Here is a 72,089-nt window from a genome sequence, read left to right as displayed (position 1 = left end):
TTTTTAAGCAGAGCTTTATCATTTAAAATTGTGTTCACTCGTTAACAACAACACACAAATCTCAGTCTTGAAAAACAAACAAAATCGTTACATATTATTATTTAAATGCGTGACGACATTTGTAATTTTAATGTAGAATTCCAATCCAGAATGATAATTTTGATTTAAAAACGATTTGATTTTAATCTTTGTCTAGGATATAAAATTACAATATCTATCAATGAAATATAGAATAAAATGCAAATAGATACGTGTTTTCTTAAGCTTAAAATTGTTGAATGAAACTTGAAAGTATAAGCGTTTTTCAGTAACAATTACAATATGTATCTAATGTTGATAAAATTGGTGCTTTGTTAGAACTAAAACAGTTAAATGAAACTACAGAGACACCATGTATAAAAACGTTTCTGAGTATAAAAGAAATTGAGAGTTGTAAATAATAACATGCTTCACATCTGATTTACAACTTGTGTAGTCGAACGAGTCGAACGTTCCTACCGCATACGAAATGAGCAACGACTTCCGAACAGAATATAAAATGATAATTAGCGGAGAGCCTTTGAGATAAAAAATGGAGAGATTTTTGAATTCGAAACCAGTATCTTTGACACACTTTAAAACCTTTCCACGTCGCATTTCACTCTTACGCAATTTACCGAACACATAAACGTGACCAGTATTTGTCTGGATATTTCCTTTAGATTTATTGCTACTACTTTAGACTTGGCAAAGTAATTGATTACTTAACCATGTTGATGAAAATTGAGATAGCTCTGTCTGTAAGTATACAATGTGAATATCCTAATTGAATAGTAGAAAAGAACTAGGTGCAATTTTCTATATTTATGTTTTTGTATTGCCAAAAATTACTGATGGTTTTCTAAAATTGATTTTATTAATTGATTACTTAATCGTGTGGATGGATTACTCTGTCTGTAAGCAAATATTTTGAACATCCTAATCTAGTATATAATAACTAAAAATAATTACATTCGAACAAGGTGCAAATTTAATTTAATAACTAATGTTTGACTAACAACATTGTTTTAAATTAGGCACAATAATATCGTGTAAGATTGTATTTGTATAGTCTCCGATAAGATATTTATATATATCATGTAAGATCATTATATTTATATAATTGGTGTATTTTGGTTTTGATTCTGGTAGTAAACCATATATTTATTATATAATTTTACAATTTTAGTGTGTTTTTTTAGATTGTAAAACAGCTTTATAAGCCACTCATAATGAGCTTTTATTTCTTTGTACATTATTTTAAAATGTAATGAATATGTTCACAAGTAGCTACTAATGACCGCTAATACCAAACATTTTCCTAACACAATAACTTTCTTATTAAAAATTTGGTATTTAGCTTCAGTTTAAAACTTACCATCTCCAAGAGCACGGCTATGTTCTTCCTCTTCTTCGCCACCATTGTAACTGAACTCTAGATCACTCTTCTGTAGAAGATCACTGGTGCTCTCCCACAATCTTTCAGTGACCTGTCTGTTCCTTTCTTCAAGATCGGTAGATAAAGGCTCGTAGCTTCTTCCTTCTTTAGGGTTGTTGTTGTATATAGTGATACCATCAACAATATCTAGCTTACGAACTGTTCCAAGGCGTTCAGCCGCTTTGAGTGCGTGTTCCTGTAATTAATGAATATTTTCATTGGGATCAATCAAGAATGTATCAAAAATAATTAGAATATTCTGAGAATCTAAAAAAAGCCTAGAGCATGAAAAAATTATGTTATAATTTGGTATCTTCATATTTATTTAAGAGTATAATTTAAATCATATAAATTACTAAAACTGAATTATTGGCACTGTATTTGTATAACTATCTAAAAAAACTAATGTATGGTTGTAAAACCAATAACTTTTAAATATAATAGAGGCTATTACAACAGTGTTGATGATCAAATTGACCACTCAACTACTATTCAGCAAACAAAACTATGGTCAATAATGTAAAGAAATGTATTTAAAATTTAAATTCAGATTTTTGACGATAATTTATCAACTGGCAATTGCAATAGTCCATATTTGATGATATCCATATTAACTTTGAAAACCTCATGAAATTGGAGTCATAGTTAATTCAATTAATATCACTGTCAAACTTGTCACTTTGGGGAAACGTCCATATCGATTTGTAGGAACACTTAATTACCTTGAGGCACAAACTCAAGTCACTATTCATGCAATTCACAAAGTTCCCGGCAACCACACGTAGCACTGAATCTTCCTGAGCCACGGGGTTAGAGCTCACAACCGCCACTGCACTTATAAATATCACGAAGAACTTCATTTTTTTGTTTGTTTTAGAACCACGTACTCAAGCGAACCGAATTCGACTGTGATGATCTCTTGATTGGTAGTGGTTTTTTATCTAAATTGTCCCCACTCCCCAGTTTCCGCGTATTAATATTTTTAAAGTAATCGATGCCTCTAAAAGTCGTAGAAGACATTATGCCATAGTGAGTGACATAGTTATTCTTTCATTAATATTAATTTTGTAGAATAGCTCACGCAGTCATCTTTCTTTTGGTGGCTTTATGCAATAGAGCTTTTATTAGTTAGAAAATTAAAAATGTATGAAATGTGTGAATAACAAGATATTGAAATAATGTTTAATTATGAACACAACATTATAGAACCAACATTAAAACTTATCTAGGCTAATTGAAAGGATTTGTAGATTCAGGATAGAAATAAAAATTAAAAATTCTATTATCATTTTATTTGTCATAAATTAAATAAATTAGACTGAGGTACTGATATGGCAACACAAACATTCTTCAATAAATATATCATACACACAAACACACGCATTCGACCTTGGTTTTACAATGAAAGATTAATTCGAGAGTTGTCCGGCGTATGCCATACTTTGGCCGTCGTTGACCTTCCGACTCCATCCTTGGGCTGGCTCGTAGTTGTAGCCAGAATGATCGTCATGATGCTGTGTATAGCTGACAGCTGAAGAGCCGTGGCTGTTCTTTGAGAGCAACTTTCTGATTACACTGAAGGCATTCAGGGCGAACGCAATCTTTCCAAGGAACACTGCCTTCACTGCGGCGAACGCAATTATTCCGAGGAAAAGTGGAACCAGAGCAGCGAGTTTCAGCTTCAAGAGAAGAAGAAGAGGAAGAATCTTCTTGATCTTCTTTTTGCCTCCCTTCTTGCCACGACCTACAAAAAAAGTGCCGTCATTTATGATTCTTACCAAATAGTTGCACAATATTAGGTTTATCTATATTGGAAACATTTACAAATTTGTTAGAACATTTAAGATATATATGTATGAGGTATATTTGACGCAAGTAGGTGCAGGGGAAAGCTTGCATTATTCTTCAAATGTTACGTTTAAGTTACTCGTACATAATACTAATTATTCACCTCACGAACGCAGTCGCGTTAGGCAAATATCGGTTTCTAAGGTTTTACTTGTTAAAGGGAAACCTAGTCTTAGTATTCCGGTCAAACAAACGGAATATCCTACAGACCTAAGTAAGACAACGCCAGTTCCAACTGTGACTGCAACTGCTAAGTTAACGAAGAATCTTGAAAAAATCAAATCAACGGTCCTTGACATTTTTAATACGGCTTTAACGCCTACATAGATATTCTTTTGCATCTCAAATACCAATGACTAAGTAAAAAAAAGTATGTACTTTATTCTATCTGTGAGAATGAACTGCTTAAATTCCGTTAATTAAGTTAAGTAATTGAAGAGTTTAGTCATAAGATAGACTAATGTTCACATATTTCAAAATTTGGTTATACTATCATTCATATCAGCTTTCAGCAATTTTATTCAATGTGCAAACTGGTCCTATGCCGGTACGGTGGTAACTAGCCACGACAAGGATCTGTCTGTTGCAACTAAAACTACAGCATTTGTATCTGTCCCAATCAATTCGTCAAAAGTGAATGAATTCAAAAAAAAATTGACGTATAAGTATAAAAAAAATATTTACCTTCTTCTTCATCAACGGCTGTGGAATCTTCACTATCAGACAAACGTAACTGCAGTACGTGGTTATCTAGGAAGTCACCTACGTCGTTTGCTATTCTTTCATCGATTTGCATTTCCCTGGTTTTTGGGTTTTCAGAAAGTTGTTCATAGCTGCGAGCGGATCGTGCTGACCCAGTGTTTATTAACGTCATACCTTCAAAAAGGTTAATGTCTTTCGTAATGGCCAACCTTTCTGTGTACTTAAGCGCTTTTTCCTGCAAAGAAATTATTTACTTAGATTGTTTCTCAAGCTAAACTAATTTAACAATCGAATTTAATTTTAAAACAAAACTGGTTAAGCTTATAACTGGAACATGATCCCGCCCAAAAAGATCCTTATACCGAGCAAATTATTGGGTGTCCGATTTTGAATGCTCTTTTACGAAAAAGCCTTGTCGTATTTTTGAATGTTTATGTTCATTACTTTTTGTCGTGTGTAACATTTATTTGAAAATGATTCTTTGATGTTACTAAATCTGTATGTGATGGTAGTTTATTAATACAAATGAACCTAAATTGCTGTTCATAATTTAATTGATGACTTCTGTCAATAATCTAATGGTGGTGATATAAATCTTATCCTCGTAATCGTTATTTTGTTTTTTGGTTCAACTACTGGCATGGCATGACAGACATGGTCACTGATCAGATCTCTCTCCTAGAAGAGATGTAACTTTGACCCACCACGCTGATTGGGCTACCTATTGTATTAATGCATTTAACTATTATGAGTCACAAAATAGATCTGTGTATATTTAGTACAGATTACTGAGGTCAAAGTAAAATGACACCATTCCACAAAGAACACTTATTTGTCATGTCCGTACAAACGCATCCATAAATTACACAACACATCACTCCAATGCACTTGAATCACTAATCACCTTCAAACATAGTGACGTATCTTTGTCGATGCACTCCGAAACCGCACCCACTAAATTCTCCTCAATACTGTGTTCCACTGGGCTACATCTCACTGACGCCAACACGGCGATGAGGGCTATTCTTTTCCACATTTTTCCAAAATTGTGTTTCACCAAGGTCGACCGTTCAGACAACTACGCTTGTCGTTATGATATCTTCCCAAAAATGAGATGGAATATATCCTTCGGCTCCCCACCACTGTATTGTTTAAATGACGTAAAATATGTATGCGTCGTTTGCTGACATACACTAACTGATGGTGTAGGCTCAGCATATAAGGATAAGTAGAAGAATAAATATTTGATGTTAGAAAGCGAAGTTTGTTCACATCCAAATAAATACGCATTGCGTTTGCGATGAAAGAAAAAGTGCGATTGTTTGAATTTTCGTGTATACGTACTAAACATCGTAAATATTATATTATGTCAAGCGAAATTTGTCGTAATTTTTACTAAAATAGAGGCTCAAATGCCTCGCTTATTCGGATACGACTACATAACGTTCTTAGCACCACTTAGGATATACTTCAATATGTTCCAAATTACATTAAACCGCTTTAAGATTTATGTAAATACAATAAAGTCCATATTGCTATGCACGACAATATGAAGCGTCGTATCCAAATATGAAATACAAATGAAAATTATGAAATCGGTTTCGAAATTCAAAATAATAATAATAGAATAAAAAGTGAAATTTATTTGTTCGCTGTTGCATTACCATTGCCTAATTTTATATGTAGCTATTTTATAATTCTAACATTTGAGGTCAGAGACTACTAGCAAACCGGTAAGGATTGTAGTGGTAAAACTTTCTGTCGCTATTTGGAGTCATTTCTACACAATGTCGAGTAACGGCCAGCATTCCTTCACATCTACGATGACATTTCGTTACTCTTCTGATGAGGTCCATTGATAAAATACAAGCAAAATTCACTTGTTGTTTAAGTTGTTTGACGGCCTCCGTGACGCAGTGGTATGCGCGGTGGATTTACAAGACGGAGGTCCTAGGTTCGATCCCCTGCTGGGCCGATTGAGGTTTTCTTAATTGGTCCAGGTCTGGCTGGTGGGAGGCTTCGGCCGTGGCTAGTTACCACCCTACCGGCAAAGACGTACCGCCAAGCGATTTAGCGTTCCGGTACGTTGCTGTGTAGAAACCGAAAGGAGTATGGGTTTTCATCCTCCTCCTGACAATTTAGCCCGCTTCCATCTTAGATTGCATCATCACTTACCATCAGGTGAGATTTTAGTCAAGGGCTAACTTGTAAAGAATAAAAAAAAAGTGTAAACTGACTTGCGGTTATCTTTGTGGAGAAATGGTTTAAAAGCGAAAATTGTTAGGTAACCATTATTAAGTTATTTTTATTAAACATTTGTAATGATTAATTTAAAGAATTGTGACAGCCCAGTGGATATGACCTCTGCCTCCGATTCCGGAGGGTGTGGGTTCGAATGCGGTCCGGGGCATGCACCTCCAACTTTTCAGTTGTATGCATTTTAAGAAATTGAATGTCACGTGTCTTAAACAGTGAAGGAAAAATCGCGAGGAAACCTGCATACCAGAGAATTTTCTTAATTCTCTGCGCGTGTGAAGTCTGCCAATCCGCATTGGGCCAGCGTGGTGGACTATTGGCCTTACCACTCTCATTCTGAGAGGAGACTCGAGCTCAGCAGTGAGTCGAATATGGGTTTATAACAATAATAATTAATATTGATTTTTTGTTGGGCGAAAAAAATTCATAATTCGCGAAAAATTAAACTTCTTTGGCGGAGGATTTGTTATGATGTCAAAAGAACCACGCAAATTAAACATCTGCTTTGCCCTGACGATGTATTTTCGTACACTTTGTGATATATTTATAAATGCACATACTTGAAAAGTTGCAGATGCATGTCCGAACCAGATTCGAACCTACGTCCTCCGAATTGCAGGCAGAGGTCATATCCACTGGGCTACGATTCGGCTTAGTTACACTGTTCGATAAATATTTAAAAAAAAAACAAATTAATAATCCGGACGGTATGTTTGCCGGCAACAATTTTCAGTACAACATCACCTATCCTAAAACCAATTAAGTTAATAAGGAAATTAATTAAAATTAAGGCAATTTTTAAATATAATTTTCTTGTTTGTTTTATATTTAATTTTGTGTGACTTGTTTTTTGTATTCTTGTTGCTTTTTGTTGATCGTAGTCTGACATTTTTTAATTTGCACCGTATATTTTGACATTCATTCATTTTTCTTTTACCAATAGAAAGCCACATTATTTGTGAATGTCATAGACTATTTCTTTTCCGTATTCTCATGGGAACGGGAACTATGCGGGTGAAACCGCTGGGCTTCGGTTAGTGTACTATTAACACAAAGTGCGTAGTTTTGCAAAGCAAATTAGAGTGCTAAGTGGTTTTAGATTTAAAATCAGTTCGTCGTTCCTTAAATTCATAATGAAAAAAATCTTATTAAAAAATATTTAATAAAGGTAGTTTTTACTTTACTTATTAGAAAAACCTTGAGTTTATTATCTAAGTAGATAATATATTAATTAGATAATAAATTCAATAATATATTCCCTGGAGCTCAACTTCGAGGCCGCCCCAAAAAGCGCTGCTATAAAAATGCCGATATGAGACCCAAAAAGTCAAAAAATCTTATGCCCAAGTAACAAAGAAGGACAGTTTATGCCAAAATTTGAATCCACATTATTAGGGAAGATCCTGTATAACATATAATATATTTGTTTTTAAGAATATTTGCCATATCTTTTTTTTAATATGACTAATATTTTGATTTCCTCCAACGAGTCGGGAAAGACTGTATTAGGAGTGGGACGACAATAGACCAACGGGGCGGGGATCGAACCACCACCCCTCGGTGATGAGTCCGACCGCTCTTACCGTTGAGCTTTTGAGGCTATTTGTGAATAATGTTGTCAAAATTGACAATATTATCGCCTTTTACAGGCATCCGAAACACGCTTGACGAAATTTTCGATTTTATAACTGGTTGGCTGTAATAGATTCACATTAGTTAGCGTTATATAAAATCAATATATGACATGCAATAAAGAAAAGTTTTTATATTTATAGATCTACCTAATGATCAACATTTCCGATTCTTATTAATTTTGTTTTAATTTGTACGAAGCGAAAGTCGTTTTGCGGGAACCGAGCTATTCGGATATGTATAATTTTGTAAATACATTTAATTACAAAATTTATTATGTATATATAACATACAATCTAAAATAGTTTTATCTATACTATAATATTATAAAGCTGAAAAGTTTGTTTGTTTGATTGAACGCGCTAATCTCAGGAACTACTGTTCCGATTTGAAAAATTCTTTCAGTGTTAGATAGCCCATTTATCGAGGAAGGCTACAGGCTATATATTATTCCCGTATTTCCACGGGAACCACGCGGGTGAAACCGCGCGGCGTCGGCTAGTGTAGAAATAAAAGCGACAATTAAGGTAAGTTATTTTATCGAATTACAATTGTTCCCGTTTAAAGTAAAACGCAAGATTTTCAGCTAGCAACTTTTTTCAATGTCAAATTGTAGGAAATGTAAATAAACTACAAATACCTACTCAATTTGCATGTAATTTTTCGGAACCCTCCAAAGCCGATGGACTTTAAACTCATGTTGAGTGCCCATTGCCATTGCAACTTCACTTCACATTGAGCTATATTCGTAACTTTGATTTCCGTGGACGTGGACGTGGACGTTTGAGGTCCGTGGACGATCATGCTAGATAGCTTACTCCGAGCATAGCTTAACCTACCTTTTTTTTTTTAATAAATAAATATACTTAAACAATACACATCACTATCTAGCCCCAAAGTAAGCATACAGTTGAATGACTCTAAATCTTCTCATGAGCCCACACTTAGATATAGGCCAGCTACTTTTTTCCTGATAAGGAAAAATCCTTTATGAAGGTAGGTCCGAATCCGGTCCGGGGCATGCAACTCCAATTTTTCAGATATGTGCTTAAGAAATTAAATATCACGTGTCTCAAACGGTGAAGGAAAAACATCGTCGGAAACCCTGTGAATTTTCTTAATTCTCTACGTGTGTGAAGTCTGCCAATCCGCATTTGGCTAACATGGTGGATTACTAGCCAACCCCTCTCATCCTGAGAGGAAACTCGTGCTCAATAGTGAGCCGATTATGGGTGGTCAATGATAATCACGAAAACAAAAAGTCCTAGAAGTAGGTTAGCAGTCAAGTTCATAGACGGTGGCAATGAATTATTATAAAACGATTAAGTAATGTAACAAGTGGTTGCACGTAACTCGCGGTTACATTGCATCGAGTGAAAGTGACGATACGCGGTCTCACCTGTTGGCCTGCGTCACCTCACGGTTTTTATCATTTTTCGAAAATGATGCAATGTTTATCACGATTACATGAATTATCAGCCTATTTCAACGGCCTACAGTGGCAGACCTCCCTTATAGAAGGTGGTTAGACCTACCACGCTAATCCAATGCTGGTTGGGTGGGAAAGCTAAAAAAAAACAGAAAAAAATCATCAGAATTGATTCATAAACGACGAAACGAACATAGATAAAAAAATCGGTTGTCTGTTAATTCGGTTTACTGACGATAGTTGAACGTGACAAAGTCATAAGAAAATACTGATGGAATGGTTGCATTTTTCAAAAGAAAGTGTATGGTTTTCTAAAATACTGTTTAATAATCTTCATACAGTTGGCGACCCTAGAGCAAGGGAACGACGCTTATAAGATGTTGTCACGTCAAAAATATGTATACGGTCGAATTAAGGAACCTTCACCTTTTTTTGAAGTCGGTTAAAACATTCTTGGGCTTACATAGCAAATCAGAGGTACGGCGGAGTTGGCGTGTAATTTTGTAAATATTTTAATTTAATATATTTTTTTAGATTATAAGAATAATAACGTTAATTCGTGAAATTAATAAGCTAACCTCATATTACAAAAAAAAAACAACTTTAAACTTTTCGATGCGTGTCAAATCGCGAGATTTTTACATAATTTATTATAATTTTTTTATCAAATAAAAGCCGACCTAAAAGCCAAAAATGGGCACACCAAATTTTGATTTCGCATGCGTCATAATACGGAATGTATTGCTTTTCACTTCAAATTCATTAACGAATAAGGTCAGCGGTGTCTTTAGGCCTAGCTTTCTATTTAAAGGGTTTAAAAGATTCATATCTCGCGGTCGTAAACTTCTCGTGGTTCTTTGGTGCGTGCCGAAGGTCACGTGGACGAAACTCATTAACGAAAGCCTGCGACAGCCAGACCTTCCTAGTTTTATAAAAGCTTTTAGTTTATTAGCCTTGCTTACCTTACTCTACTGAGCGCACACAATCATGTATTTGTAATTTGTATTTTTGTAATTTGGTTATTGGAATAGAAGCTATTATTATAGGCTAATAAATAATATATTACAGTTCCTAAACACAACTTGACATGGTATACAATATTTAGGTAACAGTGGCGGGGGGTTCATACACGCCGATTTCCGTCGGGTTGCCTTTTAAAAATCCGTACCTACATACATATTCATTATTGTAAATTATACAGAGTGTCCCGTAATTGCCTACGGAAAGTATGATTTTAAATAGTGTCTTTCAAAGAGTTGTCTCTCAATCAATGTTTTGAATCTCAGTGACTGGGAAATGAAGACTTGGTGATACCTTGTAGAAAAAAATTAGGACTAGGAATAGGATTAGGACAGTCGAGGGTTTACCGGGATGTATACATCTCATGTGCAGATAAGTGGCTAACTTGTTTTTACAGATCATACCGGAATTCTAAATCACTTAATGGATTTTCTCGTTGATAAGTAATTACGGATGAAGCCTACAATCTGACCATTAGCATTTTTCATAAATTTTCATCAAGTATTTTTTCCATTCTTTCAATTAAATTTTTTTCTCACTGAACGTCAAAAGATATTGTCTGTGACGTCACCATTATAACACTGGTAATATTCCCCTTTGTGGTCATAAACACTTGATGCCTCATATGTAAGTAGTACTACAGGAATGAGTATATGCTAATAAAAGGGTGGAAGGGATCATAAATTTCTGTGTCACACCTCATAGTCTAAAGGTGGCTTTCCACTAACTGAATTGCCAGATCAAAGCAAAATGTGCAGCCCGTACGCAGGATTTTGTACAAAACCTGAGTCATCACCCTTTTCAATCAATACAAAATTGAGGCTGTAAATAAGAAGTCATAAAGTCAAATGGTCATCAAAGGTAAAAAAGTAGGTATCCAGATACCCAACCAGTGTACATAAATACAGTTTATTTATTTATTATTATTATTGATAGTTTACATTGTAATAGAGTTTTTTTGTTTAAGGTTAGATAAAAAAAGATTTTAGTGAAGGGTTTCCAAATGGGTAAAAATATATTCTGTTGACGTACGCGCATCATTTTGTCTAAAGGATTTTCGGGGAATTATCAGGGATTTCTGAAAATATCTTTCAAATTGATATTTTTCATGCATCTTAAAGTAATCCCATCAAAGAACTATATGTTGTACGTCATATAGCTACCGCGCGTGATGAAAAGGTACTGTTTCGTAGCTTCGTTATACAGCATGCACGCAATTATTTAGCTCGGCCCTGGAGTACCGACCTAATGGGAGGTTTCGTAAGCATTCCATTCAGAAGAAAGTGCTGGATGAGTCAAGCTCTTGGGCACGACCTTGGAAACAACAGTACTAGAGTCGGCGCACACTGGCTGGTATTTTGAATAACGAGTCAGGTGTTTTTTGATGTGACAAATCTTAATTTAGACACATCTAACACTTGCCGATGAACTTTTCGCATATAACACGTATTATTCTAATGCAAACTTTATGTTTATATCTACTAGCGGACGCTCGCGACTTCGACCGCGTGGAATTTAGTTTTTTATAAATCCCTGGGGAACCATGGATTTTTCCGGGATAAAAAGTAGACTATGTGTTAATTCAGAGTAAAATCTTTTTCTATTCGCGTTTCCAAAAGGTAAATGGGCTTTTTCGTCACTAGCAACGAAATTGGCGTAGATTCGTACCATGTCATAGCGTTGCAACTATTGTTACTAGAATCGCCGCCGTCTCAACGACCACAACGAAATATCCTTGAAGATAGAATGATATATCGTGGATCGTTGCGATCGGGTAAAAGAGAGGTTCGGCTGCTATTGGTCGACAATTATTTTTTTCTCTTCACGAGATATTATGTCGTGGCCTACAGTAGGCCTAAGATACAGAGGAGAAGAAAGTTAATGTCAACCAATAGCAGAGCCAAAAATCGTTCGCTCTTTCTTGGAGTTGGGACAAGAGCTAGGACTAAGAGATAGAACTGGTCAACAATATCTTTTTCTCTTCACGAAGTGTGGTTAACCTATACCAGGTTAACAGGTCAACAGGTGGTTTGTTAGTCGTTTTGTGTAGGTATTTTGACCACCGTAACCTGCCTTATGAATGAAACACCGACCTAATGTGAATCAAAAAAACAGGCGCGGCTGTACGAACTTTCGCCTTGCGTCTCCCAAACCTTTAATACCGATTACACAGCAAAATCGTACACCAAATTATAGCCTCTAACACTTCACATTAAATACTATAATAGCGTGTACATTTAAGGCGTGAACTTTAGCATAATATTGTCAATGAGCCATCATACTGTGGACCACACACGATAATTTACAACTAAACTGTTCAAGGAAATATAGCTTTTATTCTATTGATATTAAATATCGATGTCGGTTGTTTGGATTAGGCGGTTGAGATGTATTGTGGTACGGTCAAGATCAGATGCGGATATACAGATGGTAGATGATACCTACTATGACTTTCTTAGTTACGTGATATCATTACGTATTTAGTTGTATCAAGTGTGGTTTAACATAGTGTTCAATGGGTCATTCAACCGTGTTACGATGTGAATGAATATGTGAGGACACGTTAAATTGTATGTGAGGACACGTTAAATTGTATGTGAGGACACGTTAAAACTATAAGAAATGTAAACAGTAATTGTTATCAATTGTAAATTATAATACTGTATGACTTTATCAAAAGAGCAACTGTTGAGTTTCTTGCCGGTATCTTCTCAGCAGAACCTGCCTTCCGAACCGGTGGTAGAATCTTTACAAATAGTCAACTGACGTGTCAAAAGTGCTTGTAAACTGAGCCTACTTGAAATAAATGATTTTTGATTTTGATTTTTGATTTTGTTTTCACGTTTATTATGTAAGGTTAAGGTTTCTATTTTGTATTGAATGATTATCAACCCATTTTAATGTCCGACTGTCAATGATTATTTAAAAATATAAATATGTCACGTGCATACACAATCAACGCAAAAAGTATTCCGAATTTAGTTTACTTTAATTAGGTATAATAAATTTATGTAGATATATATTTATTACACTTCTTAAACACACAACTCAACATTGTAGACAATATTTAGGTATTATGTGTTTAAATAATACTAGGTAGACTGAGGTCATCAAGCGGGTTGTGGGAAGCCGATGGATGCTGGCGGCTAAAAAATGGAGTAACTTCTCCCGTTTTTCCAACATTTACCTTCACTGCTCTGCTCCTATTGATCGTACCGTGATGAAAAGTATATTATAACCTTAGTTTAAATCCGTCGAGTAGTTTTTTTTTTCTATAACGAACATACTACAGATAGACAGACAGACAGACGAAAGTGTTACTGATTGCATTTTTAGCATCAGTATCGATCATTTATCACCAACCCCTGATAGTTATTTTGGAAATATATTTAATGTAAAGAATTGACCTCTGTACAGATTTATTAGAAGTATAGAGTGAATAGTGTAGATATAGTAATAATAATAATAATAATATAGCCTTTTATTTCCTTATCGAATCTTACAATCTAAATATAATATAGAATAATTATTACAAGTAGGTATTACATAATGTGCATGCATGAAGTTACAAAACTTTTTACAATTGATAGAAGTTACGATTACATATTACTCGTAAATAATGACACATAATATAAACTTGTACCTACATAAAAACATAATAATAAGTTTTTTTTTCATTCAATATGGACCCCACTACTAGATATAGTAAGAACATCTAAATACTCACCAAAATTTTATTTCTACAGTCATTGTACTTCTATTGAAATCCTAGCGGAAGTGTTTAGCATAGAAACCTAGGCGTTCCACATTGTTAACTGTGACATAGTGCTTAGGCATTCTGAGGTCTTGTACTTACAGATTTACGACCATTTGCATTTGACTAGGTTTTACAATTTGCACCTCACATAGAGTTGTTAGCCAACCCGGCGCTTGGTGTTGAGATACTCGGTCGCTTAGTATTTTGTCATCATCATCATCATCATTACCAGCCGATAGACGTCCTACTGCTGGACATAAGTCTCTTGGAAAGTCTTCCAAACACTTTTTTTTTATTCTTTGCAAGTTAGCCCTTGACTACAATCACACCAGATGTTAAGTGATGATGCAGTCTAAGATGGAAGCGGGCTAACTTGTTAGGAGGAGGATGAAAATCCACACCCCTTTCGGTTTCTACACGACATTCTACTGGAACGCTAAATCGCTTGGCAGTACGTCTTTGTCGGTACAGCAGCAGTGAACCGAATATCGGTTGAGAATGATAATGATGATGAAGCACAAAATATAGTGCGTTAAACTTAAAAAAGGCGTGTCATACACGTATTCATTTTACATGCAAATGCGAATCATAAATTCAACATAAACTTTCGTCCACGACAGTACCAATATCCAGTTACAGTCAAATATTGTGTAACACATACGAATTTCTTTTCAAAAATGAAAGTTTCCGTACACTAAGCGACATTCGCTTATAACATTCAAAACGTGCACCCTATAATCGACTCTTTTCCATTCAATTAAAAGCGAGAGTTGTTTGAACTATTACAAGTTATATGCGTAGTATACATAAACCTGTTTGGTATGTAGACCTATATACTAAATTGCTGTTGATTGATGTAAATGAGTTATGAGGTCCTGTTACTTTTGAGGTCAAGTGAAAATAAACTCTAGTGTTGATGATGTAACCTTTTTCTTACGTATAAATTCTTTGGACCATACTATACTGTTATTTCGTAATGCATCTTTCGAGTACATAGGACAATTCAATTGTCATGTTTGAATTCATAATTAATTCTAAAAGTCTTCAAGCCACCCGTAAAAAGCCTTTGAAGTCTTTTTTTATTGAAACTAAAAATCATTTATTTCAAAAAGTTTTGAAGAACAATTTTGTGTTTTTAAACTAAACCTACCTAAATAACATGTCTATTTGTTTGTAATAAGTTTTTTAAAGATTCGAAACAAAATAAAAGATGTATATTTTAATGAAAAAAATCATTGTTTTGTTTATTATGTAGGAATTAACTATTTTTAATTATGCAAGCTAATTATTTAGTCAAATTTCAAATCTATGTTTAATTGTTAATAATGTTGAATTTAAAAGTATTTTCAATTATTTATTATTTATTAATTATTTATGTAAGTTAAAATTATAGTGTATATATTCCAAGACTGAATGACTTTTGACCGCAAATAGCAATCAAAGTGATTAATGAAAGCTCTTTCAACTTGCAATTATCTCGAAGATGTACTTTCTCTTCACTACAATCAAATGGCAAGTAATTTTTCACACAGTACCATTATGGCACAAGTGATGTCTCACTTCACTTTGGCCGAGATCTTTTTTAAAACAAACAATACAATGGAGACAATGAAACGATTAGCTTGTATACATATTTGAACAAAAACACCTGCGTTTCCCATATTTAGATTCATAAAGATATGAATTGTACTAAATACAATAATTGCTCTAGAAACATTCCCGACATTGCAAGTACATTGTATATCTCAATACATAACATACACAAAATAAACATGTATATGTATATATGTATGTATCCAATATATATATTTCATATTTTTCATCGTTTTTCATCGAAACGATTAAAAACATTACAATTATACATTTTCTGTCTTTTTAACTGGCTTTGATAAAATGTTCTTTTTTCAAATTAAGAACGAGCTAATATTAACGACAACAACTAAGAAGGTTGATAAAAAATAAACACAAGTATATTTTTGAAAACAATATTTTATTTTTTACGTGGTTTTATCGTAAAACAGTAACTTCTCAACAGTTTCCGTTTCGATTAATAAATATATCTCGTAATAAATATGACTCGTTTCACTCGCACGCATAATTATAAGTCGGTAAACATAATATAACTAAGAGAAAAAATTAAATAAAATATAGTATAATAAAAATAAATAAATCTTTGGGACAAAAAAAACTTAAAAGTATTTGGTGATCACACGCTATTTCCTATAAAAAAATGATTATTTAAAGCATAAAAATAAGTACATACTTAAATAAATTTATAAATAAAGAAAAAATATTACATAAAGATATTAAAAAAAAAAATTAAACTAAAAATCAGTCGAGAACTTATTAAAGCTTTAAAACTAAAAAGTAAGAAAATAATACATAATAACTACTTATATACAAAAAGACATATTTATAAATAAAAAAAAATATATTAAAATAAAAAATACTGATACACGCACACTAATCTCAGTAAAAACGGTGGTCATACATAACAATAAATAAGTACTTAGATGGTAATAATAAATTAGTTAGCAACATAGAGTTTTGTTTGTGGAATAGAAAAGCTGGTTTACTGGTATTCATCCAGCTCTTGCTTTCCCACAAAATTTAGCTATGATTTTATGCTATCATAGCATTAGGCTTGTTTGATATGGCCGGCGTATGCCATGTTTTGGGCGATGTCCTGTGACCTGCCCCATCCACCGCCACCGCCGCCGCTCTCCCAACCGTGCTCTTCGTGAGATGGTTCAGACCATCCACCACCACCTCCGCTCTTCGATTTAGATTCCAGAAGCTTCTTCAGTGCCCCAAAAGCAGCGGCGATGAAGGCGATCTTGCCAAGGATGTACGCCTTGAATACTGCGAACGCGATGATGCCGAGAAACAGTGGTACGAGCGCGGCTAACTTCAGCTTGATCAGAGCCAGGATGGGAAGGAGTTTCTTCAGCTTCTTCTTCTTCTTACCACGGCCTGATGACAAAAAAGACAATGTTGAAATTAAAAAGAAAAATCTAAATATCCAAAATCCGTCTTTTAATAGACTAAATACACTTTTTTTTATTGTGTACAAGTTAACCCTTGTGTACAATCTCACTTGATGATAAGTGATGATGCAATCTAAGATAGAAGCGGGCGGATGTTCGGTTTCGATAAGAGTTTGTTAACGCTACGCTAAATCGCTTGGCGGGACGTCTTTGCCGGTAGGGTGGTAACTAGCCACGACTGAAGCCTTCCACCAGCCAGATCTGGATCACGTTAAGAAATCTTCTCTGGATATACCAATTTTGGTTTCTGCCATATTTGAAACATATTAACAAGGGTGCAAAAAGTTTACTAGTACATTTACAACACGTCGCTTATTAGTATACTATGACGACCTTTTTGGCGCAAAAGTGGAGCTAGGTTCTCAGCAGGGCGTCGCTGGGTCGATTCCCAAATGGGGTACTATGGGATTTTAGATTTTCATAATTGATTTAGGTCTGTCTCGTAGGGCAAAAACGTGCCGCCAAGTGATTTTGAAAATTAAGTTTGTTTATTTATGTCCGTTTATAAATTTTACAATATTTCTTTCTTCAATGGTTTTAATGTACAATCAACTCATTGCTTTTAATAGTGAGTAGAAATTTGGAAGGTGCTCTTAAAAAGGTCTTCACCTGATAAGTAATTATTACACTAATTGCAGGTTAAGCTAATCGAGTATAATATATAATTTGTATTTTCTATCTTTTAAGCAGGTACAAATGATAATATCATAGATAAATGAAACTTATCTATGATATAACTACTTCATAGATGGTAAAAAACATAAACAATCAGTTCGTTAGTTGACTCACGATCGTAAAGTTTAGATGTACTAGTCTACCGCCAAAGAAGTACGGCCACTCGATTTAGCGTTCCGGTACGATGTCGTGTAGAAACCGAAAGGAAAGGCATGTGAATTTCATCCTCCTCCTAGCAAGTTGTTAGCCCGCTTTCATCTTGGATTGCTTCATCACTTACCATCAGGTGAGGTTGTAGTCAATGGCTAATTTGTTAAAAAAAGTCTGACAATAAGCCTGATATGTAGATGGCCGAATGTTTACCAAATAATGACAACTGTGAGGAGCAATTAGTTAATATTTGCAAATTATACTACAGGTGGTTTTTGGACAAGTGTTTCTTGTATCCAAATCTGACCTTTCACCTTTACTCTATATGTCAGAGTGCATGTTAAGCTCAATTCCGGCTATTATCACTTTCACCTCGTAATAACAATTATCCAAGTAGGACAAAAACGCTGACCACCAACATCGGGCAGCATAGAATTCAGTACTACGTCTTACTTCATTTGCGAGATAATAAGCTTCTAAACAGACTGACAATCATAATCTTTTCATAGACGAGTACATCAGTCTCAAACGGTGAAGGAAAATCATCGTGAGGAAACCTTCATGCCTGAGAATTTTTTCAATCCTTTACGTGTGCCAATACGGATTTGACCAGCTTGGTGGACTAAGGATTAACCCGTCTAATTTTTAGAGGAGACTAGTGCTCAACGGTGAGCTGAATAATTGTTATTGATGAGACAATAACAACCCATATTCGACGGCCTTACGGATACCCATATTCGACGGATTATAATATTTAACGGCCTCCGTGGCGCAGTGGTATGCGCGGTGGATTTACAAGACGTAGGTCCTGGGTTCGATCCCCATTGGGCAGATTGAGATTTTCTTAATTTGTCCAGGGTCAAGAGCTAACTTGTAAAGAATAATGAAAAAAAGACAAGTATTATCTGTCTGTTTATGTAGTGTAACTTAACTAGTGCGAAATTTAACTTAAGATTTTTTTTCAAATAATTTATTTTTTATTATTTTCAAAAAATATCGCATTGGGATTGAGCTATGATTGGAGTGTGGTTAAAAGCTTTGTGACATTTAAATATGATATGAAAACATTACAGAAGCTGATTTTTTTTTTTATTGATAAGATATAACAATTATTTAACATATCGATACTCTCGCCAAACTGTACAGGCAGTTTGAATCCTTTATTATCGTATCCTACCGGAGTAACGTTTATAATGGGCGGCAAAGAACTACAATTTCAATACAATCACCAGGCTTGAGATAATTAAAAGCTAGATAATGATGATCATATCAAAAGTTTATACTAATATTATAAGGCTAAAGAGTTAGTTTGGTTGAACGCGCTAATCTCAGGAACTACTGGTCCGATTTCAAAATTTCTTACAGTGTTAGATAGCCCATTCATCAAGGAAGGCTATAAGCTATATATTATTACCGTATTGTTACGGAAACGGGAACCACGCGGGTGGAAACGCGCGGCGTCCGCTAGTATGAGTATAATTAGCCATTAACTTTTTTGACAATCATGAATCCACTATAGATGTCATCTAAATGATTGGCATTTAAAAGAACTGACATCTAACTTAAAAAGAGAATATCTTGAGATGCGTATAAGTGTAAAAGTGACTCTATATGCTTACTCATACACTCACTCGGGAGTTCTATGCAAACAAGTGTTCTTGGCACTTATGTAGCCACTTGGAATAGCTTCAATACGTTTCACCGTTAACCTCAAATATCGTTAACTATTGTATTTACTTGCGTTGGTTGGAAACTTGATGAATTACTTTCAAATTCACATTCCATTTCAAAACGGAATTTTACATTACTTATGAAAATTTGTACTGCATCTGTATTATTTGTATAACATTTAAAAAACTCGGAATGAAAGAAACTGAAATTGGTTGAAAACTTCTTTCTTTGTTTTCATTATGTTGTTTCTTTCAATAATTTAATTGGTAAGTTAGCGTTTCATTGCGACGCAGAAAACTAACTTGTAAGAAGTATATTTTGATTCTAAACTGCTCTAATATTACACATCATATAAATACTTGACGCAGTGCTATGCACAGTGGATTTATAATACGTAGGTCCTGGGTTCGATCCCCGGTTAGGTCGATTGAGGTTTTCTTAATTGGCCTAGGTCTGACTGGTGCGAGGCTATGACCGTGGCTAGTTACCACCCTACCAGCAAAGGCGTACGTAGCATTCCGGTACGATATCGTGTAGAAACCGAAAGGGGTGTGGATTTTCATCCTCGTCCTTGTAAGTTAGCCCGCTTCCATCTTAGATTACATCACTTGTACTTGTAGAGATTGTAATCAAGGGCTAACTTATAAAGAATAATAAAATACATAGAATTGGATATCTTCCGTTTTGGAAGCTGGTTAAAAAAAATCGGTTGTCTGTAAAGTCGATTTACTGACGATAGTTGAACGTGACAACGTCATAAGAAAATACTGCATTTTTCAAAAGAAAATGTTCGTTTTTCTAAATTACTGTTTAAAAATCTTCAAAGACCAGAATATACTTTATTTCTTGTAAAAAAAGTTGGCAGCCCCAGAGCGAGGGAACGACGCATGACGTCATCTTTTTTCGGATCGGCCGGCTTCATTAAATTATAAGACGTTGTCACGTCAAAAATCAAAGTTATTTACCTTCTTCTTCAATAGAATTGTCTTCCGTAAAAGATTTGGGCATCCTCAATTGCAATGCATGGCTGTCCAGGAAGTCTACCACGTTGTCCATGATCCTCTCTTCGACCTGGAGTTCTCTGGCCTGGGGTTCCTCTGGCAGGGGGTCGTAGCTGCGAGCTGATCTGGGCGAGCCGGTCCTGGAGAAGGTGACCCCATCAACAACGCTGAAGTCCTTAGCAACAGCCAGGTTTTCGGTGAACTTCATTGCCTTTTCCTGAAAAATTACAAAAACAAAAGTTAGTTTACATTGTCCTATAATAATTTTAAATATGTAATATATAAAATTTTCGTGTAGTGGTGTCTGTGCCTAAAATCCTCCGAAACGGCTGGACCATTTGAAACTTTGTGTGTATATCAGGTAAATCTGAGAGTCTAACATTTATTTTTCATACCGCTAAATGATAAGGGGTATGAAACATAGACGAACCCCAAAAATTTTATAAAGCCAAACAACGTTTGCGGAATCAGCTATAAAAGTACCTATAATGCAGGCTTTATTAGTTAATCAGTACCTACCCCTAAACATTTTAGTTGTTTCCACTATACAAGTTTAAAAAAAATCTAATAAAACCCTTTTATTAGTTTTATGCAAACATAAGACAAGATTTTTTTGTTATGTATTATTATTCCTTGTCATAAATATTTTACAGAACAAGAAGCTTTTGTAATTTTAATTGTGGGAGTCTGCCACATATATTGGTTTTTTTTTAGGGTTTTTTAGAAGTGATTATTGACATAACGTAATCAAAAACTGAATTGTAGTAAAAGACAAATGAATAAAAAAACTATATCAATATTAAACCTGTTTTAAATATACCGGTCGATTAGTTACCGAAAATCTATATATAATTTACCATTCTTTTACTCAGTTTTTATTAACTTCTTAAGCAGTATATCACCCATAGACTACCTTATCTTTTCCATGAATATACAACGTAAGATATCGACTTATTGTTAACTTTATAATGGCACAAATTAACTGTTTATTTTAAACCATTTATTGCTGATTCCATGTATCACAGCCTTCAATTTAATTAAACTATATTCCCCATAAAAACACAATTATAAACAAGACTAACTCCCTAAATCCAATCCAGTTATACACAAATTAGTCTCCACTTAACTGATACAAGTCTCAATGGCTCAACATTATAATCGGACTCAAAACAAGAGGTCGTGATTCTATCTCCGCCTGCTAGATTATTTTATCCCAACACAGTATTTTCCGACTAATTGGAGGAGAACGTAAATATTGATCATATTTAAACGATATGGCAAATATTTTTTTACAAAAAAAACATAATTCATTTCGAAATCCATGTGAAAAACGTTTTATTTCAAGGATGTTTACCATATCTTCTTTTAACTAAATTCCCGTAATATCCCCCTCCAATTAAGTCGTAAAAGAAAGTGCTAAGATTGGATACGACAATAATCTAGATGAAAGGGATCGAATCTAAGACTTCTCAGTGTTGAATACGTTACCGGCTTCAAATTCAAATTGAGGTTTATCAGTTGAGCGAAGCTAATTGCGTAACTAATTAGCATTCCGTTATTATCACAGCACGTTCGATAATCACAACACGATCACATCACTTCACTTCACCTTCAAACACAGCATGGTGTCAGTCTCCACACAATCTCGCAACGTTGATATGAACTTCTCCATGACCCCATCTTCCTTGCCTGTCGGCATTCCGCTCGTGACCGCAAGGCATGCGAGTAGCAGGTAATGCGCCTTCATCTTCGCAAGTGGAATGTTCAATTGTCAAAGGCGCTTGTAACACAGAGAGTTTTATTTTGTTGCCCCCCACTCGTTTGTGCATATGTCACGGTGTATGACGAAATAAAGCTCGCCATTAAGACGTATTAACACGTGTCTGTAAGATTTTTAATGGACGAAGTACTTAGCTTCACTATCGTTTGTTGTGGCTGAGTTTGTTGTGGGCTCTTCTCGGACCAAGGCGCGTTTAGAACCCTCGTAACTTTAATTTTAAGTTTTCGAATAATTATTACCACCATTATCTTAAGTTTAATATTGTTACCTGACGTTTCGAAAGAGCTTATAAACTAAGCCTATTTGAAATAAATGAATTTTGACTTTGACTTTGACTTTGATACTTTGCTACTTCTACGACGTATTTCTTGTAGCTACACTATATTTTGACACTTTACTACTACTTCTATTAATGTTATTTTTGCTACTTATTGAATGTTTGACTGTATTTAATTGTATTTTGTACAGAAAAGATTGCAATCACTATCTTTTGAGACTGTGCTACTTCAAAAACGTAAATAGGTATTAGGAACACTATCCTTTTGCACTTAGCTACGTTTACTATTGTTATTTTTGATACTTATTGAATGTATTTAATTGTATTTTGTACAGAATAGATTGCAATCACTTCAACGACGTAAATACTACACGGGTAGGTACACTATCTTTTGGCACTTAACTACTTGTAATATTCTTTTGTTTTTATTTATACATAAAATTAAGTGTATCTAGTATGCGCTTATTTTGAACATTAACGAATGCTTAAATGTATTTAATTGTATATTGTACAGGAAAGATTGCAATCACTTCAACGACGTAAATACTACACGGGTAGGTACACTATCTTTTGGCACTTAACTACTTTTAATATTCTTTTGTTTTTATTTATACATAAAATTAAGTATATGAATCCAGTATTCATACACTTAATTTTGAACATTAACGAATGTTTAAATGTATTTAATTATATTTTGTACAGAAGAGATTGCAATTATTTTTGCATTAATTATGTAAAACTATATACTGGAACGAATGTAGTGGAGAACAAATAATTTATATAATACAAGCAATTATGAGAGGTGTGTTTCCATTATAATTGTCGTATTATTTTCCTTATGCTGAAGTTTGTCTATTAAAATTTTCAGAGGTTGTACAAGTAAATGGCTGGTGGGAGGCTTTGGCTGCGGCTAGTTACCACCCTACCGACAAAGACCGCCAAGCGATTTAGCGTTCTGGTACGATGTCGTGTAGAAACCGAAAGGGGTGTGGATTTTCATCCTCTTTCTAACAAGTTAGCCCGCTTCCATCTTAGATTGCATCATCACTTACCATCAGGTGAGATTGTAGTCAAGGGCTAACCTGTAGAGAATAAAAAAAAAATCATCATCATCAACCCATGTCCGGCTCACTGCTGAGCCTAGTCATCATCCCCATTATTAGGATGGATTCCGTTTTTTTCCTTTTGAGGCGCGGAACCCTAACAATACTAAAATATGTAGGAAGATAGTGTCAAATATTTGCTATAAACCTTACAAGGTGGAACTTTTCTTTAAAAATCCCACACAATCAAGCGATTTGAATACCGTCTATCAATTTTAAGTGCCGCCATATTATTTCCTTTATGTTCTCCGTTTTTTTTCATTTCATTTAATTGTAAGCAATTTTTATCAATCGCTTCCTTTTAAGTAATGATGTTGGAAGAAATTTTTTGAAAGTTACCTTTTTCTTTTGACTGCGTCTAGAGGTTAGCGGTGCTTTTACGAACGGAGGTCAAAGGTTCAAATACCACTTGGCTTGCGGCGAATATTTGCACTTTGGGTACCTACAGAAGCTTCGGACAAGTGAAGTTTACTATATTCATTTCATCATCATTATCAACCCATATTCAGCTCACTGCTGAGCTCGAGTCTCCTTTCAGAATGAGAGGGGTTAGGCCAATAGTCCACCACACTGGCCCTATGCGGATTGGCAGACTTCACACACGCAGATAATTAAGAAAATTCTCTGGTATGCAGGTTTCCTTACGATGTTTTCCTTCACCGTTTGAGACACACAACTGAAAAGTTGGAAGTGCATGCCCCGGGCCGGATTCGAACCCACACCATTCGGAATCGGAGACAGAGGTTATATCCACTGGGCTATTACGGCTATATATCTATACGATACATATTATATATTACGATACATGTTATATATCTATACGAAATCTCATTATTTTGAGATAATAATTATAGCATTGCATGGATTCATAGGACCATTGTGTGGCGGAGAGAAAAACTCAGTTTAACAGAGCCCTGGACTTGTGACCAAAGGACGTAGGGTTAAGGAATTCCTTGGCAATCGATTAACACTCCCCTTCTCTGCTCGGTACTAAACGATAAGCAAAGTTAGTGCATCTATGAAGTGCACCCCACTGGCGAGGAGGAAACGACAGTGGAAAGCATATCACACAGAGGGGCAGATCACACAAAGGGGCACATCACACAAAGGGGCACATCACACAAAGGGGCACATCACACAAAGGGGCACATCACACAAAGGGGCACTTTCTGTATAATCACGTCTTCTGATATAAAGTAACAGGCCAAGCACATAGCCCTGATGGTAAGTGTTATACCATAGACATAGCATATCAGATCGTCGGCCGTGGCTAGTTACCACCGTACGATCCGGTACGATGCCGTGTAGAAACCGATAGGGGTATGGATTTTCATCCACCTCCTAACAACAAGTTCTGCTTTCATCTTAGACTGCATCATCACTTACCATCAGATGAGATTGTAGTCAAAGACACAAAAAAAATTTAAAAAAAGTCTTTTTACTTCTCTGACTATCTGTTATCAACCTTTATCTCAAGAATGCACATGGTTATTGAGTTGAAATTAAAATCATATTCTCAAGACTACAGTCCCCTGAAGCTGAGAAAAACCAATGTTCTCAATTAACTTGAAAAAAAGATACTGCTATATATTACAATATTGTGATGTAAATTTTGATTTATGATCAAAGATTTGAACGGAAACCTCGGTGGTAACCGAGGTAACTCTTGACCGGTTTCTTATCTATACTTCTATACTAAGATGATAAAGCTGAAGAGTTTGTTTGTTTGTTTGTTTGATTGAACGCGCTAATCTCAGGAACTACTGGTCCGATTTGAAAAATTTTTTCAGTGTTAGATAGCTCATGTATCGAGGAAGGCCCGTAGGAAAACGGGGATAAAATATAGCCTTTAGCTATATTTTATCCCCGTTTTCCTACGGGAACGTGAACCACGCGAGTGAAACCACGCGGCATCAGCTAGTAAGGTGATAAAAAGGAAAAGTTTAGTTAAGCCAAAAATGTATTTCAGAATCATGATAGAGCGAATGTGAAGGAGAGAAACCAATATTTGTTTTGCGGTCAGCTTCTCTCTCATCATAGTCTCATATTTATATTTTATAATTGCACGTGACTTCGTCTGCGAGAAAATCTGAGAATACTTTCAATGTAAGCGATCATTCTTTTTCAGAGTTGAATGTGTATTCATAGACAATAGAAAAATGCCATTTTTTTTGTAGATCTATAAAATATCAAAGTTCTGTCCAGGTTATAGATTATTTCCAACGGATTAGGTAGCGTTTTCTATGAAAGCTCCCTTTTTTTACATTATGTGTATAGGCGAGCGCTAGACTGCAAACATTCTTGAAAGTAAGGTATGATACAGCCTATGGTGGAATGCGGTTGCCTAGAAGATGTCAATTCACTCTTGACTTGAATATACCCATATTGTAGCTGGTAGGGAAAGCTGATACATCAACGTATGCTGATGATGATGGCAGTATGGTAAAATTTCCAACAATTCCAACAATACACAAAACTTAAACAAATTATATAGTTCAACCTTCCTCGTATAGTAGTTGAATTTATTGTTAACAGACGAAGAAACAACCCGGCAAACGATGTTAGGATTTCATGGTAGATGTGCTCAAAATACAGAAGGGTTAAAATTAAGTTACATATTTTTCAATGCTAAATCTTATTAAAATTAAAATAAAAACTATACCAATAATTAAAAAATATTTAGGGGTGGGTCACCTTTATTTATTTATTTAGGTCCAGTGGTTAGACTATGCCGCTTCATATCTTTAGAATACTGGGTTCGATATGCAATATTGAAACTTGATTTCTTCGAAGTAATTTTTACTAGCCTGGATTTCTAAACATTGGTCCATATTTTACTTAATATTTAATAGTATTTGGTACAGTAAAACACCAACCTTAAGCTCGCATGAAAGCAGCATGGTGGGTTTAAGCTACGAATCCCCTTCTAGCGTTGCCACTTGCCGACTCGTTCAGCTACTTGCAAGTCAGTAATTAGTTCTTCTTCTGACCTCCATGTGTCTGATAGGATTCATCATCATCATTATCAACCCATATTCGGCTCACTGCAGAGCTCGAGTCTCCTCTCAGAATTAGAGGGGTTAGGCCAATAGTCCACCACGCTGGCCCAATGCGGATTGGTAGACTTCACACACGCAGAGAATTAAAAAAATTCTCTGGTATGCAGGTTTCCTCACGACGTTTTCCTTCACCGTTTGAGACACGTGATATTTAATTTCTTAAAATGCACACAACTGCAAAGTTGGAGGTGCATGCCCCGGACTGGATTCGAACCCACACCCTCCGGAATTGGAGGCAGAGATCATATACACTGGGCTATCACGGCTCTCTGATAGGATTACTTAAAGATAATGTGAACATAGCTCCTAGGCTTATATGTAGGTTTACCTCATAATGCTCGTAACTCGGAGCCTTATGAGGCATACATATAAGCCTCAATAGCTCAAAATCTCAAGGAAAGGACTCGGACTCATCGAACCGAGAGGCCAGTTAAACTGTTGACATACTCACTCTAATCTCTTTTCCCACTAGTTGGAGGGAAACAAGAATATTGGTCAAATTCGTCAATATTCACTGAAAAAATTGCAACCAGCGACAAAACAGTGGTAGTATATCCTGGAGTAAGATATGCTACAAATTATCCTGGTATACTGGTCCGTAAAAATCGCCTTTTGTATTTGTTATTCTCACAACACAAAGCTGTTACCCCGATTATTATTAAATACATACAGGATGCTCCTAAACTGAACATATGAAACATATCAGACGTCCCGCTGTTTTATCTACGTAGTTTCCGTTCCCGTTGGAATACGAGGATAAAATTTAACTTGAATTACTCGGTGAAGATGTAGCTTTTTACTGGTAAAAGAATTTATAAAATACAGTCGAGTTGGTTTTTTTATACTTTATTCCACAAAAAAAAAACACTAACAAAGAAAACAAAAGAAAACACAGAAAACAAATATGTGCAAAGGCAGTCTTATTGCTTATAGAAATATCTACCAGACAACCTTTGGATAAAGGAATTAATGTAATTAAATGCAGGATAGTGCAACAAAAAAAAGTTTTCAGTTAGCAAACGAACAGTCAAATTTTACCTTTTTATAACACAAGTTTATATAACTCAACAAACAAAGGGTTATCATCATACGCTGTTCTGTGTAACGCATTATAGTCTGAAATTTTGAAGTCAATCTATGGACTACATCTTGACTTTAGCAGAAACATGCACTCAAAAAGCGATTTTTGTCAATATTTTGTAAAGTGGTTTTGTTAATCTGTACTTTTATAGTCAGGGATCTGTAGAACATTTGTACAACTGATTACTATCAAGCTAATGTAAGTGAGTAGCTTCATATCGATGTGACGATCAACTTTTTTATTTACGAAAAATCTTGATTCTGGTAGCTAACTGAGTTACCAGGAAATAAAAATTTCTGAGCGTCGGAATGAGATAATGTAACACGCAATTTGTAGAACATTGTGGTTTCATCAAACTATTACATTTATAATACTAGTTGGATTAGTTAGATTAGTTTATCAATCCTATCATATTTTAACACACTATATTAATTTCCAGTGGATATGACCTCTGCCTCCGATTCCGGAGGATGTGGGTTCGAATCCGGTCCGCGGCATGCACCTCCACTGCATTCTGAGAGGAGACTCAAGTATAGCCGAATATGGGTTGATAATGAATATTAATTAATTAAAATTAACTACCTGCTATTGTTAGATATTCTTTGAACATCCTGTATCTGACCTTGTACGTTCAATTGTGCACTCAACACCCTGTGAACGATCTCGTGAGTGGTGTGAGAGTAGAAATCGCTAATAATATGTCTTGTTTAACGACAAACAATACCTAAAATTAGAGAAAACTTTTTGTTTTCGTGTGTTTTTTAGTGTCAGTTCACATCGCTTCTTTCAAGGTTTTAATTCTATATTTTGGTTAATTAACTTTGTATGCAACTTAAAGGCATCTTATTAGCACTATTAAAATTAAGCAGAGATGAAGTTTTTAAATAGCTCGAATAACCAATAAACGTTAGAATGCTTATATGGAAATGTACTGGTTATTGTCTTTTTTATTCTTTACAAGTTAGCCGTTGACTACAATCTCGCCTGATGGTAAGTGATAATGCAATCTAAGATGGAAGCGGGCTAACTTGTTAGGAGGAGGAGGAAAATCCACACTCCTTTAGGTTTCTACACGACATTGTACCAGAACGCTAAATCGCTTGGCGGTACGTCTTTGCCGGTAGCTAGTAACTAGCCACGGCCGAAGCCTACCACCAGCCAGACCAATTAAGAAAATCTCAATCTGCCCAGCTGGGGACCCAGGACCTCCGTTTTGTAAATCCACACACACACACACCGCGCATTCCACTGCGCCAAAATGCAATCTAAAAACTGCGTATGAAGCCCCCCCGCGTCGTACTAACGGGATTCCGTAATAGCAGCGGTCGCTTGTGCTTGAGAGTAGCTTTTTTCCGTAACTACCCATAAATCGGTGATTAATCTACCTACCACAATTATAGAACTGTCGAGAAGAAATAATTTGAGAAGAGTCATTAATGAACATATTAAGAACCAACCAACGTACATACGAATATATTCGTTTGTATATATATAGTCAATTTACTGAATTGACTATGAACAAATTAACACTTCTTCTTTGGTTCTAAATTTGTTCATTAATGACCCTACGCTAATTATTTCTATTTATAAGAAACTTTAGAAGTTTAGAAGTAATATTTATAAGAAACGATTTTCATATTAAGCATATACTCAGTTTTTTATAAAGACGTAAGATAGGTATTGCCGGTTAAACCAGTTATTACGTACAAAGCACAGGGTGTAGATTAATAAATCACACCACAATCAAATAAGCAAATATATTAACTGCATCGTCACATATAATTAGATGAGATTGCAAACATAGTCTTCGTTACAAAAAAAGAAAATGCAATAAAAAAAAAACTTGCTTCAATTACTCGCAAAGTAGGTCCGTCTATTTCGCGACATTTTGTTTTATAACACCGCTTTCCAATAACATAAATAAAGCCCATAATATGACTACAGATTATATTCATTTCCGATTTGTATGCCGGGGCAAAGTTTTATGAGACTGTTTGAAGGCATGCCGGATTTAGCGAAAGTGTTGTAGAAACAGTGTGTGGCTAGTGAATCCAAACGGTACAATTATGTAATTTTCGACATCTTGACCGTTGGGCAGTACATACATAATACATTTTTTTTTTATTGACAAAGAATACAATGTCAATAAGGAACTTTATTCCTTAATCCTGTAGTCACAAGTTCAGGACTCTGCTCGGAGTTCTTCTGTCTACCACGCAATGGACCCGGCACCCGCACGGTGAATCCATGGAATGCTAAGATATTCGTCTCACTTATCCTAATAACTATACAAATCATGCCCACGTGGAATGGTGGCAAGAATACTAGCTGCATTTTCGCGCTGGACAGCCAGGCTGATCCTTTGCGCAAAAAATGAGCCAGTCCTTCTGTCACCAGTCAAGGCATAATACATAATTAATTAATCATACTAACAATTAAATCAAATATCGGCTAGGAACGCCCCGCAGTTTTATTCGCGTAGTTACTTACCGTTTTCTTGAGAATACGGGGATAAAATAGCGTAGCCCATGACATTCACAAATAACGTAACTTTCTAGTGCTAAAAGAATTTTCAAAATAAATTCAGAAATTACTCCTACCTGTACTTCTTTATAATATTAGTATAGATTATGAATATAATCTCTCTGACAGACTATGTGTGATAATGAAATCCTTATATATGCGATAGCCAGATATTCAATTAAATGAAGACTAAATGTTTGTCAGTCTATACTAGACTAGTTATGGATTTTACTGTGGAGGCTTTGTAAAATTACAAGGAGACTCTCAACCGTCCGAGTATGATATGAAGTGTTTCGATATTTTCTACGGGACGTCAGCCAGACTATTCGGTAACGAGTTTTGTATAACTCGCAAAAGCGAGTTTAAATTTTACCTAAACTAAGATAGCGGAGAATTCGAAACACGCAATTGCGGTTTATACAAAACATCGTCACTGATTAGGCCTTCAGGGTCTGGCACTGTAGTGGACTATTTACTTAGGCTGATGATAATGAATGAGCTAGTTTTAAAACGAAAAAGAAACTAGTTTAGGGACATCCAAACACCCTGCTAGCTAGCTGCACCTAGTGACTCCCTCGATTGATGTTGTTAGCCCACCAACACTGCTTTCTAGCGAGAGGTCGCTATTCCAATACTTTAGGACCTTAAAGGTAGCTCTTCGAACTACATTGCCGCTTCAGCTTTGTACTGAGCTATGTCGGTGATTGTGCAGTTCTTGTGCAGACCTTGTCATTTCTCATTCAATTTCAGAGTTTCTAACGCAGAAAAACTCTGAGCATATTTCGTTCCTTCTATTCAAATTATTGAATAAATATAATTTTTCTGCGACTGTCTTGTCGCTAGTCTGCGCGTTGTGTAAACGTACAACTAGCTAACATAACAGTGACTTTTGTTTTCACTTAACTATGATCTCTCTTTGTTTGAGCGGATGATTACATTTTATTTAAACCAACACTCTCCAGTTACACGGAAATTATAATGCAATGCTCATACGCGCCATTTTTCCTTAACGGCATTTTTAGTTGATCATCAAAATAATATAATAAAAAGACGCAGAACGAACCATCTAATTGAAGTGTTCTTGAAGCAGCGATTTGAAAAATTCTTTCAGTGTTATATAGCCCATTTATTGAGGAAAGATATAGGCTATATTATATTATTCCCGTATTCCTACGGGAATGGGAACAACACGGGTAAAAACGCGTGGCGTCAGCTAGTATATGGTAGAATTCGCTATCTTAGTACCCATAATACTCATCCAGGCTATAGGCTATATACTCTTACTTTGGGGCTAAGTAGTGATGATATTGTGTGTATTCTGTAAGTATATTTATTTATTGCTAACTCAATGACTGTGCTGGCGAAGAATACTCCGTATTCCGTGGACAGTGCATAGAACCATAGCATCGGTGTTGAAACAACTCAACATCTCGAAAAGACTTTCCACCACTTGTCTTCAGAGGATCCTCGAGTACTTCGGTCACATTGCCAGGGGAGAAGGAGATAACTTTTAGAAACTTGTTATCACTGGCAAAGTGGAAGGGAAGAGACTTCGAGAACGTAGCCCGATGCGTTGGTCAGATCAAATCCGCACCACTTTCGATACAAAAGTACATGAAGCTCTACAAGTCGCGAAAAGCCGAGCCGCATGGCGTGATATCGTGCGGGAAAAAGTCGTGAATGTGTGATAGGGGTCATGACCCTCAGTAATGAGGAACACGACGCGGAGAGAGAGAACTCAATGACAGCCTTAAAGACTCGTGCAGCTGAACTATTCACTAATTTGGTTTTTATGAACAAACTTTTAAAATTAACATCAAATTAACTGAGAATTTTACCTACCTCATCATCATCATCATCATATCAGCCGATGGACGTCCACTGCAGGACATAGGCCTTTTGTAGGGACTTCCAAACATCACGATACTGAGCCGCCTGCATCCAGCGAATCCCTGCGACTCGCTTGATGTCGTCAGTCCACCTGGTGGGGGGTCGGCCAACACTGCGCTTACTAGTGCGGGGTCGCCATTCCAGCACTTTGGGACCCCAACGTCCATCGGCTCTTCGAACTATGTGCCCCGCCCATTGCCACTTCAGCTTCGCAACTCGTTGAGCTATGTCGGTGACTTTGGTTCTTCTGCGGATCTCCTCATTTCTGATTCGATCACGCAGAGATACTCCTAACATAGCTCGTTCCATCGCCCGCTGTGTGACTCTAAGCCTTCTTATGAGGCCCATAGTTAGCGACCAAGTCTCGGAACCATAGGTCATCACTGGCAACACGCACTGTTCGAAGACTTTTGTCTTCAGGCACTGAGGAATTTCGGACGAAAAGATGTCGCGAAGCTTCCCGAATGCAGCCCAGCCGAGTTGGATTCGACGGTTCACCTCTTTCTCGAAATTGAACCTACCTAACTGGATCATTACCTACCTACTGTATGATATCTATTAAAAGGGTTTTAGTAGGCACCGGATGACATTTGTTACATAAAATGTCAATTACGTATGTCTACTAACTTACATCAAATTTAGTGAATTAGCATGCAGTGAGGGAATGTCTAATTAAATGACAGATTTCACAAATTAATTACTATGTAAAAACCGCACCACGGAGAAGTTTCTTCCGGAGGCTCGGTACGGAATTTTCCTAATGGCGTAAATGAGATCTCTTATATGTTAATTACATTAATTTATTTATTTTAATTAATTCTGCCTACCGACGCATCACTGCAGTGAATACTCAATTATTTTGTAAACTGGAAAGTGTTCTTTTACCGAGAAGTTTATTTGAATATATATTCTATGCCATTGGTTCAATTATTTGTGGATTCGAATCCGGTCCGGGTATGCACCTCTAACTTTTCAGTTGTGTGCATTTTAAGAAATTAAATATCACGTATCTCAAACGGTGAAGAAAAACATCGTAAGGAAACCTGCACATCAGGGAATTTTCTTAATTTTCTTACTTACTGTAAAGGAAGGTAAAGTATGTTTCTAGCAAATTAACCCGCACCTACTGAATATGGTCAGAGGATATATAAAAGATAGTTCTTTTACTGTTTCTATGCGACTAAAAGTCCCACTAAAGTTCAAAACTCAATGTTTTTTAAAAACAATGCGAAAATATTAAACGTAACTAAGTAGATATTTCATAAAAACAATATATCAAAATATAACAGAACATATAGATAACAGAAAACCTCATCTGTAACTAAACGTATGTTCAATGAAAAAGGTCAGGGTGTTTTCACACAAATCCGTATTAGTTTAAATCACAACAATAGTGTTATTTACCAGATAATTTCAGTTGTAAATGTAAAATGAATTTGAGAAGTTGCATAGATTAGAGGTGGGTTTGATTCCTGGTACAGGACAAATTAAGATTTCTTATTTTCTACTTTAGATCCGATTTATGTTGTAGTAGATTTCAACCAAATAATTACCTACCACCCTAAATTCACCCATTCAGCGATAAAGCTTTCCTTTAGTGTATGAAACTTTTACCCTTTCCAAGTTACTTAAAACTCGCCACTAATATAAAGCATGTCAATACTTAACATCTAGAGTAATTTCAGTCAAGGAATAATTATCCTTTTGTAGTAGTAGAGTTGTAGCGAGGATTTTATATTTCTAACACTAAATACTCAGATGATATAAAATATATTTTTACTATTAATGTTTGTAATAGGTATATATGATGAAAGGCAGTGCAATTCCATTCCCAAACCGCATGCCACTAACTTTGAGATAACTTTTCATAAATTTTCTTTGTACTCTTTTAGATATGTAGTTTCGGTTTTAAAATTTTTAAGAATTGTGATAAGAGCCACGATAGATAGGATGTCACCTCCGTCTTCGATTTGGAGAGCACATTTTGAATCCGGTTTGGGGCATGCACCTCTAACTTTTCAGTTATTCGCATTTTAAGAAATTAAATATCACGTGTCGGTGAATAAGAAACATTGTGAGGAAACCTGCAAACCTGAGTATTTTGTTAATTCGCTACGTGTGTGAAGTCTACTACTACACGACGGATCTGATCATGATGTTATGATGATGATATTTTACTAGAGGATCCAGTCAAGCTTCGCTTTAACAGTTACGCTAGCTACTAATCCCAAGGACGCTATCGGTGATAAACACAGTTTATAATATATACTCGTAAGAAAAATTTCCTTTTTTATCTCGACGTTTAATTATTTCACTGGCACCGAAAATGCAACGAATACTTTTTAATTAATAAATCAAAAGCAGCCATGGGACGTCTACTGCTGAATATGATCTCTTGTAATGCCTTCAAAAACCCGTCTTGATCCAACTGGTACCAAATACAAAATATAAAAACTTTCCTCACGGACGAGTGTGTAGAGACCCTCACGCACCTTTCCGGTTAAGACGGGCGTGCTAAATAGAGATGGTTGCGTGACTTAGCGAATAAGTATGCGGGTCAAAGAGTTGGCACGTGGAGTTGTTTGTCTGTTAGTTTCACGCGAGAAAACGTAAGCTATGAAGACATCTTTTAATCTAGACGACATGAAGATATCTAATAGCAAGGTGGGCTTCATTCGCACGAGAGGTAAAAAATCGATGCGTTAAAATACAGCGTTGGCGGACGTAGCGTTTGAATGTTGCGAAGTTAAATAAAGGTCTATCTTCAATGTCCAAAGTTGAAAATGCAACACAGGTTTATAAAAAAGCGTCGTATTTTTAAAAAGCTGACGTGTGATAATATACTTGGGCATGCATCTACACTGTATTGGATACCTTGGAATCTAATTTAAAACTAATTCTAAAGTTTACTTGGACTCTACACCTACTGATGTCGGAGGATTTATGTAATTTAAAGAATACTAATTAATTTAATTACGAGTGTTTTTGCACTGTATGTTATTTTTTTTTCATTTTATTCTTATTACCAGTTGACCCTTGACTACAATCTCACCTGATGGTAAGTGTTGATGCAGTCTAAGATGGAAGCGGGCTAACTTGTTTGGAGGAGGATGAAAATCCACACCCCTTTCGGTTTCTACACGACATCGTACCGGAACGCTAAATCGCTTGGCGGTATGTCTTTGCCGGTAGGGTGGTAACTAGCCACGGCCGAAGCCTCCCACCAGCCAAAAAGTTATTGCAGAGTGCTCTACACGCGAGATTGTAGACGAGTAGTTATATACCTAGGACACACGGTATCTGAGATTTGGTCCTAGCAAAGGGCTTGAAATGTCGTGATAGCCCAGTGGATATGACCTCTGCCTCCGATTCCGGAGGGTGTGGGTTCAAATCCGGTCCTGGCTTGCGCCTCCAACTTTTCAGTTGTGTGCATTTTAAGAAATTAAACATAACGTTTCTCAAACGGCGAAGGAAAACATCGTGAGAAAACCTGCATACCAGAAAATTTTCTTAATTCTCTGCGTGTGTGAAGTCTACCAATCCGCATTGGGCCAGCGTGGTGGACTATTGGCCTAACCCCTCTCATTCTGAGAGGAGATTCGTGCTGAGCAGTGAGCCGAATATGGGTTGCTAATGATGATGATGATGGTCCTCATAAGAAGGCTCAGAGTTACTCAGCAGGCGATAAAGCGAGCTATGTTTGGAGTTTCTCTTCGTGATAGAATTAGAAATTAGGATATCCGCAGAGAAACCAAAGTCACCGACAATCGACATAGAGTCGCGAAGTTGAAGTGACAATGGGCAAGGTACATAGTTCGTAGAGCCGATGGACGTTGCGGTCCCAAGATGCTGGAATAGTCGACCTCCCACTAGTTGGACTGAAGACATCCAGCAAGTTGCTGGGAGCCGCTGGATGCTGTGACGTTTGGAAGTCTATACAATATATGCCATATCTATAGGCCTATGTCCAGCAGTGGACGTCCATCGGCTGATAATGATGATGCTGATGTTAATTACCATATATGGGAAGCAAGTGATAATGGTAATTGTGTTTACTTTCGAACTCTAAATCAACGTTCCTCGCGCATTTGTCGTTACATCCACAGAATACAGAGATGACATCTGTTGTATGTATGCGAACTGTGAGCCGAGAGAAAGTGATCACGCTTCCACCACGGGTTGGGATCGTTCCCATGGCATAATGTTGTAAATGACGCCATTTTGAAAATCTTACGCAGCTATACAGGATGCTTGTATAAATTAAATTACATTAAAATTAAATATCGAATATTTCCCTTAACTCTGGTTTTATATTTTTTGCTGAAAAATAATTAAAAATGATCATAGAACATGAATTATAAAATTATTTTTTTTGGAATAAATAATATTTATTTTGTAAATAGATCATTTATTGTGTCCCATAATTGCATCCTTATGTTGCATGGATAGTCAGAATTATTTAAATGAGAAAATTAGGTAATATTATAATACAATAATATTAGTTATGCAGTTCGATTCCTATAAATGGACTCTTCACCTTGAAGTTATGAGAAATACTCCCGAGTAGCATGTATAACAAGGATATTATTTAATACTAGCTGACGCTACACGGTTACACCCGCGTAGTTCCCGTTCCCGTAGGAATACGGGAATGATAAAAAATCTTCGACAAATAGGCTATCTAACACTCAAAGAATTTTTCAAATCAGACCAGTAGTTCCTGAGATTAGAGCGTTCAATCAAACAAACTCTTCAGCTTTATAATATTAAGTATTAAGTATAGATTAAGTAGCGTCAGCACATTTAAAAGCACCATTTTGTTAAATTGTTATGTATGCTGATATGCTAATCTCCTAGTTAAACGAATTTTAATTCCCGCTTATGTTGGGGCACAATGTAGCAATAACATCGGACACAGAAATTGCTTAAATAGAATCACGAAAGTGTAATATATAAATAAATTGAGTAAGATATAAACATATTTTTTGAAAGTATAGTGAAGACACTTTGGCGTAATAGCCCAGTGGATATGACCTCTGCCTCCGATTCCGGAGGATGCGGGTCCAGACCCGGTCCGGGGCATGCATCTCCAACTTTTCAGTTGTATGCATTATAAGCAATTAAATATCACGTGTCTCAAACGGTGAAGGATAAACATCGTGAGGAAACCTGCATACCAGAGAATTTTCTCAATTCTCTGCGTGTGTGAAGTCTGCTAACTCGCATTGAGCCAGCGTGGTGGACGATTGGCCTAACCACTCTGAGAGGAGACTCAAGCACAGCAGTGAACCAAATATGGGTTGATAATGATGATGATGATGAAGTGAAGAGACTTGATACAATTGATTGACAACTGTGATTTTTAAGTATATGCTAAATTTAAGCAGTAACAAAGAGGAAAAATTATTTAAAAGATCGTTGCATACTAACAATTTCCTAATTTAAGACTCATTAGCTCTATAGTTAAAACGTTTACTATATAACAGATTCTAGGTTCAACGTTCAAACTCTAGCACATAATTATGTTCTTTTTGTAACTGGACAAAATCTTTTGCTCTAATAAAAAACGCCGTAATGATTTATTAATGGCTGTTAATTTCGCAAAATTATTGTTAAAAGATTTTATTTGTTTAAAGAAAACAATAATTGTGTATTGTTGAATCTTATTTTTTAGAGAAGTAGGATATTATTTGAAATAAACGAACAATTTTAATTCGAATTCTTTATTTGTACGAGTCTTTTGACGGACACAATAGATATTACAGGAATGTTATACAAAATAAATAAAATAATATATAGGATAATGAATGTGAAAATAAAATGATAATCTGATGATCATAAACTAATAAATACATTAGATGTATAAAATGTATAGTATGAACGATGAAGTATGACAAAATATAAAATAACATGAAATTTCATTAAGAAAGAATTATATAAAAATATAGATTTTATAGATTTAAGAAATATAAATAGTAATGAGCGAGATAAATGATAAGATATTATATAAAATAATATAAACTTATTCATATACTAAAATGAATAGGCAAAATAATACAGCACTAAAATCATAAATACTTAAAACAATAATTATATACAATATTTACAAAATATACATCATAAATTTATATAATACAAAAAAAATGTAGGTATTAAAATTATAAATAAATTAAAATACAAAATGAAATATCAATAATATAAATTACAAAATATTATGTATATGAGATTTAGGACTTATAGAAAAGGACTAGGACTAGATCACAAAGATATAGCGACAAGTATAGTAAATTATTTGTTTATAACAAAATACACAAATACGGATACCGTATAGGGTTTGAAAAGAATATACTAATATAGTATAACAAGTGGGGTCATACAAATTCAGAACATTTTTATGGAAAACAACAACAACATATTAATCGTTCATTACCGCCCCTTACAAAGGGGCTTCGATTAATAAATATTCAATAAATAATCTTAAAACTATCAAATAAATAACTCATAACGCGCGATTTATATTCGAGTTTTCGTTCGTATACCTAAGAAAATAAATAAGACCTATAGGTGCTCCTTGTGAGACCCTTATTTGTCTTAATCTGATTTGATATGGCCTGAATAGGCTAAGTTTTGTGCCTCATCGATTGATCTTCCCCAACCGTGACCGCTGCTAGCGTAGTGTTCTTCGTGGTGTGGATGAGCCACAACTTCATAGCTTGTTTCGTGGTGTTTGCTGGCTAGAAGCTTCTTCAAAGCGATGATACCAGCAACGAGGAGGGAAATCTTAGCTAAGAGGACGGCTTTGGCGGCAGCAAAGGCGATGATACCAAGGAACAGAGGAATGAGGGCCATGATCTTGAGCTTAGCGATAGCTAAGAGGGGAATGAGTTGTTTCAGCTTCTTCTTTTTGCCACGAGCTGGAAACAAAATAATTATCATTATTAGCGATGAGTGTGTTTTTATAGTAATAACGTTTTTGTTTTATTATTCAAAGGACTATGGGCTTTAAGGTATAAAAACTACGAGTATGTTTAGGCCGTATATATTATATGAAATGTAGTGAGTGAGACAGTGGATAGTTTGAATGGATAGAATAAGGACTTTAGCTTACGATAGGACATTATTGAGGGAATCGTTATATTTTCCAATTGTGGGAATCGAACCCACGATACAGTAGTCAGGGTCACTAACCACAGCGCCACTCCTAATGATTCCATTCAGAAAATAAAGCTGTTATGTTTCGCATTAGCCTCAGCTTTTTCATTGAACAGTTAGTTTTTTTCCAACAGTAAAAAATAATGATTGTCTCTGTAGCTATCTATGACTATCAGATGCTAATTATAACACCAAAACTGCTACTCAAAATTTCTGCTGATTAAAAATATTTCATTGCCCAACCTAACCCAATTTGTTATATTTCAAATCTGAAACTTGGTTTCAGTTTCATAGTTAACGCATTACGCAACTATTTTGCACTAAAATTTTGTGTAAAATCTCATATTATCCACCATAAAACAAAAGAATTAAATTGTATTAGAGTAATTATTTAAATAGTGTGTGTCCTTAATGACTTTTCTTAAAACGTGAAAGAATTTATATTATGTAAAAGAATTCACATTATTTGCAAACTTTCAATTGAAAGTGATTCCGTTAACCTACATTTTATTACAAATTCCTAAAGATACCAGTTTTTTTTCGCCCAAATTGTATGTGTAATCCACTTGACCAAAGGTTTACTAACCTACTCTATCTACTTTAATCTATGCAGTTTCATCGTGTAGATTCCATTCCCGTAGGAAAACGTGGACAAAATGTAGCTTATTTTACTCACTGATAGTGTATATTTCCATTGGTGAATGAATTTTTAAGCGATGATTAAGCCATGAAAATGTTACCATCATTTTGTTTTAAACTTTTGCAGTAAAATATTAATACTTAGCTTAGGTATACAAATTTAGGTTTTGCAAAATAATGTTTATTTTTATAAAGATCAAATCTGAAATTATCTGATCTGATGATCTGTTTTTTTTTTAATTTACTTTAGATATTATCAAAAACTCCAATATTTTTTTTTTCATTATCGTTATCAACCGATGGACGTCTGAAGATAGGTCTCTCGACAGGTCTTGCAAACAACACGGCTATTGTTTTTATCTATCCACTATATGTCCGTCTCCTAGTTCTAAATTTTCCTCTATCAATTTTCAGCCAAATCGGTCAAATCGTTCTTGAATTATAAAGAGTTTAACTAACAAGATTTTTTTTGTACATAGATTAAAAGGTTCTCCTCTATGCGGGTTGATCATAGCAGGGCTATTCTATGTCACTACGTATTTGATTAGAAACTTTACGATATCATTTTGATTGCCGATACCGATAAGTCATATCAACAATTTAGTTGCACAAAGTATAACACCGTCCATGGAAGTGGCAGATCAACTTTCTTTAAAAGAAGACAGTCTGGGAGTGGCCTGCTATGGGCCGATTTCTCGATGACTCGCAGGGAAACCTGTTCTCTCTTGAAAGCTCGAAAGGACTTTGAACGGAAGCGTCTAATGACCGTAGGAGGAATGTACCACTTTCATGGCCTAGTGTAGAATCGTAATAACATGTCGACCACGTAGGGGGCACGTGGTTGGTGTATTGATTGTACGAAAACGGAATATCGTATTTGCGTTATGAATGAACGATGCGAACGTATAAAGGATTTTAATCGAACATATTATTATGCTGACGGTTTGTGGTCTAGATTCTTTTGTAACGTTATTTTGTTGTTGGAATTTTTCATATAGGTCAACGTTTAGGTCCTCATATGAATTATCAACTATGGAAAACGGGATAGTAACAATAGATTGAGAGGTTGTGAAATAGTGGCTTTGGGAAATAGCAGGTTTCAAAGGTTTAAAACCTCAACTCTACTCAATTGTCCAAATGAAATGTGTATTTTTTTCTTACGTTTTATTCTGAGTGATATGAGAAATCGTATTCGCAGACATACTTAGTTTTATGGTAACTCTTCGCAAGAATATATATAAAAAATAAGTTAATCTTTAAAAAAACAATTTAGACATACTTATTTACTTCTATGAAATCAAAACAAAGCTAGCTGCGAACTTCAAGGGTAAGTAAATAATATTTTAGAATAGTAAATATATTTTTCATTCCATTTCCACGAAACTAAGTGTGAGTATCGTGAGGGTAGGTATAACCTTACGACATTTTTTTCGTTCTTTTTAAATTTCTCATGTCATACCGAATACAATACGCTTTACACTCGGACAATTTGACAGTTATCCTCTAAAGCCATCATGGGACTTGCAAACCATTACAAGTTTTCACATAATGGCTATTACTTCTAACATTTCTACTTCCATTACTTTTAGTTCCTCATAGAAATCTACAAGTACGGAAAATTTTGGGACAGTAACAATAGCAGGGAACTTCGCTATAAAACATTACCAGTTACTATTAGGTTATGTAAGCTATTACACTATTCGTGCGAGCCTAATTTGGCTCTCATAATCTTTAATCGCTACGAGTTTTAGTTGATAGTAATTGAAGCCGACGGTGTTAACATTTCATGGTTTTAACAACACATAGTTAATAATAAACGTTAATTAATAATGAACTATGACTATTTCAATAACAAAAAAAAAGTTTTATTATTTCTTCAAATTAAATAGTTGTCAAATCTAATAAATTTTACTTTTAAATAGTACCTACTGATGAATATTTATGAAATGAGAACGATTTGACAAAAAACACGATGGATTTGACATGTAAAAAGACAGAGCTTTCTAGAGTAGCATAGTAGCATTATTTATAACATTAATGAATTATTAAAATATGGGTAGTATGAATATAATTATAATTTCTAATAAACACATATGACATTCACCGTTAAAGTGAAATGGGAATTTTAGGTGCGTACCTCATGAATGGACTTTTAATGTTGTACGTAGTTTCGCTACTTTGTTCAAATACATTAACTCTATGTACTTCTCCAATAGATCTCTAATCTATACTAATATTATAAAGAGGTGACAAAAGATTCGAGCTCAGCAGTGAGCCGAATATGGGTTGACCATGATGATGATTATGATTGTTTGAGAGTTTGTAGGGTTAATTTATGATCTATTTGTTTATGGCATTTTTTATCACCATATTTTAACTTCAATGGAAACTATGCGAGGCGTCTACTATTATAAAAAAAATAATACACACTTGTTAAAGTGTGACTGAAACTGAGTTGTTCTTTAGGTCTATTTAACTGACATCAAAATTCCGTTCTGTATTTATATATCATGTATGTACATTAACTCATACGGTTCAAATACAGATACATTTATGTTCATTCACGTTTTGTATGGCTACGGTTTTGAAGATGTGGATGGTTAGATTTTATTAAGTTTTTTTTATCTTTTTATGTATAACGTAACTATAAGAAAAAAAAAATCTCAATCGAATTGAGTAGAGCATAGCTTGAGTTTAGTTAACAATTTCTCAGAACTGCTCATTTAGAAATAGCTAGATTTCTTAATTTTTTTTTTTATTGTATAAGAAACTGAAAAACTATTAATAATTACTACTAAATAATTTGAAAGGAATCATTATTTTCTTCATATTATTTAAAAGAATTAACGTAACAACTGTGTAATATAAAACTAAATTTTAAACCATCACATAAAACTATAATAAAGAACATCTTTATGCTATCCATTATTATAATTTTTAATGTAGTGCTGTTATAAATACAAAGGAAAAGTACCCAGCTTTCAAGAGCACTTATCTATGAAAAAAATTGTGGAACTTGCTTCCAATGTTAATTCCGGTTAACGGTTGTTAATTAAAACTATTGAAATAATTATATTATAAACAAATCTATAAGGTATAGTATAAGTTATCTCCTATTCACAAAAAGAAAGAAAATTTCCGATTCATTAAAACTGAATGAACCATTGCCAATGAATTATGAGACGTTCGACTGATCTAAATAATGAATTAGGGTTCCGTGGTTATATTTTGAAGACATATGTAAAGTAAAATTGAATTAAATGCTTTTATTTAAATAAGAAACACTTTAGACACGTCATATTTGTAAGTTTGTTTGGAAAACATATTTTAATAAGAAGATATGCAAATTGATTAAAATTTGATAAACAAAAAGATGTATGAATCTTTACCTACTCATTCTTCATAGAACCAAATATTATCATATCAATAAAAATAATCTACCATTTATTTGTATGTTTTTCGACATGCACACTTGTTCACATTCTGAATAAGGCTTTATTTCAATGTATTAATGTAAGTACATGTATTAAGTTCAATGATTTTAATAAATCTAATTTTTATATCTTGTTCAATTTCATCGTGACTTATACGGTGAAATTTTAAATGGGAGCGTTAACTTGGAAGTGAAACATTTTATCATGATTTTTTTTAATCGTAAAATACAGGGATGTCATTTGATGAACTTGTCCTTTGGGTGGTAATTTAATGTTTCAAAAGTGTTTGTAATAGGCCTACATGATGTACATAAATTTCATTTTGAAATACCCATGAAACCTCACTTTTTAGTATATTAGAGCAATCTTCAAGCACAGCATTTTTAAAGGTGGCCCGTGATTAGTTTTTTGAGTGATATTTCAAAAACAACAATTAAATCTTATCCATGTTAGTGTCATTAAGTATTGGAAATAATCTTTAGTGTGGTGACTTTTAAGCTTTGCACTAAAATGCTTACTGATGTTTTATTGGTAATAAAAAGCATGACTGTGAAATATAAAGTTATATTAATCATAGGTAATCAAATAATTAAATATAATCGTATGACGTAGAAGATTTGTTAAAATAATCTAAACGAAATAATGTATCTTCAAAACAGATCGCACTTAACCAAACCGCAGTAAAAGGTTTGCTCTATTTTGTTTAACATTGAAAACGTAAAACTTAAATTACCAAATCATCAGCTCTTTTATTTAGTTTCACCTGACCTACTTCCAATTTATTCGCTTCTTTTATTGCTTTCTTTTGCTTTTTATTTCATAACGAGCTTACGTAAACTTGAGATCACGCTTAAAAACGAAAGTTCTTTTGGTCCGATCTTTCAATTAATATTTACCTTTTCTTAACCAAATAATTATAGTTGAATTGGAAAGAAATATATCTTAATTATTTTATTGCTTAAATATTTAGCTTTACTAGCTATATTTATTTATTAGTTTATCAAAATAATGTCTATCTATTTTATTTGCGTTCGTACAATTTATATTATGCTTGGTTTGGTTATTTATTGAATTAAAATTTACGATTCTGTTACAAATTCATTTGATTTCATTTGTTATGTACTTTTGTAAATTTTATAAAGCTTTAACAAAGAAAATTGAAAATGCTCTAGTTTCAGTAACTTGATTTTGTTACTCTTAATAATTTATTTGTCCTTTTTTTTAATTTATAACAATGCTATACCTACAAAGTATAATACACAATTAAAAAAAAATAAACCCTCCCGCTGCGGGACTTAAGTGCCCATAACCTAACATAAGAGTAACTCGATTATTCTTACTTAATTTAGCTATATTCAATATTATCTTGTTAACCTAGCTATTGATCATAAAAGTATAAAAATACGTACCTTCTTCAAGAGATCGCTTCATCCCCTCAACGGCTGATGAAGGCATGCGGAACTGGATCACATGGTTCTCCAGGAAATCGGTAGTGGAATCCACGATCCTAGTCTCAATTTGCGCCTCCCTGGCCTTCGGGTCTTCAGCCAAAGGCTCGTATGACCTCGCGGACCTCGGTGATCCAGTGCCCAATAATGTGACACCTTCGGCCAAATTCATTTCACGAGCTGATGATAAGCTTTCCACATATTTCATCGCTTTTTCCTGAAATTAAACATATGAATATAGTAAAATCCAATGGAATAATTATTATTTTAGGTAGATAATAAACAATTAATATTAATTGAATTGAATCAGATCAAGTCAATTTAGATAATCAACTTTATAAATAACTGGTATGCATTAATAATAAAAAAACGATATTATTGGAAAACTAAAATATGTTTCTCACAAAATTAAAAATTACATTAAATTGGAGAACTATGACAATTGAATTACTAGTGTCACGAAAAATTAAGTTCATATAAAAATAGATTAGGTTCAAATCACGCAACGATTAAATTATTGATATCAGACAAATTCTTGATCAAAGTTTGATTATCATCCAGATATATGATCTTATTTAGGAATGATATACAGTCTTATTTAGAGACGAAGGGACATCACGATTCACTTAATTCACTTTTAATCACACACACCTTCAAACACAAGGACACATCTGCGTCGACGCACTCTTTGACGACGAGCATAACGTTGTTGACCAGGCCGGGGTCATTGGCCTCCTTATCCAGGGCTGGCATAGCCCTCGCCCCGGCTATGAGAAATAGGACAAACGCGTACAGCCTCATCTTGATTTACCACCCCTACGGAAAGCTAACACAAAGTGTGGGCCCCGATGAATAAGCGGTGTATTTTAAGCCAGTTACCCCACTACTGGCGGTCGCAAGAAAAGTGAACTTAAAGCCGGACGATTAAACTGGTACGAGCGAAATTGTTTTATGTTAATACGGGCACTTGACGTATTTAATTGCACTTGATTCCGGTGTCCGATTCAGTATTCTATCGTTTTTACGGATCAGTTGGCTCGCCGACGTCGCGTAGAGTTGAGTGCCATTCATAATTGTGTACATGAATGATCAAACTCTATCGGGATGACGAATAATTAAAATTATTCTAGTTTCATAAATTAAAAATATTTTTAAATACGTTTGGCACTTGCGTTATTTAAGGAATATTATTTACTTTTATTAACCATTGTTTTATATTTAAATATTATTTTAACAGTAAAATATTAACGCAAAGTTAAAATAATGCATCTATGTTGAATGTATTATTATGAAGTTGCAATTTTTTAAAGTTGCACGTATTATTAGGAGCTTAATTTTTATTTAAAATTAGAATCAATTTTCAATCAATATCTTTGATTTATTTTATTCATATTCAGGCTTTAAAATATATTTTGATCATTGAAATAAAATATTTTTCGGTAAACCGTAAAGTATATAAGTACAGTTCGGTACAACGCAAAGATGACAGTAAAAATGTTGGAGTTGGTACATTAATTAGCTATCTAAATATCTAATATTTAATTTGAACTATATATAATATATTTCGTATCTATGTTCCTTTATAATCATTTATAATATTTATAATATTATATGTATATTATAAATAATTATCTGTATAACTATCTATACATGGTTTCACCCTCGTATCATTCATCATCATCATTGTCAGTCGATGGACGTCCACTGCTGGACATAGGCCTCTTGCATAGACTTCCAAGCACAACGGTCTCGTAGCAGCAGCCCAGCATCCAGCGGCTCCCTGCAATCCGATTTATGTCCTCTGTCCACAGCCACAGTACCACCTGTCTGGGGGGTTGACCAACACTGCGCTTTCCGGCGCGGGCTCGCCATTCAACCACCTTGGTTATCCAATGTCCATCGGTTCTTTGAACGATGTGGGTTGCCACTTCAGCTCAGCAACTCACGGAGCTCAGTGTGCGTCAATTGTCAGTGGCTTAGGTTCGTCTGCGGATCTCCTTATATTTTCTGAATCGATCGCGCAGAAAAACTCCAAGCCTAGCTCGTTTCATCGCCTGCTGAGTGAATTTAAGAGCCTTCGCCCTCGTATATCATGTTCCTATTAAAAAATCCTGATAAAAATCAGTTTAAATGTTGTACGAAATCTTTCTTCGCCCTCTCTGCTAGCAGCTATACTGGCTGAGAAAGAAGCATGGGTGATCCAGCTTCCTCTTGTAAAACTGTCATAAAAAAGATCGAAAATAGGTTAGAGTGAAATAACTTATATGTATGCTGAAATGAGTACTAAACGCGTAGTGAATAGGCACCAGTGAATACTTTTGAGACCCTGGAGCTTTTCAGTGTAATGATTGTCCACCGAAGGGATATAATAGGGGCCCTAACTGGATAAGCGGACCCGGGAAGATGCTAGCAGTAGGATAAGCTGCTGTATGCTGAAATGAGCACTAAAAGCGTAGTGCAATAGATGCACTAAAGAGTATCTTTGAGGTTCTGGGGATAGAATAGGGGCCCTAACTAGATAAGCGACCCCGGGAAGTAGGACGGAAATGAGCACTAAAAGCTTAGATCAATAGATGCATCTTTCAGGTCCTGGGACACCGAAGGACCACATATGCCTTTCAAGGAAGTCGAGTGTCTCTGAAAGAGATTTTGCCCCATAACCAACTAAAAGGCAATTAGGTATCTTATTTGGGTAATAATTTATATTATTTATAATAAAATTCTCCTTTGTTACACTGTATGCAGATTCATTAAACTGTTCTGGGATCTTTTATACCTTTTTTTATTTAACGAATTTGAATACAATTAGTTAAACAGGTTACAGAGAATAAAGATTGAGTCTGAAATAATAAATAGACTACTTTTTATTCAGATATTTCCTAAGAAACGGGAGTATCGCTGCCGAAACCGTAGTACACATCACAATTATATTAAAACTTAATAAACACACAGTACGTAGAATTATGCATAGAATAGAATTAATATAATTTTCTAATATAACTTATACATGCACATAATATCTAAAGAGGCGAGTACGTAGCGAATTTCTAATATTTAACCTTGATACGAAATTTATGCTCAACGTAATATAAATGGAGAGATTTTTCCACACTATAGGAACAATGGACATCTGCATTATATTAATAATCAAATCAGCACTTTCCATCTGTTTAAGACTTATGACAAGGAGCCGGTAGACGCCAGACCTTCGTCATTTAATAAAAGCTGAAAGTTTGTCAGCTCATGCTCTTACCACAAGTAAGCCAATTATGGAGTTTGGACCGTGCTGGCTTTGGGAGATAGCAGGTTTTAAGGATCCAGACCCTCAACCGTCTAAGAATAAAGTGTAATTTTTTCATGTTTTCCTCGACATTATAATTATGAAAAATTATGTTCCCAGTCGCCAGTCACTTAGCTTCGTGGCAACTCTATGAAAAAGACTATTTAATTTGAAACTTTAAGAGTCTCTATCGAAGGGTTGCCATGAAGCCAAAACAATCCCTTGACTACAATCTCACCTGATGGTAAGTGATGATGCAGTCTAAAATGAAAGCGGGATAATTTGTTAGGAGGAGGATGAAAATCCACACCCCTTTCGGTTTCTACGCGGCATCGTACCGGAACGCTAAATCGCTTAGCGGTTCGTTTTTGCCGGTAGGGTGGTAACTAGTCAAGGCCGAAGCCTCCCACCAGCCAGACCTGGATAAATCAAGAAAATCTCAATCTGCCCAGCCGGGGATCGAACCCAGGACCTCCGTTTTGTTAATCCACCGCGAATACCACTGCGCCACAGATGCTGTCAAAATGACGATGATGGCTTTTTAAAATGACGAAGGTCGGGGGTTGACGGGCTCCCTATTTATTACTGTGCACTACACTGAATTTACGTTTTTAGGGTTCCGTATTGTATAGTATCATAAATGTACTTGTATATAAATAAAATTAAAGTGTCTATGATTTCATAACAAGAGTTTATAAGTGCATATTTTTCTTGAAAAAAAAAAACAAATATATTTTTTTAATAATTTAAAGTCTAATCTTTGTAAAGGCTAAACCAATTAAATAGTTATAAAGCGACATAGGATACCTTCCGAGGTTATATGTCGCTTTATAACTATTTATATATATTTATATAGTAAGGATACCGGATGGTATCCTTACCATCTGATATCCCTACTGGTATAAATATACCTTACTGGATATAGGAGTTGGTTAACCCCACTACCCAGCCAAGTTTCAAGTTCTGTCTTAGGATAGTATAGAAAAGGTATATATTTCTGCCTTTTTCAAATAACTACAAAAAAGTTAAAAGGTGAAGCGTTGTTTAACGGTACGGTGCGCAAATTACCCGTTTATTTGCATTAAAAACAAAGCAGAAGATTTATATAGCGCCATTATTCACAGTCAATTATACCTATTAGACAAGCGGCTAATTTAGTAATTATTTATACTCGTAGGTATATAAAATAGGAAATTAACTGACCATCAGTTTACGAAAGTAATAGATCTATATTACGAAAGTAATCTATACTAATATCATAAAGCTGAAGAGCTTGTTTGTTTGATTGAACGCGCTAATCTCAGGAACTACTGATCCGTTTTTAAAAATTCTCTCAGTGTTAGATAGCTTATATTATATAGGCTATATATTATTCCCGTATTCCTGCGGAAACGGAAGCCACGCGGGTAAAACCGAGCCGCGTCAGCTAGCATCATACATATGACGACCTCCGTGGCGCAGTGGTATGCGCGGTGGATTTACAAGACGGAGGTCTTGGGTTCGATTCCCGGCTGGACCGATTGAGGTTTTCTTAATTGGTACAGGTATGGCTGGTGGGAGGATTCGGCTGCGGCTAGTTACCACCCTACCGATAAAGACGTATCGCCAAGCGATTCAGCCTTCGGGTACAATGTTGTGTAGAAACCGAACAGGGTGTAGATTTTCATCCTCCTACTAACAAGTCAGTCCGGTTCCATCTTAGATTGCATTATCACTCACTATCAGGTGATATTGTAGTCGAGGGCTAACTTGTAAAAATAAAAAAAGTAATAGATGTAGATATAACAAGCGTGAAGTTTTTGGATATTTTCTTTAAGTAACTATGCTATTATTAAAAAAAAAACTATTCAGAATTATCATTATATACTCGTCAAATAGTTTCTAGAACTTGAACCGATCTAGCATCAACATATACGCTTTGTATATCACAAGAAGACCACTAAAAGATACCTTAGTTAATATATTTTCTCATATTTTTGCAAATATATTGCCCGTCTAAACATTCGCCATTCAAACAAATTATATTACTAACTAATTCATTCATTATCAACCCATATTCGGCTCACTGCTGAGCTCGGGTCTCCTCTCAGAATGAGAGAGGTTAGGCCAATTGTCCACCACGCTGGCCCAATGCGGATTGGCAGACTTCACACACGCAGAGAATTAAGAAATTTTCTGGTATGCAGGTTTCATCACGATGTTTTCCTTCACCGTATTTTTACTACCTAATATACTCGTATAACTAATTGAATAGAAATAACTAATATGTATAATCAAATACTCAAGGTTAAGGAAGCTCTGTTCAGTAACTGTGAATATATTTATGATTTATAAGTAACAAATTTTTCTATTGTGCGTAGAGTAGACCTATTATGTCAGATTATTTCCTAGAAAATAATCAACGCTTTCTTTTACATAAAGGAACTCATAAACGGGCTATATATTGCATCTTGCTGTAAGTATATTAAACTCAGCAAGATATGTGATCGTCTTGTTATTGATGTCTTAAAGGAGACCGACACTTTTGCGTACATTTCTCGGTACAGAATACAAATTTATGCAGTAAGCAATCCGTTACAATGTACAAATTAGTGTCATTTATTAAATATTAATAACATCTGCTTTCAGCTGGTTTAATTTTAGTTTCATTGACAGTTGCATAATCAAAATATTGGCATGTCTACATTAGAGACCGCTTAATTAAACAAATATATAAGTGATTTTAATTTATTTTAAAATAAAGCATATTTTGTCTTTTTGTGTGCTGGGTCTAAAACTCAATTCAGATTCAGAAGGAAAAATTGAGACAGATGTTAATTTCAATCTAGAATTGCGACTATAAATTGCTGGAAATCTAGCCCGTTTAAAAAATCGTACAAAGAATAAAAGAACTTGACCACTACGACTTTCGTGATGTAACCTCGTTATTTTTAACGGCCTCAATATTATGCGAGTCATTGTTTCGTTTTTTAGTAAGTGAGGTATACATGTCTATTATAGCCGGAATTTCTAGGTCACACTTTTTTGGTTGAGTCCTGCGATAGTCCAGTGGATATGACCTCTGCCTCCGATTCCGGAGGGTGTGGGTTCGAATCCGGTCCGGGGCATGCACCTCCAACTTTTCAGTTGTGTGCATTTTAAGAAATTAAATATCACGTGTCTCAATCGGTGAAGGAAAACATCGTGAGGAAACCTGCATACCAGAGAATTATCTTAATTCTCTGCGTGTGTGAAGTCTGCCAATCCGCATTGGGCCAGCGTGGTGGACTATTGGCCTAACCTCTCTCATTCTGAGAGGAGACTCGAGCACAGCAGTGAGCCGAATATGGGTTGATGACGACTTTTTTGGTTAGTAAGTGCAAGTTCTCATTACATTCAGATGCATACAATATAGAGTCTCTTCTCAGAATGAATAAGACTATTGCTATTAGTCCACCAGTCAAAGAGGTTAGGCTAGCCCAATGCGGATTGACAGGCTTCACACACAAAGAAAATTTAGGAAATGCTCAGGTATGCAAGTTTCCTAGCGATGTCTTTCCTTCTCCATTTAGTAGCCTTATAAAAACTTAGCAGTAAACATTTTTTTTTTTTAAGTTTCATTTTAAATTTTAATAATGATAAACAATTAAAAAAGTTATTAAATGTATGGACTTGCTAAATGCATCGGGATGTTTAAAGTCACAATCAAAATATTTTTTTTTGTCTTTTGCTACAGCAGAGTTCAATAATCATTTGTACTCATAATAATGACCTCAGACCACAGACTCCTTAAAAAGTTAAAATAATTTTAATGGTCTACATTTGATATAACTCTCTGCTGTAGTGAAAAAAGCTCGTTTAATGCTAAAAATACTTTGATTGTGGTTATACAAGCCGGTGCATTTTTCTATACTAATACTATAACGAGGAAAAATTTGATTGATTGTTTGTTTGCATTGAAACGACTCTGATACCATTTGACCGATTAGAAAAAATCGTCCACCAATGGAACGCCAAAACATCACCGAGTAACAGACTACTTTCAAAATCAAAATTCATTTATTTATTGGAAGCTTATACTATAATAGTAGGCGTCCACTGATTTTCATCTAAGTATCGGACGCATCGCTTCAAACGGATTTTATTTAGTAAACAAGCACATTCGAAACGTCAATTTTGGCTATTTGTAAAGACTCTACCACCTGCTCGCTTCAGGCATTTTATTCCCGTATTGAAAAGGAAAACGGGAATAAAATGCCTGAATGGAATGGGAACTACGCGAGTGAAACCGCATGGGGTCAGCTAGTCTCTAAATAAAGGTTCTACCGCATCGCTTATGACCGTGAGTTGTGGAATCCAGCGTCTATTGAAGCCTGTAATTACCCATTAACTACATAACATCGGAACTTTCTCCCTAAGATCAAAGACCTTACGGATTGTACTAGGATGGATCTCTTGACCTGTTTTTATCTTTGTACGATCGGTCGAAATATTGCGCAACTTTATCGATCACTTTAAAAGTGATACTTTTTGATTTCCGATTACATTAATACAATGTATTAATTTCATGTCTTTGAATGAAAATAATACTTTGTATGAAAAATCACTTGATAACTACTACTGTACCTCGGGGAATCACTATCTGATGAGCTATCTACGCTTCGAGTTGAATTTTGATGCTAATAAGTATCTCATTACACTGATTCGATCAGATCGAATCAGACAGACAGACAGACAGACAAAAATTTTACTGATTGCACTTTTGGCATCAGTATTGATCACTAATCATCCCCTGATAGTTATTTTGAAAATTGAAAATATATTGCATGTACAGAATTGACCTTGATTGATTAAGTATAGATATACTTATAATAAATCTGTAGTAACTTGTAAATAATCTTATTTACAAGTTAAGCTTTCCATCCTATTTCGATTTCTACACGACATCGTACCGGTACGCTAAATCCCTTAGGATGGGAAGGGGATGAAATGCTACATTTGTAAATATTGGTAATGTGTACTACCAGAAAAGTACTTGGAATAATGTAAAATCTGATAATATCTGATACATGGATTCTTTTAATTGTGTATAATATTTTACAATTAAGAGACGTGATAGCCCAGTGGATATGACATCTACCTCCAATTCCGGAGGGTGTGGGTTCAAATCCGGTCCGGGGCATGCAACAATTGCAACTTTTCAGTTGTGTGCATTTTAAGAAATTATAATATATATAAAATATAAAATATCACGTGTCTCAAATGGTGAAGGAAAACATCGTGAGAAAACCTGCACGCCAGAGAATTTCTTAATTCTCTGCGTGTGTGAAGTCTGTCAAACCGCATTAGGCCAGCGTGGTGGACTATTGGCCTAATACTTCTCATTCTAAGAGGAGACTCGAGCTCAGCAGTGAGCCGTATATGGGTTGATAACGAAACGACGAATTTTACAATTAAAATAAAACAAACACTTTATAAACCAACAGTTTAATTGATAACATCTTGAATAAGTTAAATAAATTAGTGAAATGACTGAATATTAACATTTATTAATAGAAATAAATATTAAATTATATTTCATAATATTATTATATATTTTTTTATTTACATAACATTGGCTGAGCTTTTATTATTATTTAATATATTGAAATAAATACATATTAAATAAATATTTATATAATTAAATACATGAGATCTATAATTATAATATGATAGATATACAATTATGTAACAATATATTATGTGTTTTTTAATAAATATATATTTAGTATAATAATACTTTTTATTGTAATAAATATTGATAAACTAAATAAATGCGATATATTATTTACATGTATATAAAAATATCAATCATATAATATTATTACACATATCTATCATAAATAATATTGTTGTATACTTTCATGTAAATATATAAAACTACTATAAATAAATACTAATAAGTATTTATATATTTATGCCCATAACGTATGTACATTTTTTTAAACTAGCAACACTTTAAGAACACTAATTAATTTTAAAGCAAATTCCAAAGACTCGCGCTTTAAATAAATATTATTTACATAAATATTTACATATTATATGTCTACAAACAAAAATGTATATATTTCTTACGAATATATAAAAAGTATTGGAGTATTGAGGTACCTCTAAAATAGAAAAATAAATCCCGTTTTCTCCATTTGCAAAATCAATGTCCGTGGATTGCCATGTCATACATTTATAAACTATGTTCTCATAAATATATAAATAATATTTTCCAAATTACGTCGTATTGTACTTACCACACTATGGTTTTTCACTAGATGTTATTTTTTTAAACAATAATTTAAACATTTTAACGTACCACTTATAATCTGTAAAATTTTAAATGATACCATAACCAAGTCTCATTTTTCCCATCGAGAATAAAATTGTCCCTCTCGCTCTCTCACTATGAGTGTAACGAGGTGAGAACTATATAATTATTCTATCAGTCTGTTGATCGAGTTCTTTTTATGTAATGATTGTAAAAAAAGAACTTTTCACGTTGGCGGGTCTGTGTACTATAAATTACCTATATATGTGTTTAATAAATTACAAATTCTAACATTTCGTTAAATTATTTATTATTTGGTGGGTCGATTTCCTTTATTGGGTGTAAGCGTTGTATGCTAGGTCGTGAGCGTTTTCTAAGGACCTGAAAAAAAAAATATATTTTTAGGAAGATTATGAAAGAAAAATACTTTTATATCTACTTTATATCGCTTATTCAAGTAATAAATTAATTTCATCTAATTTTTACAAAGCAATTGCTGCCGATGAGAGCCGTGATAGCTCAGTGGAAATGATCTTGCCTTCGGTTCGAAGGGTGTAGGTTCAAAATCAATCCGGGGCATGCACCTCCAACTTTTCAGTTATGTGCATTTTAAGAAATTAAATATCACGTGTCTCAAACCGTAAAGGAAAAACATCGTGAAGAAACTGCATACCTGAGAATTTTCTCAATTTTCTATGAAGTCTGCCAATGCATTGGGCCAGCGTGGTGGACAATTGACCTAACCCCTCTCATTCTGAGAGGAGAGAGGATGCTCAACAGTGAGCCGATAATGGGTTGCTAATGATGAACACTGATGTCAGTGGTAAGCATATGTGTTAACCACGAGGTCCTCGATTCAATTCCTAGGTCAGGCTTTGAGATTGCTAGCTTTTTTTTCTTCGGTCGATTCCGCACCGGAAAACGCAGTGTTAGTCGACCCCCCACCGACGATATCAAGCGGGTTGCAGGGAGCCGCTGGATGCTGGCGGCTCGAGACCGTTGTGCTTGGAGATCCATGCAAGAGGCCCATGCCCAGCAGTGGACGTCTATCGACTGATAAGACAAGGTAAGGGTAATGACTTGTAAGCCAGTAATTTGGCTATACCATTAAGATTTCAAGATTGCAACGCTGCATAGAAATATACCAAAGCATGACGATGATACTTTCCTCAAACATCTATACGCTAAGCTCTACCGCCACTATAAACTGAAAAGTCCGTACCTGCTCCACCCTGCACCTCCGTGTCCTGCCGAGACCACAACCTCGTGAGCTTCTCCAGTTCCGTTCGAAGACAACAGTTTCTTCAGGCCAATGATACCAGCCAGAACCAGGGCCAGTTTGGACACGATCAGAGCCTTGCCAGCTAGCAGGGCCAGGGCTCCGAAGGCCAGGGGCACCATCATACCTCCGATCAGAAGGGGTATAGCGAGGAGGGGGGCCAACTTCTTCCTCCTACCGCGGTCTTCCGCGAACGCGCGTTGTAGATCTGAACCGGTCGGGAATTTGACCTGGAATGAATAAAAAAATCAATTATTAGTTAAGAATGCCAAAAAAAAAAAAAGATTATACAGTAAAACCCGCTCAAGACGATCACGCTTAAAACGATTTCTCGCATTACGCATTACGCATTACGATTCATCGCAATACGTCATTTTACGCCAGTCCCTACAATTTGAGCCATGTTTTCATACATTTCCTAACGCTTAATACGATTCGTCATCCCGTTTACTACGCCTATATGTCACACGCGTGTAATTCCAAATGCGACAAATAAATTACAACAGAAAGATCAGGACATCCTAAAGGTCCTTAAACAAGGTTGCAAGATAAGACTAATACATGATATCTTAAAGAACTGAAAGACCCTGACAGCAAATGACCCTTGACATGATGCGTTTCTAAACTGAAAATTTTGAAGTCGCACTGCGAAAGTGAAATTTAATTGAAAATTTCGTAATTGCTAATGCATCAAAATCTTTTTGTAATACCAGAATAAGCGATTACTTTATGTAGCATAATTAGGTTTGGTCTTTACACCAAATACACTAATTTTTATTACTATTTATGTGTACATTAGTCGTTATATTTTTCACTATCCCCCACCCATATCCCGTATAAGACACGTTTTTAGTTGGGTCCCGGCGAAATCGTATTAAACGGGTTCTACTGTATTCCCATACGAACTTTTTCATATTAGATTGGCTATAACGTTGCAATCATATTCATATAATTAAGTAGTGATTAAAAGATTTATCACAAATAGTTATGCTTTTAAAATCGTGTCAAAAAATTCCAATTTAAATTACTACTGTAAAATTATTTTAAATTTGACGTAAGATAGAAAGTTATTTTAATATTTAATTAGTAGCTCCGTAATAATTATTTGTTTTTAAACAGTTACGTTATGAAAATCAAAAACCCGTTAATAATAATTAGATAATACGTGTTTTAGCAGGTTAAATTAAATTAGGACGTTGAATTAGATTAGAATTCTACTATTATCATTTATATACTAAAGTCTAGTAAAAAACTGATTTTACAGTGCGTTAAAAATGCACCTACTAATCTATACTAATATTATAAAGCTGAAAAGTTTGTTTGTTTGTTTGCTTGCTTGGACGCGCTAATCTCTGAAACTATTGGTCCAATTTGAAAAATTATTTCAGTGTTAGATAGCCCATTTATCGAGGAAGGCTATAGGCTATATATCATTCCCGTATTCCTACGGGAACAGGAACCAGGCGGGTAAAACCGCGCGGCCTCAGCAAGTTATTAATAGATATTCTCTCAAGATTGAGGGTCGTTATGCCATAAAATAGTCTTAATAAAGTTTTTAAATACTAACCTACTTACACATTAAATTAATTTATTTAAATGCTGATTAATTCTATTAATAATTAAGTAAGTCACGAATGTTATGATGTAGTTATTTTATCTAAAGTTAAATGTCCTTTTTGCCTAATATATGCAATACATGATAATCGGAAGACAAGAATCATTATTAATGATTTACATTTTATATGTATTCAGTCGATGGCTACTAAAAAATAATTAATGTCTAAATTAACAATCAATTATCGCCTAATTAATTCAATAATTACGTAAGTCACGTTATCGATTTTAAACGATTGTAAGCTTTTCTAAAATGGCATGTCCATCGACGCGGAATCATGAATGAGAATCCATAAATCACTAATTAGTGAAAGAAACCGCAAGAAAACTTAATAGAGTGTAACAGAAAAAAGGCAAAAATGAATTAATTGCGTGCAATTATACATGATCGTGAAAGCGGTTACGGTGCGTCGCTGTGCGGTATGCGAGGTGCTAATGAGTATTTTCTATTTCTCCGTTTTCGATTAACGGAAACTCGGGGGCAAATAAACTCAACCCTGAGCGCAACTGGACAGATGTGACTTGCAACTGTGAGAATGATGAGATTATGTGCGTTCAAACAAAATTACTAATATCTTTGTTATTTGTGCGTTTCTGTTTATAGTTCAAATATTTAAAAAGTCACATTTAATGTAAGGAAGCTAAAACTGTATGAATTTTCATCTAATTACGATAAAAGATTTAAAAAAAAATTTGAAGCTTTATAATCTTATTTATTTTTCAAATATCCAGACAATCTTTGCTTTTTATATATAAATTAGTCGACATTTACCTTATTTACCCGAATGTATCATAAAAATTAATATATTCAAACCTAGTCATGATCCCCAATCAATTCAAAGAGACTAGTAGAAAACGAGGATACAAGAAAAATGCATGTGAACGATCGAAATGCGTATGTTTTTATGGATGTGTGGAGTGACAAGAATGGATAAAATAAGTAGTGTGTAGTAGAGGAAGTATAAAAGAGGCGCCAGTGACAGAAAAATTAAAGACACAAGAGGAGTGGATAGCCAAAGAAGAGATGGATGGAGTGAGTGAAAGAGGACATGTATGGTGAGTACGGGCCGATAGGGCTTAAAGGTTGATTCAGATCTAACACCCTCATAATCGTGATTGGAATTCAAATAACTACCACAGGATAATAAGACTCCCTTCACACTAGCGTGGATATACAACGCTACAGAAGAGAGAAATCCTCGTGTGTAAGAGTTCTAATCAACTATTGACCTAGACATAGTTAGCGATGAACTCTCAAGCCTGCATTAGCGAATCTATGAATGAAAGGTACTTCAAATTGATTTTCCAAACACGTTTATACAATGATTTATTGTCAATTTGACTTAACGTCCAATTAAAAACATGCTTTAACACTCGTAACATCGGGAAGGAAACGGTATGAATGCTAATGTCAGTAAAGACATGTAGATGCCGTATCTGGTAATCTGACATTAACCTTGTGGTTATGGTGTCAGTGTTTTATTATGTCAATGTATGCAACCATTAATAAGTCATTGTGGTCTAAGAGCCGGCATAAAGAATATATACTCTCATCTGTTATTTATATGGGATATATATGATAGAAACTACTCACATTGACTTTTAAATAGACAACCTATTTGCAATGTTAAATTGTGGCCAAACACATTTTTCTTACAAAACCTAGAAAACCATGAACTAGATCATATGCAACTTAATACAGTTAAATTAAGCATACAAAAAGCTTTCATTTGACATATTAGACGAGTAAATAACTGATGAGGGTATTTGTTTAACATATATAATTATCTAACTGTTTATATCTGGCAACCCCACAGTTGCATAGTGAAAGCAGGCAACCTTTACGTTATGAATTTTATTGTGTATTTTTTACTTTTGTAACTTGTGTACAATTCTTATTAATTAAGCAAAGAGGGAGGTAAATTATTTTTAATAATTTAACACTGGGTGCAATTTTACTAGTGAATATTTCAATGTGAATATTTTCTGTCATTTATATCATTTACTAGCTTACGCCGCGCGGTTTCACCCACGTGGTGGTCGTTCTCGTAGGAATATTATATAGCCTATAACTTTCTTCGATAAATGGGCTATCTTACTGTACTGTACAATAATTTTTCAAGAACTTTTGTTGAGATTCGGATTCGAAAGTTCCTGAGATTAGCGCGTTCAATCAAACAAACAAACAATCAAACAAACTCTTAACAAACAAAGCTTTATATATTAGCATGGATTTCCTTACTCTAAATAAATAACAGATGAGATTATATATTCTTTATGCCGGATCTTGTACTATTGCTTTTTAAGCGTCGAGTACGTTGATCCCATTTGTTTTAATTAGATATAGTTATTATAAGCTATTGTCTTTCTAATGACTAGCATTCTTGGATGTCATTGGATCAGTCTGTCACGTATGTGTCAAGTCCGAGAGCAACACCCAATAATTTGAAGTCACATAATTAGTATCCTTTGGAACGGGACAGTAGCTTTCGATTCCTAGACGGAAAGAGTAAATTGTTCATCAAAATTAAAAAAAAAATCTAAATTCATTAGTTAAAAAGCACTTTAAAAACATGTTTGTCTTTATTCATTTACAACTTTTCTTTTATTTATCTTTTATTTTCGTAAGACTCAAAAGATGAGCCACTACAAACAACGTTTTCTATCGTGTTTATCATCATTTTACGTAAAATTGCATCAGTGGTTGTATTGAATAGCGTTATTTTTAATTAAAACCCATAATTAACGTAATTTCGTTGAAATTATCGTGTTAGGTCGATCAGCCCTACAACTACACTAGCCCAGGAATATCTACCAGTACCTAGCTACATCGTCGCATTCTGATATGAAACGACCTGACCGCGCGAACATTATGATCGCATTTTAAAGATATATTTTGACATAAACAATATGATATAAATACATATTTGTCATGTGCTTACCAAGACCTTTCTTTTGATACCAAACAAGTTATAATTATCTCAGTATTTTTTTCGAGGTTAGAATTTGATAGTCATAAATCATATATAGTCATAGAGCCATAGATATATCACTCGGGCTATTATTACGCATCTTTTTATACTTTATTCATTAAAATCGGTTCAATAGTTTAGGCGCTACGGTGGAACATACATACAACCATACACAGGCTTCCAAAATCATTAGCCTTCCACTTGTCTTCGACGTAGTCGGGTTAAAATTATCTAACACTACACAAATTATAATGGATTCTAAGCGTAAGTAAGTGTGTAAGTGTGAAAGATACCAACTAAAAATACCAACTAAAAGTAAGTTATAAGAAACACAGTGTAACCAATGAGCAGAACTAAAATTATGAGATTGTAATCACAAATTCAACTCAAAAAGTATTAATTTTATTCGATTGTGATAGTTATAGTAGAACAGAATAGAATAATAGTATTTATCCATGTCCTATTACGATTATGGGAGTTCGTTGATAACACTCCCACGATATGCGGGCGACGGCCGGAAAGACTGCGTGGGTGTGAAATCGTGCACAGAGAAGTAACGTGCATCAGACGAGGGTTTTTCGTTCATCGCTACACGCCCCCCGTCCCCCCCGCGCATCATCGGGAGTGTTACGAAGTTGCCAAGCTATACCTCAGAATATAGAATTTAATAATCTGAGAAGAAGAAGAAGAAGAATAACTATACAAAACAAAAAGGAAGGTAATGTTGTCACAATAAATAAACATTCTTTCTTAATTCTCTGTAACCATACATTGTAGTGCAATAAAACACCAACATGAATACAGTGAGATGAAAACGTGTGTTTTAGAAATCTTGTCATTAGTTGTCACGCCAGATATAGATAGAAATAGTAATTAAACCAGTAGAGAAACCAAGAACAAGTTCACGCCAAATATGGTGAATGAAGTCCACAATTCGCAGAATTGACCAATGCATTCAAATCTCTAGTCTTGAATTGTTCTCTGCAGAAGTGCTATAGACGTGACAGTCTTTTAATTCGATGGAGCCGGCTGCACGCTCCAAAAAGCATGACGTCATGCGTCGTTCCTTCGCTCTAGGGCTGCCAACTATTTTTACAAAAAATATGAAGATTTTTAAACAGTATTTTAAAAAACCAACATTTTCTTTTGAAAAATGCATCCTTTCCATCAGTATTTTCTTATGACGCTGTCACGTTCAACTGTCAGTAAACCGACTTTACTGACAACAGATTTTTTTTATAAAACACTATTGGACGCTTGCAACTTCATCGTAGTGGAAATCCTATTAGAACAATAATTCCTGATACGAATTGCGCACGCAACAAAAGCTTTCTAAAGGAAAAATTGTTTTCAGTTTTTGTCACATTTTTTTCATTCATGATTCGCTACTATTTAGTTCGTAGTGTGATTTTATAAAGGCCAAAAACTTTACAATTTAAACATATAGTTCTTGAGATTAGCATTTACAATCAAACAAACAAACTCTCTAGCTTTATAATATTCGTATAAAGATAGTATAAAGTTATTGTCTGCTGGAAAATTACAAAGCATTGGATGTATTTCTTAAATGCATCGCTATTAAAAGATCTCATAGACCGTGAATGTACATTGCCATGTATCATTAGCAATCTATCTTGTGTATCTTATAACCTCAAAAGCTTAATAAGTATTATGGATAGTTTCATCACCTTCTTATAAGTATCTGGTAGCTTATTAACAAGTTTTGTGTTTGTCATTTGACATAAATCTCTTGACATAAAGTAAGAAAGTTACTGTTAAATTATTCGAAACTTATCATGAGGTGGTTAAGCTCTAAGAAAATACTCTGTCTTTTCAAATACTTCATTCATAATGTACTTTTACAACAATTCTAATTCGTTTGATTTCAGTATTAGGCTTAAAATAAGTGCATGTTTCAAGCTTATCTAAAACTAAAGTTGTATCTAAATCAAGTTTAACTTTTACAGAATATCTTACTAGCTCCAGTGTTACTAAAGCACTTTTATTGATATTGTTATATTTGTACCATATCTCGTTTATGTTCTTATCTTTATATATATCTTTCTTATGTTCATCTTTAGAACTATAGATATATCTAAAGATAAGAAAATAGAATTGATATAAGACATTAGTCGATCTGCTCCTCTCATTTTTACATTTCTAAAAATAAAACCAAAAGTGATTATGATGACTTTAAAATATCATGACTTCAATTTATTTCATTCCTTAGAATTAGTCATTTTATCGTTCTTATTAATATTATAAAGTTAGTATCAAATTACCTGGATGGTATGAGATTGCATGAATCCAACGATTTTGTCCAAGATAAGGTTGTCCAACGAGCCCTCGTCAAGACCTCTCGGAATCGCTTCTTCAACTTCCACATTTTGGACTGCGTCCTTGTTTTTGGATATCGTCACACCGTTTAGGATGGAGATTTCTTCGCTTCTTGATATCCTGTTTAAGGCTTTGGCTAGTTTGAATTTTAGGCAGTTCGCGATATCGCTGCCACTGCAGTCCTTATATGTTTCGTATGCGATTTTAAGGTCTCCTACGATGGTGTCCTCTGAACTCCTCGCCTCTGCTTTATGGTTTGTGGCTGTTCTGGCGCTTGCGGCCACTGCCAAGGTCAGAACGAGGAGGTAATGTGGTACCATTTTGTCGTCGTTCGCACGTTTGTGGTGGATTGGGCACAGTGCTCTAAACTGGAACAGAGTTAGCGTTTATATGCGTTTAGTGTCACGCTACACTGGTTGCAGCTAAGAGGGATGCATCGGTGCATTTGTATGCAGTTTTGTTGTCCATCAAAGAATATTGACACATTATTGTGTTCTGTATATGAATATACTTTGATAAATATAACTATATAAATCTTGGACCTTGCTCACGAGATGACCGCCATGTAAAATGTTATGTTATATTATAAAGTTGTTATATTATATAGTCTAATGTCTTCAAAAGAGTGAAGCCTTCAGTAATAATCGTTTATTTCTTAGTAATATACAGTTTTAACAAATAGGGGCCGAAACCTCCTTGTAGGTATATAATAACCCGTGTTAGGAGAAGATCATAAGATAAGTTCAGTATAGATAAGATTTTTGTAATTCAAAACAAAACTGTGAATTGTACGCATGTCTTCATAAAAGTTTGAATCTACAGATAATTATGATCTTCTGTAAGTTTACTGATTAAAATTTTACATTACAGGAACACTTATACATTATAGGAACAATAAATATATTTTTAGGGTTCCGAACGTACGTAGTGCAAAAACGGAACCCTTATTTCAAGAACAAGGTCATGTCAAGGTTTAAGGTTTCGACGCGACGGAAGTCGCGGGCTAGTCACACTAATATTAGGCAGACGTTTGTGTGTAAGTGTGTGTGTGTGTAAACTTGTATGTTTGTTTCTTCTTTGCACTGCGGCTACTGAAGTGATTTGGCTGAAATTTGGAATGAAAATAGATTTTACTCTTGATTGACACGTAGGTTCCTTTTCATACCAGAAAAATCCATGGTTCCCGAGGGTTTAGTGAAAAACTGAATTTTTTTTTTATTCTTTACAAGTTAGCCCTTGACTAAAATCTCACCTGATGGTAAGTGATGATGTAGTCTTAGATGGAAGCGGGCTAACTTGTTAGGAGGAGGATGAAAATCCACACCCCTTTCGGTTTCTACACGGCATCGTACCGGAACGATCGCTTGGCGGTACGGTTTTGCGGGTAGGGTGGTAACTAGCCACGGCCGAAGCCTCCCACCAGCCAGACCTGGACCAATTAAGAAAATCTCAATCTGCCCAGCTGGGGATCGAATCTACCGCGCATACCACTGCGCCACGGAGGCCGTCAAAAATTCCACGCGGACAAAGTCGCGGGCGTCCGCTAGTTGTATATAAATCAAAGATTCGTTTTCCTTTGAAAATACTTTCTGTTTACTTGCACTTACAGTTTTTAATGCTGAATAATATGCGTGTGTATGTTTACTCACGACATTATGTAATTATTAATAGTACCCGTCAAGAAGTTATGTGCTTGATTCGTCTATAATAATAGTTGACAGTGTCATAGACAAGGCTGGTAACAGAAAAACTACTTTGTTGATCTATGTGGGATTGTGGTTTCGAATCTTGGTTCGGGTTATGATATACTGAGGTTTTCTTTATTCTACGAAATTTTCATTATACGCTCAGTCCGAAGTGGGGAAGTAGGTGCTTTTCAAGATGGTTAAAATAGCCAACCCCTATTGGAGCAGTATGGTGATTGATTATTATGAAACTAGCGTACGTCCGCGACTTCGTCCTGCCTGATGGACCCTCGGGAACCATGGATTTTTCCGGGATAAAAAGTAGCCTATATGTTAATCCAAATCTTAATACCAACGTACGTACTGATCTTCGTGTCGTACTGACTCGAGAATGTATTCGTTTTTTAATTTTGTATTTGTGACGGGTACGACACCATCGTGTTCAATGTGTTCAATTCACAATATTTATTAAAGTGGCAATTGCCTATTATTGATTAATCTGTGACCTAAGATCAAATGCTTATTTAAAAGCCTGCTTGAAATAAATTAATTGGAAAATGAATTGAGCCGAAATTGTTGTTGAAAACAGCCGTTGGCGCAGTGGGTAGTAACGCTGCTTTCTGCATCCAGGGCCGCGGGTTCGATTTCCTCAACTGGAAAATATGTGTGTGATGAGCATGGATGTTTTCCAGTGTCTACTGTATTTATACATTACATAAGTATTTATTATTTAGTATATAGGGTGCTCGGGAGTATTTCCCATAACTTTAGGGTTATATTCTCTAAGGAATATTAATTAAAAATGTCTAAGGGACATGTATTCTAAAATGAATAGTTTCGGAGTAATCAATATTTCTTTTGTAAATAGATCTTAAATTGTGTCCTATAGATCGCAACCCTATATTATGACCTAGCCATGAAGTAGATAGTGAAGTGCGGAGTGCCAGTTGCAATATCTCGTCGATATCGACAGTCTAACCACTAGATTACGTACTTTAAAATGCAGGGATAGATAAAGGCGTGTGTTATATGAATAGTCGGTCGATATTAATTTGTATGAAAACATAAAAAGTTTTATTTTAGTTAAAAAGAAATTAGTTATGCAGTTCGGCTCCTATAAGTGGACTTGTCAACACCTTGAAGTTATGGTTAATACGCCCGAGCACCCTGTATAATAATTGATGAAATCAGCTATCTTAGTACCTAGAAGACAGGCTATAGGTACGCTTACTTCAGGGCTAAGTAGGGATGTGTGCACCCTACTTAGCCCCAAAGTATACAGAAACATATTTAGTCAACTATGTATTATATAGAAAAACTTAACAAACTAAGATGTATTTGTACATAACTACAAATGACATATACCGTGACAAGCAAGATTGTAGTAAATGCTAGTTACTTTCTGGTGTAAAGATGCGAACTATTTTCACTTAGCGAGCTGTATCGTAGAAATTGATTATGAATTTATTTATAGTCGAAGTTTCGTTCAATATTTTTAAGAGTCACGCTCGGTGTTTTTTTATTTTATTTCATAAGTCTTTTTACATAAATCGTACCTTAGAGTATAGAAGTAGAATAAAGGCGCCTATTTTACAAATTAAAAATGGCGCCTTTTTGTAAAATACGAATTATGAAAATAATAAAAAACGTGAAGTACCAATAAATAAAACATAAGAGTTAGGGTAAAATACTTTATAGTTTTCAACAGTCAAAATCTTCTTAACTTCGTTATTTTTTTCTACAAAAATAGTTTAGTAGAGAAATAGTAGACATTTTGAGAACATTTTTTGGGAGCATACTTACGCCCCAGGGATGATATTGAGATGACATCAATCAGTACATAAAGTAAAGTTGTATCTTGAATATCTAATTTGGCTTTTAAATATTTATCATACCTAGATATATTTCAAGTAATTTTAATTCTCAAAACAGATTGTACAAATATACTTTATTTCTGGATTTTTGACACAATCCTTATACATCCCTTGAAAAAAATTTTGTAGATCTTATTGATTGAAATTTATTCATATTTAATTTTTTCTTTTCTGCACCTATTTTTTCTTTTCTTAGTGGTGAGGTCATAACAACCTTGGCTTTGCCTTGCCTAGATGATATTGAAGTTGGCCCGACAATTATTATAGTAACTAAAACCCAACTACTTAAAATATTAAAACTGAAAAAAAGCAGTCGGGACCCATTATATAATATCTAGACTAAAATTATCCTATCCAATATTGATCACGACTGTTTTCTAATTGCTTTCTACTCTTCTGGTTATAACTTACCTAAAGTAGTTTAGGTAAGTTATAACCTAAACTACTTTAGGTAAGTTATAACCAGATTATTTTTTTTACCTAAAGTAGTTTTAAATGAAGACTTGCCTATAGATACGCCACAATTAGCATCACTCAATGATTCTGAATCATGCGGTAATGCGATTTTGTTTTCACTCATAAGAAAATTAACAGATGAAAAAATATTCACGTCTTTTTCTCGATTTCACCTTCATTTTCATAATTGAAGTAGTCAAGTTATAAATCATTGCGACTCTTAATATTATTAGGGTACCGTTCCTCAAAAGGAATAAGTGGAAACCTTATAGGATCAGTTTTTTCTGTCTGTCTGTCTGTCTGACCTTGCCTTTCATGTTTTATTTTTTATTGTGTTTTGGCGTATTTCTTCTAGTTGACCATATAGCCTTTTAAAGCTGTGAAAAATCAATTTAAATTTCACGTGACGGACGCGTGATTTTAATTTCTTCCAAAAGAATATGCATATCTATTAATATACTTACTAATATTAGAAATGCGAAAGTAAGTCTGTCTGTCTCTCTTTTACCTTTTTACGGATAAACAGCTTAACTGATCAGGATCAATTTTGTTATTCTGATAAATGGGATATAGTAGCAGAACATAGGCTACTTTTTGTCACTAAAATAAAAAGAAAAGGCAGTGAAATAGGGGTTGAAAATTTGTATGGAAAGTTCTTCATTTTTAGAGAGAAAAGTGCACAAATCATGAAAGAAATACGAAATTTTATGTGATACAAGAATTTCTAAAATTCAACCCTAAAATGTTGTAAGAGGTTGATGAAAGCTTACACTAATTATTATTAGCAAACGAAGTGGCGGGCGTCTGCTAGTAGAATGTATATTAGTAGCCTTGTTCCATAACAAAAATTATGTAATACTGGTATAACATTTGATATAAATTGGTCGATAAATATATTACACTAGCGGGCGCCCGCGACTTCGCCCACGTGGAATTCAGTTTTTCACAAATCCCACGAAAACCATGGATTTTTCCAGAATGAAAGTAGCCTATATGTTAATCTAGAGTCACTTACACTGTGAAAAAGCTTAAATGGAATTGAGTGGGCCACATGATAAGAAATAAAAAGGAAAAATGGACAAAGAACGTTACTGAATGGTACCCTCGAGATGGAAAAAGGAAGAAAGGACGACAAAAATAAGATGGGAGGACAATATCAGAAAGGTAGCTGGAACAACATGGCAAAGAAAAGCTGCAAACAGAGATACATGGAAAAGCCTAGGGGAGGCCTATGCCTAAAGGCAAAAGGCAAATTGATAATTCTGATACCGATGTCGAAGAATAGAATAAATTGATTTATAAAATAACTACATAAAATAATATTAATAACATCAAAATTAAATGCATGAAATAAGTATGAATTACATTATACTTTGCTAAATTATAAATTATAAGTATAATGAAATGTAAAATACTAATAATAATTATGAAATGTATCTTATTATCAGTAATAAAGGCTATTTGTATTTGTATCTGTAAAATCAATAAATTTGTAATGAAAATGTCATCACAAATTTCAGCCAAATCGCCGCAAAATTGACAAAATTTCATACAAATTTTCATTCCCTATTTTATCCCCTTGGGGGTGAAAAAACAAAATCCTTTCTTAGCAGATGCCTACGTCATAACATCTACTTGCATGCCAAATTTCAGCCCGGTCCGTCCAGTGCTTTAGGCTGTGCGTCGATAGATCACTATGTCAGTCAGTCCTTGACCTTTGAGTTTCATTTAATTAGATTTTCTTCAAAATAGCATGAAAATTCATACATCCAGTAATTGTCCAATTTAAAATAAGACAGGCATGCTATTACGGCTCCTTCATAACATAACGAGGTAATTCATAGCTTTAACTCTAACAACCGTAAGACGCGAGGCATCGAGTGCACCGCTAAGCCGAGATCCGTTCTACCATAGTGACCTACTAATACTAATGAAGATAATAAACTGTAGCAGATCAAATTAATCGTCCGTAAGTTGCTGAGCTTTTTTTGATCTTAACACATATAGAACGAGAGCTGCATAGTGGCGTGCACTTCATAGATGTATAAACGCAATGCATACCTTTTCCGCACTTGGCCATTAGGCTTGGCCGTTGTACGTACCCCTGAGGATCAATTAGGTACCTTTTTTATTCTTTTCAAGTTGTTAGGAGGATGAAAATCCACACCCTTTCAATTTCTACACGGCATCGTAACGGAACGCAAAATCGCTTGGCGGTACGTCTTTGCCGGTAGGGTGGTAACTAGCCACGGCCAAAGCCTCCCACCAGCCAAAATGCATACCCTAGTTAAAAACCTTGTGCACGCCACTGGCTTTGATTGTTAGCCTATGCTCAGTAAGTATTTATAACAGCCAATAGGGTAGTTGAATCATATCAAATTTAACATTAACAATTTTCGTGTAGTAAATATCGATATATGTTTCGTATAATATTTATTTAATATATTTCGGATCCATATGATAATAATAAGGGTCCGAAATATATCGATATTAATTAATAAAAGTTAAAGATTTCATAGAAAACTTAACTTAAAAATTATGTATGAAATGATTCGGAGGAATTTTTTGGCACTGCGAATCCATTAGCTTAGGTTTTTTTAATATTTTTGTCTGTCCGTTTATCTGTTTGTCCAGGCTAATCACTGGAACGGCTAGAGCAATTTAAGTAGGACTTCCACTGGTAGATAGATCAACATTACATCCTGGAAAAAGCATGCCTTCCGCGTGATTTGTGAAAAACTGAATTTGGACGAAGTCACTGGCGTCCGTTAGGCCTAGTTCGGACTACTTTAGTATTTTAGTCGAATATGAACAATTATTGGATTTACCGCCCAGAAACTCGAACAGTTTCTGGGCGGTAAATCGAACTCCACTAAAATAGTAAGGTAGTCTGAACGGCCCATTAGTCAGAAATAAAATTTGAAAAATGTGCGTTAGGTATAGTAGATTCACGCTATGTTCGTCGTCGTCGTTATCAACACACATTCGGCTCACTGCTGAGCTCGAGTCTCCTCTCAGAGTGAGAGGGGTTAGGCCAATAATCTACCACGCTGGCCCAATGCGGATTGGCAGACTTCACACACGCAGAGAATTAAGAAAATTCTCTGGTATGCAGGTTTCCTCACGATGTTTTCCTTCACCGTTTAAGACACGTGATATTTAATTTCTGCACACATCTGAAAAGTTGGACGTGCATGCCCTGGATTCGAACCCACACCGTCCGGAATTGGAGGCAGAGGTCATATCCACTAGGCTATCACGGCTCTCGCTATGTTCACACACATTGAATTATGAATGAATGACGCGTTACCTACATATTTACTAAACGGTGAGTTTCTCCACGGATGTCTATAGTATAGCCACATAGTTGCGTAATTAATATGAAAGTGCCATAAGAATCTCATGCCGCGGCCATACCTGTTAAATTGTTATTTTTATGACGATCATGTACGTACTACCTGTAGAGTTTTGACACAGAGAAAACTTATACGTTTAAAAAAATAACTTTTATTTTTTTTTATAATTTACGTTGTTTTTTTTTGCAATTAATCTCGTCCGGGTAAGTAGACAGAAACCACATACAGAGTTGATCCACTTCTTTATCTCCCTGGCTCCATTCTCAAGAGTCCTTTCATACAAAATCGTATGTGGTTACTCCTGACCTAGCCTTTATTAAGAATATCCTGGATATACAATTTTCCTCTAATTTTTTAGTTTTTTTCAATCCCTCTTGGGGCTATATTAGGCAAGAGGCTCAACTGGGAGCCATCAAAAATTAAATAGTTCAATAGCTTACATTAATAACTAAAATTATAGATAAAATAATAATTAATTACTAAATTAATCAGAGTTGTGTACAATTTAAAATTTGTTTACTAGTAAAAACTGTATTACAGCTTGTATCTCTCTTTATTTATACAATCAATGTTATGTTTTATGTTAATTAACGAATACTTTCGATGAATGAGACGAATATCTTAGGATTCCATAGATTCACCAGTCCAGGACACTGGATGTAGGGTTAAGAAATTCCTTGACGATCGATCAACACTCCCCTTCTCTGCTCGTGTTGTTCTCCCTGCCTAGCCAAATTTAGTAAGATCCTATTAGAGCAGATTTGGATACACGAACTAGCTGCACTTCTAGAGAGGCTAAGGTCTTTAAGCAAGTTATAGAGAGATTTTGCTGGTAATCCTCTCGCACCTACTTACTTCTACGGCGTACATAGCTATTTTTAGTTAGTTAATTTGTTAGGTCATAATATTTATTCACTTATATACTGTACACACAATCAATGTATGATTGTGTAAACTTTACGATGCTGGGGTTCATGATGTTTGGAAGACATAAAAGAGGCATGCCTAGCAGTTAAACAGCCCATCGGCTGATAACGGTGATGATGATGACGACGTAGGTTCTGATCAAACCGACTTCAAAAAACAATACTTATTCCCAAGTACTACAATTCTTTATTGCTTGATTTAATTTATCAACCGGTGGTAACTGATAAGACATTTTTAAACACACAAACGAAACTTCTGCCGCTGACTGTACAGGTACAAATTTGCATGAATGAATTATAATAGCAATTGCTCGTGTCCAATAAAATCCAATAGTTAGGCGAAAGGAATAAATTATTATGAAGTGCTAATTATAAAATAGGTACTTGTGCCCACGTATGTGGTTGAGTTACGTAAATATATTCCAAGTAGCGTATTTATTAACTTTAGTTTAAAAAAAAAAAAAAAATTTTTTGTTTACTCCTTACTAGTTAGCCCTAGCCTACAATCTCACCTGATGATAAGTGATGATGTAATCTAAGATGGAGGCGGACTAACTTGTTAGGAGGAGGATGAAATCCACACCCCTTTCGGTTTCTACATGACATCGTACCGGAACACTAAATCGCTTGGCAGGGTAGTAACTAACCACGGCCGAAGCCTCCCACCAGCCAAAGTATTTAACATTAAAACACAAAGTCTCAGACCTTCTATTGGACTTACCTTCCAGACCAATAATGGACCAGTATTACCTTCTATTGGACTTGGGATCTTAGACTGCATCATCACTTACCATCAGGTGAGGTTGTAGTAAAGGGCTAACTTGTAAATAATAATTTAAAAAAACCACTATCAGATGGTAATGATAATGACTAAGATAAAACTAATTCTTTTTACTAAAAATCAAGAAAGAAACGCTCAGTATTTCACAGACCCAAGACTTGCTATCCAAAGCCACATAGACTAACCACTTGGCCAACAAGGCAGTTATACCATTTAAACTAC

At 34.9% G+C, this 72,089-nt stretch overlaps 4 protein-coding genes across 4 annotated transcripts in view; all 4 read right to left on the bottom strand.

The window, feature by feature from the left end:
- LOC112055079 (uncharacterized) overlaps positions 1 to 2,387 on the bottom strand; it is a 4,403-nt gene extending 2,016 nt beyond the window's left edge. Inside the window, exons 1-2 of the mRNA XM_024095069.2 lie at positions 2,179 to 2,387; positions 1,397 to 1,652 (exon numbers count right to left, since the gene is read on the bottom strand). Coding sequence (XP_023950837.1) covers positions 1,397 to 1,652; positions 2,179 to 2,316 — 394 coding nt within the window. The 5' untranslated portion in view covers positions 2,317 to 2,387. The remainder of the gene's footprint in view (positions 1 to 1,396; positions 1,653 to 2,178) is intronic.
- Positions 2,388 to 2,721: 334 nt separating this feature from the next.
- Positions 2,722 to 5,122, bottom strand: LOC112055078 (uncharacterized). The gene is made up of 3 exons (XM_024095068.2): positions 4,911 to 5,122; positions 3,989 to 4,241; positions 2,722 to 3,200 (listed from the first exon to the last, which is right to left on the bottom strand). Exons 1-3 carry the CDS (start codon positions 5,040 to 5,042, stop codon positions 2,866 to 2,868), a joined length of 720 nt encoding a protein of 239 aa, XP_023950836.2. The 5' UTR covers positions 5,043 to 5,122; the 3' UTR covers positions 2,722 to 2,865.
- Positions 5,123 to 16,075: 10,953 nt separating this feature from the next.
- Positions 16,076 to 22,423, bottom strand: LOC112055080 (uncharacterized). Its single transcript, XM_024095070.2, has 3 exons — positions 22,254 to 22,423; positions 20,609 to 20,861; positions 16,076 to 17,073 (listed from the first exon to the last, which is right to left on the bottom strand). Exons 1-3 carry the CDS (start codon positions 22,389 to 22,391, stop codon positions 16,739 to 16,741), a joined length of 726 nt encoding a protein of 241 aa, XP_023950838.1. The 5' UTR covers positions 22,392 to 22,423; the 3' UTR covers positions 16,076 to 16,738.
- Positions 22,424 to 38,070: 15,647 nt separating this feature from the next.
- Positions 38,071 to 63,163, bottom strand: LOC112055077 (uncharacterized). Its single transcript, XM_052888885.1, has 6 exons — positions 62,735 to 63,163; positions 55,810 to 56,096; positions 54,923 to 54,968; positions 45,682 to 45,831; positions 44,992 to 45,247; positions 38,071 to 39,271 (listed from the first exon to the last, which is right to left on the bottom strand). Exons 1-6 carry the CDS (start codon positions 63,107 to 63,109, stop codon positions 38,949 to 38,951), a joined length of 1,437 nt encoding a protein of 478 aa, XP_052744845.1. The 5' UTR covers positions 63,110 to 63,163; the 3' UTR covers positions 38,071 to 38,948.
- Between the last annotated feature and the right edge of the window lie 8,926 nt (positions 63,164 to 72,089).

This window comes from Bicyclus anynana, chromosome 24 (assembly GCF_947172395.1).
Source record: "Bicyclus anynana chromosome 24, ilBicAnyn1.1, whole genome shotgun sequence".
NCBI lineage: Eukaryota > Metazoa > Arthropoda > Insecta > Lepidoptera > Nymphalidae > Bicyclus > Bicyclus anynana.
Note: the sequence above shows the minus strand (reverse complement) of the source record. Positions and strands in the feature narration are given on the sequence as shown.

Coding starts and splice junctions, on each gene's coding strand:
- LOC112055078 (XM_024095068.2), bottom strand. CDS start 5,042: ATGTGGAAAAGAATAGCCCTCATCGCCGTGTTGGCGTCAGTGAGATGT. Junction 4,242..4,910: donor ATACGTCACTATGTTTGAAG/GTGATTAGTGAT, acceptor ATTTCTTTGCAG/GAAAAAGCGCTTAAGTACAC. Junction 3,201..3,988: donor AGCCGTTGATGAAGAAGAAG/GTAAATATTTTT, acceptor CTTTTTTTGTAG/GTCGTGGCAAGAAGGGAGGC.
- LOC112055080 (XM_024095070.2), bottom strand. CDS start 22,391: ATGAAGGCGCATTACCTGCTACTCGCATGCCTTGCGGTCACGAGCGGA. Junction 20,862..22,253: donor ACACCATGCTGTGTTTGAAG/GTGAAGTGAAGT, acceptor GTAATTTTTCAG/GAAAAGGCAATGAAGTTCAC. Junction 17,074..20,608: donor CAATTCTATTGAAGAAGAAG/GTAAATAACTTT, acceptor TTTTGTCATCAG/GCCGTGGTAAGAAGAAGAAG.
- LOC112055077 (XM_052888885.1), bottom strand. CDS start 63,109: ATGGTACCACATTACCTCCTCGTTCTGACCTTGGCAGTGGCCGCAAGC. Junction 56,097..62,734: donor TGCAATCTCATACCATCCAG/GTAATTTGATAC, acceptor TATTCATTCCAG/GTCAAATTCCCGACCGGTTC. Junction 54,969..55,809: donor GGAGGTGCAGGGTGGAGCAG/GTACGGACTTTT, acceptor TTTTTTTTTCAG/GTCCTTAGAAAACGCTCACG.